This window comes from Microcebus murinus, chromosome 12 (genome assembly GCF_040939455.1).
Source record: "Microcebus murinus isolate Inina chromosome 12, M.murinus_Inina_mat1.0, whole genome shotgun sequence".
NCBI lineage: Eukaryota > Metazoa > Chordata > Mammalia > Primates > Cheirogaleidae > Microcebus > Microcebus murinus.
In genome coordinates, this window is record NC_134115.1 from 1,915,960 (window position 1) to 1,984,714 (window position 68,755).

The 68,755-nt window shown below is 62.4% G+C and overlaps 16 pseudogenes; all 16 read right to left on the minus strand.

Annotated features, from left to right (window-relative positions):
- Window positions 1–2,909: 2,909 nt before the first annotated feature.
- Window positions 2,910–3,028, minus strand: LOC142874490 (uncharacterized; annotated as a pseudogene).
- Window positions 3,029–6,891: 3,863 nt separating this feature from the next.
- On the minus strand, window positions 6,892–7,010 carry LOC142874491 (uncharacterized; annotated as a pseudogene).
- A 3,863-nt stretch (window positions 7,011–10,873) lies between these two features.
- On the minus strand, window positions 10,874–10,992 carry LOC142874492 (uncharacterized; annotated as a pseudogene).
- A 3,863-nt stretch (window positions 10,993–14,855) lies between these two features.
- On the minus strand, window positions 14,856–14,974 carry LOC142874493 (uncharacterized; annotated as a pseudogene).
- A 3,864-nt stretch (window positions 14,975–18,838) lies between these two features.
- On the minus strand, window positions 18,839–18,957 carry LOC142874494 (uncharacterized; annotated as a pseudogene).
- Window positions 18,958–22,818: 3,861 nt separating this feature from the next.
- Window positions 22,819–22,937, minus strand: LOC142874495 (uncharacterized; annotated as a pseudogene).
- Window positions 22,938–26,792: 3,855 nt separating this feature from the next.
- On the minus strand, window positions 26,793–26,911 carry LOC142874496 (uncharacterized; annotated as a pseudogene).
- Window positions 26,912–30,766: 3,855 nt separating this feature from the next.
- On the minus strand, window positions 30,767–30,885 carry LOC142874498 (uncharacterized; annotated as a pseudogene).
- A 3,847-nt stretch (window positions 30,886–34,732) lies between these two features.
- LOC142874499 (uncharacterized) lies at window positions 34,733–34,851 on the minus strand (annotated as a pseudogene).
- A 3,847-nt stretch (window positions 34,852–38,698) lies between these two features.
- LOC142874501 (uncharacterized) lies at window positions 38,699–38,817 on the minus strand (annotated as a pseudogene).
- A 3,855-nt stretch (window positions 38,818–42,672) lies between these two features.
- On the minus strand, window positions 42,673–42,791 carry LOC142874502 (uncharacterized; annotated as a pseudogene).
- A 3,855-nt stretch (window positions 42,792–46,646) lies between these two features.
- On the minus strand, window positions 46,647–46,765 carry LOC142874503 (uncharacterized; annotated as a pseudogene).
- Window positions 46,766–50,633: 3,868 nt separating this feature from the next.
- LOC142874505 (uncharacterized) lies at window positions 50,634–50,752 on the minus strand (annotated as a pseudogene).
- Window positions 50,753–54,596: 3,844 nt separating this feature from the next.
- On the minus strand, window positions 54,597–54,715 carry LOC142874506 (uncharacterized; annotated as a pseudogene).
- A 3,877-nt stretch (window positions 54,716–58,592) lies between these two features.
- Window positions 58,593–58,711, minus strand: LOC142874516 (uncharacterized; annotated as a pseudogene).
- Window positions 58,712–62,599: 3,888 nt separating this feature from the next.
- On the minus strand, window positions 62,600–62,718 carry LOC142874517 (uncharacterized; annotated as a pseudogene).
- Window positions 62,719–68,755: the final 6,037 nt, after the last annotated feature.

Below are 68,755 nucleotides of genomic sequence, written 5' to 3' on the forward strand. Positions count from 1 at the left end.
CCCAGTAAGGAAGCCTTTCCCGAAGTGGAAGAAAGAAACGAGCAAACAGAGACACCGGTAGCCCGCCCGGATGAGAGTCTGCCCCTGAGAGAAAGTACCCTGACCAGGTTCACCCGCGGGTGGGTGGGTGGCGAGCTAGCGGCATTCAGAAGAGCGAGGCCCGCAGTCTGTGCAGAAGACACCTGCACTCGGGTGTGTGTGGCGGCACAATTCACAAGCAGCTCCAGATGTTAATCCAAGGAGAAGCCAGGGAGTTCCCAACGCCCCAGGTGTCCTCAGCCCACGACTGGCTGCTGTGGGAATGCGAAGCCCGGCTCCTTGTCTCAGAGCGGGGCAACCAGGAGGTGTGATGTCCACCCAGGGGTTCCCAGGAGGATCAGGCTGAAGCTGGGACTTGGCCTGAAAGTGTCCCCTCGCATGGCCACCCCCTTCCCCTTCCTGCTCCTCTACTCCTGGTGCCCCTCCATCCAGGGGCCAGACCTTAAAGAGTCACCCGCAAGAGAATCCTGGTCCCAAAGGAGCCTTCTGGGGGACCCGTGCTGAGAGAGGTTGTGGGCATGGCCCGCTGGGGCTCTGCCCGACCCAGGGCTGAGAGATGCAACCTCCCAGCTCTGGGTCCCTGCAGGAAGTGTTGGCAAGCACAGGGCCAGTCCTCCAAAGGCCCAGGTGCAGGGAGCCCAGGCCAAGCAGCCTGTGGAAGAAGCCACATGCTGTGCCACCCCGGGGAACACGACTGCAGGCCACGGCCCTTCCCACCTCCTCCTCCTCCTCCTCCTCCTCCTCCTCCTCCTCCCACCCCGCCCCCGCCCCCGCCCCCACATGGCACAGGGCCCAGAGACACCTCAGACACTTGCTACCCAAAGTGCAAAGGGCATCAGTTGCTCCTCCAAAGCCCCCGCCCAGCAGACCGCGTTGTCCAGCCAGCCCCCGGGCCTCCCTGGGGTGCCCAGCACAAAAGTGCAGACACCCACCGGACCCTCAATCTCAGTTTTCGGATGTTTTTGCCACTCTAAGGACCCGCAGGCCAGCTGGGCCTTCTGGCAGGACAGAGAGCCCCGGAATCCGACGTGGAGAGCTGAGTGTACGTCCCCATGAGGAGGCGGTCCCCACCTCCGCGGCTATCCCCTTGCGGGGAGCGGCAGCCGCGGGGCCTCAGAGAAGACACCAGGCTGGGCCCCCACGGCACAGCGGGAGCACGTCCCCCGCAGGCCACTTAGCGACGGCGGCCAGCCGGCGGACGGTTGGGTTGCGCGAGACGCTGCGGCCGCCCTGCTACCGGGTTCCTGGGAGGGCGTCCTGGAACCAGCGTCCACACCAAGCCCTTGGAAGGCCCAGGCGACAGAGGAGCCCCGTCAGGCAGGGGCCGAGGACGGTGACGGCCCGGGCGGGGAGGAGCGTGTCAGGCAGGGGCAGAGGACGGTGACAGGTGACAGGCCGGGCGGGAAGGAGTCAGTCAGGCAGGGGCCGTGGAGGAGACGGGCTGGGTAAGGGTTAGGGTTAGAGTCAGGGCACAAGTCACAATCGCAAAGACCTGGAAGCCACCCGAGTGCCCATCGACCCACGAGTGGGTAAATAAAATGTGGCGCGTGGACACCACGGAGTGCTATTCGGCTATGAGGAGCAGCGGTGAGAGGGCACCTCTCCTGGTTCTCCTGGCCAGAGCTGGAACCCGTTCCAGTAAGCCAAGTATCCCAAGAATGGACACACGAGCACCACGTGCTCGCGCTCACCAGCAAATGGGTACGAACCGATGGACACCTAAGTGGACACAGAGGAATCACCTTCTTCGGGTGGGTGTCGGGCGGGTGGGGGGAGGGGATGGGCATACACATCCATTAGGAATGGGGTGGGTGCGCACCGACTGGGGGATGGGCGCACTTGAAGCTCTGACCCGAGGGGGGAGGCTGGGAGAGGGCAACGCACCGCACCCGACCTTAACATTGGTGCCCCCACAATATGCTGGAACAACATGAGAGGTAAATGAATAAGAACACGGGGCGGAGGGGGGCACGGGCAACACATGTCACCTTAATACTTGGACTCCCATCATCTGCTTGAAAAGAGAGAGAAAAGAAAATGCAATAATAGAGATAAGAGACACTTTTTAAAAATAATGAATCCGGCCGGGCGCTGTGGCTCACGCCTGTAATCCTAGCTCTTGGGAGGCCGAGGCGGGCGGATTGCTCAAGGTCAGGAGTTCAAAACCAGCCTGAGCAAGAGCGAGACCCCGTCCCTACTATAAATAGAAAGAAATTAATTGGCCAACTGATATATATATAAAAAATTAGCGGGGCATGGTGGCGCATGCCTGCAGTCCCAGCTACCCGGGAGGCTGAGGCAGAAGGATCACTCGAGCCCAGGAGTTTGAAGTTGCTGTGAGCTAGGCTGACGCCACGGCACTCACTCTAGCCTGGGCAACAAACCCAGACTCTGTCTCAAAAAAAAAAAAAAAAAATGAATCCGAAGAGAAAAGTAAAAGGAGGCCTGTGGAGCAGGTCTGGGTGTGACTCCGGATCCCCCAACATCAGGTGCCACCACCAAAGATCCCTACGTGTAGCCCATAGAACCCCAAAAGCAACGGGACGAGTTCTGGTCACATACTCCCTCAAAATGACATCCTGGCCTTCTTCTGGAACTCCCTCCCCTCTCAGACTCTCAAGGTTTCCTCCGGCGTGTCCGTTCCCACAGAGCAGACCTTTGGTCTGAGACCTGACAGTCCAGAAGCCACGCATGCTGCCGCGTGGCGGCGGTGTCACGGCTCGGGACAAGAGGAGGCCCCACGGTGCGGGCTGGGGCGCCAGGCACCGCGGCGGGCGCTGAGGGTGGGGGTCACCCCCACCCCGGGCCGCCCCCGCGCTCCCAGAAACGCGACAGAACCAGAGGCAAAAAAAAAAAAAAAAAAAAGAAGAAGCCTACGGCACCCGGTATTCCCGGGCGGTCTCCCATCCAAGTTCTAACCAGGCCCGACCCTGCTTAGCTTCCGAGACCAGACGGGATCGGGCGCGTTCGGGGTGGTGTGGCCGTGGACGGCGGAGGGCGCCCCTGCCCCGCTCAAGAAGCCGAGCCTCTCTGCGCTTCCCCGCCGCCTCCTCCCGCCCCAGGCCCCGCGCCGGGCCGGGCCTGTTGAGTTCGCCGGCCGGGTCCGGCGGGCTCCGAGGGACGGGGGTGACAGGCGGGGCGGGCAGGGAGCGGCGGGCCGAGGTTGGGGGCTGTCTCTCTATACACACACACTCACACTCACTCACTCACTCACACTCACACAAGATGCGCCTCCACGGCTGGACCCACCAAGGTGGAGACCTTCCAGCCCCCCTCCTCTCCTCGCCTGGCCTCCTTCACCTCCCCGCCCCCACCCCCAGCGCGCCGCGGCCGCTGACTGCGCACGGGGTGGGCGGGGCGCTCGCCCTTTGACCCCAGCCAGGGGCCGCCCTCCCCCACAACCCCTTTCAGCTGCGCCGCCCACCCTGTGGCCCTGCGGCCGCCTATTCCCCCGGGCCAGGGCTGGGGCACAGCGCACGGGGGAGGGGAGCCAGTGTATGGGGCGTCTCTCTCTCTCTCTCTCTCTCTCTCTCTCTCTCTCTCTCTCTCTCTCCCCCCGGATGTGTCCCATGGGTGGGGTGGGGTGGCGTGGTTTGTGGGGCGCTGAAGAAATCAGTCCCCTCCATCTCCTCCCTCTGGAAAACACCCAAGCCCTTGGAGAACTGCCCGCACCGCTACCGTGGGGGCCGGGACCCTCCTCTGTGTCCTCCTGTGGCCCAGTCCAAGGGGCCTGGGCCTGGCCGGGGCTGCATTGGACCCCAACCACCCTGGCGTGTGGACTCGCTAAAAATCGGCGATTAGATATTGGATTCCAGCGTCATTGAGGTCATTTCACTAATGAGTGCACCGCAAAGAGTTTCCTAATCCATCTGTGAGGGTGGCAACCGAAAGAGAATTTGAAAGCTGACAGAATAGGCGAGGAAAGGCATAGGAGATTTCCACACCCAGTAAGGAAGCCTTTCCCGAAGTGGAAGAAAGAAACGAGCAAACAGAGACACCGGTAGCCCGCCCGGATGAGAGTCTGCCCCTGAGAGAAAGTACCCTGACCAGGTTCACCCGCGGGTGGGTGGGTGGCGAGCTAGCGGCATTCAGAAGAGCGAGGCCCGCAGTCTGTGCAGAAGACACCTGCACTCGGGTGTGTGTGGCGGCACAATTCACAAGCAGCTCCAGATGTTAATCCAAGGAGAAGCCAGGGAGTTCCCAACGCCCCAGGTGTCCTCAGCCCACGACTGGCTGCTGTGGGAATGCGAAGCCCGGCTCCTTGTCTCAGAGCGGGGCAACCAGGAGGTGTGATGTCCACCCAGGGGTTCCCAGGAGGATCAGGCTGAAGCTGGGACTTGGCCTGAAAGTGTCCCCTCGCATGGCCACCCCCTTCCCCTTCCTGCTCCTCTACTCCTGGTGCCCCTCCATCCAGGGGCCAGACCTTAAAGAGTCACCCGCAAGAGAATCCTGGTCCCAAAGGAGCCTTCTGGGGGACCCGTGCTGAGAGAGGTTGTGGGCATGGCCCGCTGGGGCTCTGCCCGACCCAGGGCTGAGAGATGCAACCTCCCAGCTCTGGGTCCCTGCAGGAAGTGTTGGCAAGCACAGGGCCAGTCCTCCAAAGGCCCAGGTGCAGGGAGCCCAGGCCAAGCAGCCTGTGGAAGAAGCCACATGCTGTGCCACCCCGGGGAACACGACTGCAGGCCACGGCCCTTCCCACCTCCTCCTCCTCCTCCTCCTCCTCCTCCTCCTCCTCCCACCCCGCCCCCGCCCCCGCCCCCACATGGCACAGGGCCCAGAGACACCTCAGACACTTGCTACCCAAAGTGCAAAGGGCATCAGTTGCTCCTCCAAAGCCCCCGCCCAGCAGACCGCGTTGTCCAGCCAGCCCCCGGGCCTCCCTGGGGTGCCCAGCACAAAAGTGCAGACACCCACCGGACCCTCAATCTCAGTTTTCGGATGTTTTTGCCACTCTAAGGACCCGCAGGCCAGCTGGGCCTTCTGGCAGGACAGAGAGCCCCGGAATCCGACGTGGAGAGCTGAGTGTACGTCCCCATGAGGAGGCGGTCCCCACCTCCGCGGCTATCCCCTTGCGGGGAGCGGCAGCCGCGGGGCCTCAGAGAAGACACCAGGCTGGGCCCCCACGGCACAGCGGGAGCACGTCCCCCGCAGGCCACTTAGCGACGGCGGCCAGCCGGCGGACGGTTGGGTTGCGCGAGACGCTGCGGCCGCCCTGCTACCGGGTTCCTGGGAGGGCGTCCTGGAACCAGCGTCCACACCAAGCCCTTGGAAGGCCCAGGCGACAGAGGAGCCCCGTCAGGCAGGGGCCGAGGACGGTGACGGCCCGGGCGGGGAGGAGCGTGTCAGGCAGGGGCAGAGGACGGTGACAGGTGACAGGCCGGGCGGGAAGGAGTCAGTCAGGCAGGGGCCGTGGAGGAGACGGGCTGGGTAAGGGTTAGGGTTAGAGTCAGGGCACAAGTCACAATCGCAAAGACCTGGAAGCCACCCGAGTGCCCATCGACCCACGAGTGGGTAAATAAAATGTGGCGCGTGGACACCACGGAGTGCTATTCGGCTATGAGGAGCAGCGGTGAGAGGGCACCTCTCCTGGTTCTCCTGGCCAGAGCTGGAACCCGTTCCAGTAAGCCAAGTATCCCAAGAATGGACACACGAGCACCACGTGCTCGCGCTCACCAGCAAATGGGTACGAACCGATGGACACCTAAGTGGACACAGAGGAATCACCTTCTTCGGGTGGGTGTCGGGCGGGTGGGGGGAGGGGATGGGCATACACATCCATTAGGAATGGGGTGGGTGCGCACCGACTGGGGGATGGGCGCACTTGAAGCTCTGACCCGAGGGGGGAGGCTGGGAGAGGGCAACGCACCGCACCCGACCTTAACATTGGTGCCCCCACAATATGCTGGAACAACATGAGAGGTAAATGAATAAGAACACGGGGGGGAGGGGGGCACGGGCAACACATGTCACCTTAATACTTGGACTCCCATCATCTGCTTGAAAAGAGAGAGAAAAGAAAATGCAATAATAGAGATAAGAGACACTTTTTAAAAATAATGAATCCGGCCGGGCGCTGTGGCTCACGCCTGTAATCCTAGCTCTTGGGAGGCCGAGGCGGGCGGATTGCTCAAGGTCAGGAGTTCAAAACCAGCCTGAGCAAGAGCGAGACCCCGTCCCTACTATAAATAGAAAGAAATTAATTGGCCAACTGATATATATATAAAAAATTAGCGGGGCATGGTGGCGCATGCCTGCAGTCCCAGCTACCCGGGAGGCTGAGGCAGAAGGATCACTCGAGCCCAGGAGTTTGAAGTTGCTGTGAGCTAGGCTGACGCCACGGCACTCACTCTAGCCTGGGCAACAAACCCAGACTCTGTCTCAAAAAAAAAAAAAAAAAATGAATCCGAAGAGAAAAGTAAAAGGAGGCCTGTGGAGCAGGTCTGGGTGTGACTCCGGATCCCCCAACATCAGGTGCCACCACCAAAGATCCCTACGTGTAGCCCATAGAACCCCAAAAGCAACGGGACGAGTTCTGGTCACATACTCCCTCAAAATGACATCCTGGCCTTCTTCTGGAACTCCCTCCCCTCTCAGACTCTCAAGGTTTCCTCCGGCGTGTCCGTTCCCACAGAGCAGACCTTTGGTCTGAGACCTGACAGTCCAGAAGCCACGCATGCTGCCGCGTGGCGGCGGTGTCACGGCTCGGGACAAGAGGAGGCCCCACGGTGCGGGCTGGGGCGCCAGGCACCGCGGCGGGCGCTGAGGGTGGGGGTCACCCCCACCCCGGGCCGCCCCCGCGCTCCCAGAAACGCGACAGAACCAGAGGCAAAAAAAAAAAAAAAAAAAAGAAGAAGCCTACGGCACCCGGTATTCCCGGGCGGTCTCCCATCCAAGTTCTAACCAGGCCCGACCCTGCTTAGCTTCCGAGACCAGACGGGATCGGGCGCGTTCGGGGTGGTGTGGCCGTGGACGGCGGAGGGCGCCCCTGCCCCGCTCAAGAAGCCGAGCCTCTCTGCGCTTCCCCGCCGCCTCCTCCCGCCCCAGGCCCCGCGCCGGGCCGGGCCTGTTGAGTTCGCCGGCCGGGTCCGGCGGGCTCCGAGGGACGGGGGTGACAGGCGGGGCGGGCAGGGAGCGGCGGGCCGAGGTTGGGGGCTGTCTCTCTATACACACACACTCACACTCACTCACTCACTCACACTCACACAAGATGCGCCTCCACGGCTGGACCCACCAAGGTGGAGACCTTCCAGCCCCCCTCCTCTCCTCGCCTGGCCTCCTTCACCTCCCCGCCCCCACCCCCAGCGCGCCGCGGCCGCTGACTGCGCACGGGGTGGGCGGGGCGCTCGCCCTTTGACCCCAGCCAGGGGCCGCCCTCCCCCACAACCCCTTTCAGCTGCGCCGCCCACCCTGTGGCCCTGCGGCCGCCTATTCCCCCGGGCCAGGGCTGGGGCACAGCGCACGGGGGAGGGGAGCCAGTGTATGGGGCGTCTCTCTCTCTCTCTCTCTCTCTCTCTCTCTCTCTCTCTCTCTCTCCCCCCCCGGATGTGTCCCATGGGTGGGGTGGGGTGGCGTGGTTTGTGGGGCGCTGAAGAAATCAGTCCCCTCCATCTCCTCCCTCTGGAAAACACCCAAGCCCTTGGAGAACTGCCCGCACCGCTACCGTGGGGGCCGGGACCCTCCTCTGTGTCCTCCTGTGGCCCAGTCCAAGGGGCCTGGGCCTGGCCGGGGCTGCATTGGACCCCAACCACCCTGGCGTGTGGACTCGCTAAAAATCGGCGATTAGATATTGGATTCCAGCGTCATTGAGGTCATTTCACTAATGAGTGCACCGCAAAGAGTTTCCTAATCCATCTGTGAGGGTGGCAACCGAAAGAGAATTTGAAAGCTGACAGAATAGGCGAGGAAAGGCATAGGAGATTTCCACACCCAGTAAGGAAGCCTTTCCCGAAGTGGAAGAAAGAAACGAGCAAACAGAGACACCGGTAGCCCGCCCGGATGAGAGTCTGCCCCTGAGAGAAAGTACCCTGACCAGGTTCACCCGCGGGTGGGTGGGTGGCGAGCTAGCGGCATTCAGAAGAGCGAGGCCCGCAGTCTGTGCAGAAGACACCTGCACTCGGGTGTGTGTGGCGGCACAATTCACAAGCAGCTCCAGATGTTAATCCAAGGAGAAGCCAGGGAGTTCCCAACGCCCCAGGTGTCCTCAGCCCACGACTGGCTGCTGTGGGAATGCGAAGCCCGGCTCCTTGTCTCAGAGCGGGGCAACCAGGAGGTGTGATGTCCACCCAGGGGTTCCCAGGAGGATCAGGCTGAAGCTGGGACTTGGCCTGAAAGTGTCCCCTCGCATGGCCACCCCCTTCCCCTTCCTGCTCCTCTACTCCTGGTGCCCCTCCATCCAGGGGCCAGACCTTAAAGAGTCACCCGCAAGAGAATCCTGGTCCCAAAGGAGCCTTCTGGGGGACCCGTGCTGAGAGAGGTTGTGGGCATGGCCCGCTGGGGCTCTGCCCGACCCAGGGCTGAGAGATGCAACCTCCCAGCTCTGGGTCCCTGCAGGAAGTGTTGGCAAGCACAGGGCCAGTCCTCCAAAGGCCCAGGTGCAGGGAGCCCAGGCCAAGCAGCCTGTGGAAGAAGCCACATGCTGTGCCACCCCGGGGAACACGACTGCAGGCCACGGCCCTTCCCACCTCCTCCTCCTCCTCCTCCTCCTCCTCCTCCTCCTCCCACCCCGCCCCCGCCCCCGCCCCCACATGGCACAGGGCCCAGAGACACCTCAGACACTTGCTACCCAAAGTGCAAAGGGCATCAGTTGCTCCTCCAAAGCCCCCGCCCAGCAGACCGCGTTGTCCAGCCAGCCCCCGGGCCTCCCTGGGGTGCCCAGCACAAAAGTGCAGACACCCACCGGACCCTCAATCTCAGTTTTCGGATGTTTTTGCCACTCTAAGGACCCGCAGGCCAGCTGGGCCTTCTGGCAGGACAGAGAGCCCCGGAATCCGACGTGGAGAGCTGAGTGTACGTCCCCATGAGGAGGCGGTCCCCACCTCCGCGGCTATCCCCTTGCGGGGAGCGGCAGCCGCGGGGCCTCAGAGAAGACACCAGGCTGGGCCCCCACGGCACAGCGGGAGCACGTCCCCCGCAGGCCACTTAGCGACGGCGGCCAGCCGGCGGACGGTTGGGTTGCGCGAGACGCTGCGGCCGCCCTGCTACCGGGTTCCTGGGAGGGCGTCCTGGAACCAGCGTCCACACCAAGCCCTTGGAAGGCCCAGGCGACAGAGGAGCCCCGTCAGGCAGGGGCCGAGGACGGTGACGGCCCGGGCGGGGAGGAGCGTGTCAGGCAGGGGCAGAGGACGGTGACAGGTGACAGGCCGGGCGGGAAGGAGTCAGTCAGGCAGGGGCCGTGGAGGAGACGGGCTGGGTAAGGGTTAGGGTTAGAGTCAGGGCACAAGTCACAATCGCAAAGACCTGGAAGCCACCCGAGTGCCCATCGACCCACGAGTGGGTAAATAAAATGTGGCGCGTGGACACCACGGAGTGCTATTCGGCTATGAGGAGCAGCGGTGAGAGGGCACCTCTCCTGGTTCTCCTGGCCAGAGCTGGAACCCGTTCCAGTAAGCCAAGTATCCCAAGAATGGACACACGAGCACCACGTGCTCGCGCTCACCAGCAAATGGGTACGAACCGATGGACACCTAAGTGGACACAGAGGAATCACCTTCTTCGGGTGGGTGTCGGGCGGGTGGGGGGAGGGGATGGGCATACACATCCATTAGGAATGGGGTGGGTGCGCACCGACTGGGGGATGGGCGCACTTGAAGCTCTGACCCGAGGGGGGAGGCTGGGAGAGGGCAACGCACCGCACCCGACCTTAACATTGGTGCCCCCACAATATGCTGGAACAACATGAGAGGTAAATGAATAAGAACACGGGGGGGAGGGGGGCACGGGCAACACATGTCACCTTAATACTTGGACTCCCATCATCTGCTTGAAAAGAGAGAGAAAAGAAAATGCAATAATAGAGATAAGAGACACTTTTTAAAAATAATGAATCCGGCCGGGCGCTGTGGCTCACGCCTGTAATCCTAGCTCTTGGGAGGCCGAGGCGGGCGGATTGCTCAAGGTCAGGAGTTCAAAACCAGCCTGAGCAAGAGCGAGACCCCGTCCCTACTATAAATAGAAAGAAATTAATTGGCCAACTGATATATATATAAAAAATTAGCGGGGCATGGTGGCGCATGCCTGCAGTCCCAGCTACCCGGGAGGCTGAGGCAGAAGGATCACTCGAGCCCAGGAGTTTGAAGTTGCTGTGAGCTAGGCTGACGCCACGGCACTCACTCTAGCCTGGGCAACAAACCCAGACTCTGTCTCAAAAAAAAAAAAAAAAAATGAATCCGAAGAGAAAAGTAAAAGGAGGCCTGTGGAGCAGGTCTGGGTGTGACTCCGGATCCCCCAACATCAGGTGCCACCACCAAAGATCCCTACGTGTAGCCCATAGAACCCCAAAAGCAACGGGACGAGTTCTGGTCACATACTCCCTCAAAATGACATCCTGGCCTTCTTCTGGAACTCCCTCCCCTCTCAGACTCTCAAGGTTTCCTCCGGCGTGTCCGTTCCCACAGAGCAGACCTTTGGTCTGAGACCTGACAGTCCAGAAGCCACGCATGCTGCCGCGTGGCGGCGGTGTCACGGCTCGGGACAAGAGGAGGCCCCACGGTGCGGGCTGGGGCGCCAGGCACCGCGGCGGGCGCTGAGGGTGGGGGTCACCCCCACCCCGGGCCGCCCCCGCGCTCCCAGAAACGCGACAGAACCAGAGGCAAAAAAAAAAAAAAAAAAAAGAAGAAGCCTACGGCACCCGGTATTCCCGGGCGGTCTCCCATCCAAGTTCTAACCAGGCCCGACCCTGCTTAGCTTCCGAGACCAGACGGGATCGGGCGCGTTCGGGGTGGTGTGGCCGTGGACGGCGGAGGGCGCCCCTGCCCCGCTCAAGAAGCCGAGCCTCTCTGCGCTTCCCCGCCGCCTCCTCCCGCCCCAGGCCCCGCGCCGGGCCGGGCCTGTTGAGTTCGCCGGCCGGGTCCGGCGGGCTCCGAGGGACGGGGGTGACAGGCGGGGCGGGCAGGGAGCGGCGGGCCGAGGTTGGGGGCTGTCTCTCTATACACACACCCTCACACTCACTCACTCACTCACACTCACACAAGATGCGCCTCCACGGCTGGACCCACCAAGGTGGAGACCTTCCAGCCCCCCTCCTCTCCTCGCCTGGCCTCCTTCACCTCCCCGCCCCCACCCCCAGCGCGCCGCGGCCGCTGACTGCGCACGGGGTGGGCGGGGCGCTCGCCCTTTGACCCCAGCCAGGGGCCGCCCTCCCCCACAACCCCTTTCAGCTGCGCCGCCCACCCTGTGGCCCTGCGGCCGCCTATTCCCCCGGGCCAGGGCTGGGGCACAGCGCACGGGGGAGGGGAGCCAGTGTATGGGGCGTCTCTCTCTCTCTCTCTCTCTCTCTCTCTCTCTCTCTCTCTCTCTCCCCCCCCGGATGTGTCCCATGGGTGGGGTGGGGTGGCGTGGTTTGTGGGGCGCTGAAGAAATCAGTCCCCTCCATCTCCTCCCTCTGGAAAACACCCAAGCCCTTGGAGAACTGCCCGCACCGCTACCGTGGGGGCCGGGACCCTCCTCTGTGTCCTCCTGTGGCCCAGTCCAAGGGGCCTGGGCCTGGCCGGGGCTGCATTGGACCCCAACCACCCTGGCGTGTGGACTCGCTAAAAATCGGCGATTAGATATTGGATTCCAGCGTCATTGAGGTCATTTCACTAATGAGTGCACCGCAAAGAGTTTCCTAATCCATCTGTGAGGGTGGCAACCGAAAGAGAATTTGAAAGCTGACAGAATAGGCGAGGAAAGGCATAGGAGATTTCCACACCCAGTAAGGAAGCCTTTCCCGAAGTGGAAGAAAGAAACGAGCAAACAGAGACACCGGTAGCCCGCCCGGATGAGAGTCTGCCCCTGAGAGAAAGTACCCTGACCAGGTTCACCCGCGGGTGGGTGGGTGGCGAGCTAGCGGCATTCAGAAGAGCGAGGCCCGCAGTCTGTGCAGAAGACACCTGCACTCGGGTGTGTGTGGCGGCACAATTCACAAGCAGCTCCAGATGTTAATCCAAGGAGAAGCCAGGGAGTTCCCAACGCCCCAGGTGTCCTCAGCCCACGACTGGCTGCTGTGGGAATGCGAAGCCCGGCTCCTTGTCTCAGAGCGGGGCAACCAGGAGGTGTGATGTCCACCCAGGGGTTCCCAGGAGGATCAGGCTGAAGCTGGGACTTGGCCTGAAAGTGTCCCCTCGCATGGCCACCCCCTTCCCCTTCCTGCTCCTCTACTCCTGGTGCCCCTCCATCCAGGGGCCAGACCTTAAAGAGTCACCCGCAAGAGAATCCTGGTCCCAAAGGAGCCTTCTGGGGGACCCGTGCTGAGAGAGGTTGTGGGCATGGCCCGCTGGGGCTCTGCCCGACCCAGGGCTGAGAGATGCAACCTCCCAGCTCTGGGTCCCTGCAGGAAGTGTTGGCAAGCACAGGGCCAGTCCTCCAAAGGCCCAGGTGCAGGGAGCCCAGGCCAAGCAGCCTGTGGAAGAAGCCACATGCTGTGCCACCCCGGGGAACACGACTGCAGGCCACGGCCCTTCCCACCTCCTCCTCCTCCTCCTCCTCCTCCTCCTCCTCCTCCCACCCCGCCCCCGCCCCCGCCCCCACATGGCACAGGGCCCAGAGACACCTCAGACACTTGCTACCCAAAGTGCAAAGGGCATCAGTTGCTCCTCCAAAGCCCCCGCCCAGCAGACCGCGTTGTCCAGCCAGCCCCCGGGCCTCCCTGGGGTGCCCAGCACAAAAGTGCAGACACCCACCGGACCCTCAATCTCAGTTTTCGGATGTTTTTGCCACTCTAAGGACCCGCAGGCCAGCTGGGCCTTCTGGCAGGACAGAGAGCCCCGGAATCCGACGTGGAGAGCTGAGTGTACGTCCCCATGAGGAGGCGGTCCCCACCTCCGCGGCTATCCCCTTGCGGGGAGCGGCAGCCGCGGGGCCTCAGAGAAGACACCAGGCTGGGCCCCCACGGCACAGCGGGAGCACGTCCCCCGCAGGCCACTTAGCGACGGCGGCCAGCCGGCGGACGGTTGGGTTGCGCGAGACGCTGCGGCCGCCCTGCTACCGGGTTCCTGGGAGGGCGTCCTGGAACCAGCGTCCACACCAAGCCCTTGGAAGGCCCAGGCGACAGAGGAGCCCCGTCAGGCAGGGGCCGAGGACGGTGACGGCCCGGGCGGGGAGGAGCGTGTCAGGCAGGGGCAGAGGACGGTGACAGGTGACAGGCCGGGCGGGAAGGAGTCAGTCAGGCAGGGGCCGTGGAGGAGACGGGCTGGGTAAGGGTTAGGGTTAGAGTCAGGGCACAAGTCACAATCGCAAAGACCTGGAAGCCACCCGAGTGCCCATCGACCCACGAGTGGGTAAATAAAATGTGGCGCGTGGACACCACGGAGTGCTATTCGGCTATGAGGAGCAGCGGTGAGAGGGCACCTCTCCTGGTTCTCCTGGCCAGAGCTGGAACCCGTTCCAGTAAGCCAAGTATCCCAAGAATGGACACACGAGCACCACGTGCTCGCGCTCACCAGCAAATGGGTACGAACCGATGGACACCTAAGTGGACACAGAGGAATCACCTTCTTCGGGTGGGTGTCGGGCGGGTGGGGGGAGGGGATGGGCATACACATCCATTAGGAATGGGGTGGGTGCGCACCGACTGGGGGATGGGCGCACTTGAAGCTCTGACCCGAGGGGGGAGGCTGGGAGAGGGCAACGCACCGCACCCGACCTTAACATTGGTGCCCCCACAATATGCTGGAACAACATGAGAGGTAAATGAATAAGAACACGGGGGGGAGGGGGGCACGGGCAACACATGTCACCTTAATACTTGGACTCCCATCATCTGCTTGAAAAGAGAGAGAAAAGAAAATGCAATAATAGAGATAAGAGACACTTTTTAAAAATAATGAATCCGGCCGGGCGCTGTGGCTCACGCCTGTAATCCTAGCTCTTGGGAGGCCGAGGCGGGCGGATTGCTCAAGGTCAGGAGTTCAAAACCAGCCTGAGCAAGAGCGAGACCCCGTCCCTACTATAAATAGAAAGAAATTAATTGGCCAACTGATATATATATAAAAAATTAGCGGGGCATGGTGGCGCATGCCTGCAGTCCCAGCTACCCGGGAGGCTGAGGCAGAAGGATCACTCGAGCCCAGGAGTTTGAAGTTGCTGTGAGCTAGGCTGACGCCACGGCACTCACTCTAGCCTGGGCAACAAACCCAGACTCTGTCTCAAAAAAAAAAAAAAAAAATGAATCCGAAGAGAAAAGTAAAAGGAGGCCTGTGGAGCAGGTCTGGGTGTGACTCCGGATCCCCCAACATCAGGTGCCACCACCAAAGATCCCTACGTGTAGCCCATAGAACCCCAAAAGCAACGGGACGAGTTCTGGTCACATACTCCCTCAAAATGACATCCTGGCCTTCTTCTGGAACTCCCTCCCCTCTCAGACTCTCAAGGTTTCCTCCGGCGTGTCCGTTCCCACAGAGCAGACCTTTGGTCTGAGACCTGACAGTCCAGAAGCCACGCATGCTGCCGCGTGGCGGCGGTGTCACGGCTCGGGACAAGAGGAGGCCCCACGGTGCGGGCTGGGGCGCCAGGCACCGCGGCGGGCGCTGAGGGTGGGGGTCACCCCCACCCCGGGCCGCCCCCGCGCTCCCAGAAACGCGACAGAACCAGAGGCAAAAAAAAAAAAAAAAAAAAGAAGAAGCCTACGGCACCCGGTATTCCCGGGCGGTCTCCCATCCAAGTTCTAACCAGGCCCGACCCTGCTTAGCTTCCGAGACCAGACGGGATCGGGCGCGTTCGGGGTGGTGTGGCCGTGGACGGCGGAGGGCGCCCCTGCCCCGCTCAAGAAGCCGAGCCTCTCTGCGCTTCCCCGCCGCCTCCTCCCGCCCCAGGCCCCGCGCCGGGCCGGGCCTGTTGAGTTCGCCGGCCGGGTCCGGCGGGCTCCGAGGGACGGGGGTGACAGGCGGGGCGGGCAGGGAGCGGCGGGCCGAGGTTGGGGGCTGTCTCTCTATACACACACACTCACACTCACTCACTCACTCACACTCACACAAGATGCGCCTCCACGGCTGGACCCACCAAGGTGGAGACCTTCCAGCCCCCCTCCTCTCCTCGCCTGGCCTCCTTCACCTCCCCGCCCCCACCCCCAGCGCGCCGCGGCCGCTGACTGCGCACGGGGTGGGCGGGGCGCTCGCCCTTTGACCCCAGCCAGGGGCCGCCCTCCCCCACAACCCCTTTCAGCTGCGCCGCCCACCCTGTGGCCCTGCGGCCGCCTATTCCCCCGGGCCAGGGCTGGGGCACAGCGCACGGGGGAGGGGAGCCAGTGTATGGGGCGTCTCTCTCTCTCTCTCTCTCTCTCTCTCTCTCTCTCTCTCTCTCTCCCCCCCCGGATGTGTCCCATGGGTGGGGTGGGGTGGCGTGGTTTGTGGGGCGCTGAAGAAATCAGTCCCCTCCATCTCCTCCCTCTGGAAAACACCCAAGCCCTTGGAGAACTGCCCGCACCGCTACCGTGGGGGCCGGGACCCTCCTCTGTGTCCTCCTGTGGCCCAGTCCAAGGGGCCTGGGCCTGGCCGGGGCTGCATTGGACCCCAACCACCCTGGCGTGTGGACTCGCTAAAAATCGGCGATTAGATATTGGATTCCAGCGTCATTGAGGTCATTTCACTAATGAGTGCACCGCAAAGAGTTTCCTAATCCATCTGTGAGGGTGGCAACCGAAAGAGAATTTGAAAGCTGACAGAATAGGCGAGGAAAGGCATAGGAGATTTCCACACCCAGTAAGGAAGCCTTTCCCGAAGTGGAAGAAAGAAACGAGCAAACAGAGACACCGGTAGCCCGCCCGGATGAGAGTCTGCCCCTGAGAGAAAGTACCCTGACCAGGTTCACCCGCGGGTGGGTGGGTGGCGAGCTAGCGGCATTCAGAAGAGCGAGACCCGCAGTCTGTGCAGAAGACACCTGCACTCGGGTGTGTGTGGCGGCACAATTCACAAGCAGCTCCAGATGTTAATCCAAGGAGAAGCCAGGGAGTTCCCAACGCCCCAGGTGTCCTCAGCCCACGACTGGCTGCTGTGGGAATGCGAAGCCCGGCTCCTTGTCTCAGAGCGGGGCAACCAGGAGGTGTGATGTCCACCCAGGGGTTCCCAGGAGGATCAGGCTGAAGCTGGGACTTGGCCTGAAAGTGTCCCCTCGCATGGCCACCCCCTTCCCCTTCCTGCTCCTCTACTCCTGGTGCCCCTCCATCCAGGGGCCAGACCTTAAAGAGTCACCCGCAAGAGAATCCTGGTCCCAAAGGAGCCTTCTGGGGGACCCGTGCTGAGAGAGGTTGTGGGCATGGCCCGCTGGGGCTCTGCCCGACCCAGGGCTGAGAGATGCAACCTCCCAGCTCTGGGTCCCTGCAGGAAGTGTTGGCAAGCACAGGGCCAGTCCTCCAAAGGCCCAGGTGCAGGGAGCCCAGGCCAAGCAGCCTGTGGAAGAAGCCACATGCTGTGCCACCCCGGGGAACACGACTGCAGGCCACGGCCCTTCCCACCTCCTCCTCCTCCTCCTCCTCCTCCTCCTCCTCCTCCCACCCCGCCCCCGCCCCCGCCCCCACATGGCACAGGGCCCAGAGACACCTCAGACACTTGCTACCCAAAGTGCAAAGGGCATCAGTTGCTCCTCCAAAGCCCCCGCCCAGCAGACCGCGTTGTCCAGCCAGCCCCCGGGCCTCCCTGGGGTGCCCAGCACAAAAGTGCAGACACCCACCGGACCCTCAATCTCAGTTTTCGGATGTTTTTGCCACTCTAAGGACCCGCAGGCCAGCTGGGCCTTCTGGCAGGACAGAGAGCCCCGGAATCCGACGTGGAGAGCTGAGTGTACGTCCCCATGAGGAGGCGGTCCCCACCTCCGCGGCTATCCCCTTGCGGGGAGCGGCAGCCGCGGGGCCTCAGAGAAGACACCAGGCTGGGCCCCCACGGCACAGCGGGAGCACGTCCCCCGCAGGCCACTTAGCGACGGCGGCCAGCCGGCGGACGGTTGGGTTGCGCGAGACGCTGCGGCCGCCCTGCTACCGGGTTCCTGGGAGGGCGTCCTGGAACCAGCGTCCACACCAAGCCCTTGGAAGGCCCAGGCGACAGAGGAGCCCCGTCAGGCAGGGGCCGAGGACGGTGACGGCCCGGGCGGGGAGGAGCGTGTCAGGCAGGGGCAGAGGACGGTGACAGGTGACAGGCCGGGCGGGAAGGAGTCAGTCAGGCAGGGGCCGTGGAGGAGACGGGCTGGGTAAGGGTTAGGGTTAGAGTCAGGGCACAAGTCACAATCGCAAAGACCTGGAAGCCACCCGAGTGCCCATCGACCCACGAGTGGGTAAATAAAATGTGGCGCGTGGACACCACGGAGTGCTATTCGGCTATGAGGAGCAGCGGTGAGAGGGCACCTCTCCTGGTTCTCCTGGCCAGAGCTGGAACCCGTTCCAGTAAGCCAAGTATCCCAAGAATGGACACACGAGCACCACGTGCTCGCGCTCACCAGCAAATGGGTACGAACCGATGGACACCTAAGTGGACACAGAGGAATCACCTTCTTCGGGTGGGTGTCGGGCGGGTGGGGGGAGGGGATGGGCATACACATCCATTAGGAATGGGGTGGGTGCGCACCGACTGGGGGATGGGCGCACTTGAAGCTCTGACCCGAGGGGGGAGGCTGGGAGAGGGCAACGCACCGCACCCGACCTTAACATTGGTGCCCCCACAATATGCTGGAACAACATGAGAGGTAAATGAATAAGAACACGGGGGGGAGGGGGGCACGGGCAACACATGTCACCTTAATACTTGGACTCCCATCATCTGCTTGAAAAGAGAGAGAAAAGAAAATGCAATAATAGAGATAAGAGACACTTTTTAAAAATAATGAATCCGGCCGGGCGCTGTGGCTCACGCCTGTAATCCTAGCTCTTGGGAGGCCGAGGCGGGCGGATTGCTCAAGGTCAGGAGTTCAAAACCAGCCTGAGCAAGAGCGAGACCCCGTCCCTACTATAAATAGAAAGAAATTAATTGGCCAACTGATATATATATAAAAAATTAGCGGGGCATGGTGGCGCATGCCTGCAGTCCCAGCTACCCGGGAGGCTGAGGCAGAAGGATCACTCGAGCCCAGGAGTTTGAAGTTGCTGTGAGCTAGGCTGACGCCACGGCACTCACTCTAGCCTGGGCAACAAACCCAGACTCTGTCTCAAAAAAAAAAAAAAAAAATGAATCCGAAGAGAAAAGTAAAAGGAGGCCTGTGGAGCAGGTCTGGGTGTGACTCCGGATCCCCCAACATCAGGTGCCACCACCAAAGATCCCTACGTGTAGCCCATAGAACCCCAAAAGCAACGGGACGAGTTCTGGTCACATACTCCCTCAAAATGACATCCTGGCCTTCTTCTGGAACTCCCTCCCCTCTCAGACTCTCAAGGTTTCCTCCGGCGTGTCCGTTCCCACAGAGCAGACCTTTGGTCTGAGACCTGACAGTCCAGAAGCCACGCATGCTGCCGCGTGGCGGCGGTGTCACGGCTCGGGACAAGAGGAGGCCCCACGGTGCGGGCTGGGGCGCCAGGCACCGCGGCGGGCGCTGAGGGTGGGGGTCACCCCCACCCCGGGCCGCCCCCGCGCTCCCAGAAACGCGACAGAACCAGAGGCAAAAAAAAAAAAAAAAAAAAAGAAGAAGCCTACGGCACCCGGTATTCCCGGGCGGTCTCCCATCCAAGTTCTAACCAGGCCCGACCCTGCTTAGCTTCCGAGACCAGACGGGATCGGGCGCGTTCGGGGTGGTGTGGCCGTGGACGGCGGAGGGCGCCCCTGCCCCGCTCAAGAAGCCGAGCCTCTCTGCGCTTCCCCGCCGCCTCCTCCCGCCCCAGGCCCCGCGCCGGGCCGGGCCTGTTGAGTTCGCCGGCCGGGTCCGGCGGGCTCCGAGGGACGGGGGTGACAGGCGGGGCGGGCAGGGAGCGGCGGGCCGAGGTTGGGGGCTGTCTCTCTATACACACACACTCACACTCACTCACTCACTCACACTCACACAAGATGCGCCTCCACGGCTGGACCCACCAAGGTGGAGACCTTCCAGCCCCCCTCCTCTCCTCGCCTGGCCTCCTTCACCTCCCCGCCCCCACCCCCAGCGCGCCGCGGCCGCTGACTGCGCACGGGGTGGGCGGGGCGCTCGCCCTTTGACCCCAGCCAGGGGCCGCCCTCCCCCACAACCCCTTTCAGCTGCGCCGCCCACCCTGTGGCCCTGCGGCCGCCTATTCCCCCGGGCCAGGGCTGGGGCACAGCGCACGGGGGAGGGGAGCCAGTGTATGGGGCGTCTCTCTCTCTCTCTCTCTCTCTCTCTCTCTCTCTCTCTCTCTCTCCCCCCGGATGTGTCCCATGGGTGGGGTGGGGTGGCGTGGTTTGTGGGGCGCTGAAGAAATCAGTCCCCTCCATCTCCTCCCTCTGGAAAACACCCAAGCCCTTGGAGAACTGCCCGCACCGCTACCGTGGGGGCCGGGACCCTCCTCTGTGTCCTCCTGTGGCCCAGTCCAAGGGGCCTGGGCCTGGCCGGGGCTGCATTGGACCCCAACCACCCTGGCGTGTGGACTCGCTAAAAATCGGCGATTAGATATTGGATTCCAGCGTCATTGAGGTCATTTCACTAATGAGTGCACCGCAAAGAGTTTCCTAATCCATCTGTGAGGGTGGCAACCGAAAGAGAATTTGAAAGCTGACAGAATAGGCGAGGAAAGGCATAGGAGATTTCCACACCCAGTAAGGAAGCCTTTCCCGAAGTGGAAGAAAGAAACGAGCAAACAGAGACACCGGTAGCCCGCCCGGATGAGAGTCTGCCCCTGAGAGAAAGTACCCTGACCAGGTTCACCCGCGGGTGGGTGGGTGGCGAGCTAGCGGCATTCAGAAGAGCGAGGCCCGCAGTCTGTGCAGAAGACACCTGCACTCGGGTGTGTGTGGCGGCACAATTCACAAGCAGCTCCAGATGTTAATCCAAGGAGAAGCCAGGGAGTTCCCAACGCCCCAGGTGTCCTCAGCCCACGACTGGCTGCTGTGGGAATGCGAAGCCCGGCTCCTTGTCTCAGAGCGGGGCAACCAGGAGGTGTGATGTCCACCCAGGGGTTCCCAGGAGGATCAGGCTGAAGCTGGGACTTGGCCTGAAAGTGTCCCCTCGCATGGCCACCCCCTTCCCCTTCCTGCTCCTCTACTCCTGGTGCCCCTCCATCCAGGGGCCAGACCTTAAAGAGTCACCCGCAAGAGAATCCTGGTCCCAAAGGAGCCTTCTGGGGGACCCGTGCTGAGAGAGGTTGTGGGCATGGCCCGCTGGGGCTCTGCCCGACCCAGGGCTGAGAGATGCAACCTCCCAGCTCTGGGTCCCTGCAGGAAGTGTTGGCAAGCACAGGGCCAGTCCTCCAAAGGCCCAGGTGCAGGGAGCCCAGGCCAAGCAGCCTGTGGAAGAAGCCACATGCTGTGCCACCCCGGGGAACACGACTGCAGGCCACGGCCCTTCCCACCTCCTCCTCCTCCTCCTCCTCCTCCTCCTCCTCCTCCCACCCCGCCCCCGCCCCCGCCCCCACATGGCACAGGGCCCAGAGACACCTCAGACACTTGCTACCCAAAGTGCAAAGGGCATCAGTTGCTCCTCCAAAGCCCCCGCCCAGCAGACCGCGTTGTCCAGCCAGCCCCCGGGCCTCCCTGGGGTGCCCAGCACAAAAGTGCAGACACCCACCGGACCCTCAATCTCAGTTTTCGGATGTTTTTGCCACTCTAAGGACCCGCAGGCCAGCTGGGCCTTCTGGCAGGACAGAGAGCCCCGGAATCCGACGTGGAGAGCTGAGTGTACGTCCCCATGAGGAGGCGGTCCCCACCTCCGCGGCTATCCCCTTGCGGGGAGCGGCAGCCGCGGGGCCTCAGAGAAGACACCAGGCTGGGCCCCCACGGCACAGCGGGAGCACGTCCCCCGCAGGCCACTTAGCGACGGCGGCCAGCCGGCGGACGGTTGGGTTGCGCGAGACGCTGCGGCCGCCCTGCTACCGGGTTCCTGGGAGGGCGTCCTGGAACCAGCGTCCACACCAAGCCCTTGGAAGGCCCAGGCGACAGAGGAGCCCCGTCAGGCAGGGGCCGAGGACGGTGACGGCCCGGGCGGGGAGGAGCGTGTCAGGCAGGGGCAGAGGACGGTGACAGGTGACAGGCCGGGCGGGAAGGAGTCAGTCAGGCAGGGGCCGTGGAGGAGACGGGCTGGGTAAGGGTTAGGGTTAGAGTCAGGGCACAAGTCACAATCGCAAAGACCTGGAAGCCACCCGAGTGCCCATCGACCCACGAGTGGGTAAATAAAATGTGGCGCGTGGACACCACGGAGTGCTATTCGGCTATGAGGAGCAGCGGTGAGAGGGCACCTCTCCTGGTTCTCCTGGCCAGAGCTGGAACCCGTTCCAGTAAGCCAAGTATCCCAAGAATGGACACACGAGCACCACGTGCTCGCGCTCACCAGCAAATGGGTACGAACCGATGGACACCTAAGTGGACACAGAGGAATCACCTTCTTCGGGTGGGTGTCGGGCGGGTGGGGGGAGGGGATGGGCATACACATCCATTAGGAATGGGGTGGGTGCGCACCGACTGGGGGATGGGCGCACTTGAAGCTCTGACCCGAGGGGGGAGGCTGGGAGAGGGCAACGCACCGCACCCGACCTTAACATTGGTGCCCCCACAATATGCTGGAACAACATGAGAGGTAAATGAATAAGAACACGGGGGGGAGGGGGGCACGGGCAACACATGTCACCTTAATACTTGGACTCCCATCATCTGCTTGAAAAGAGAGAGAAAAGAAAATGCAATAATAGAGATAAGAGACACTTTTTAAAAATAATGAATCCGGCCGGGCGCTGTGGCTCACGCCTGTAATCCTAGCTCTTGGGAGGCCGAGGCGGGCGGATTGCTCAAGGTCAGGAGTTCAAAACCAGCCTGAGCAAGAGCGAGACCCCGTCCCTACTATAAATAGAAAGAAATTAATTGGCCAACTGATATATATATAAAAAATTAGCGGGGCATGGTGGCGCATGCCTGCAGTCCCAGCTACCCGGGAGGCTGAGGCAGAAGGATCACTCGAGCCCAGGAGTTTGAAGTTGCTGTGAGCTAGGCTGACGCCACGGCACTCACTCTAGCCTGGGCAACAAACCCAGACTCTGTCTCAAAAAAAAAAAAAAAAAATGAATCCGAAGAGAAAAGTAAAAGGAGGCCTGTGGAGCAGGTCTGGGTGTGACTCCGGATCCCCCAACATCAGGTGCCACCACCAAAGATCCCTACGTGTAGCCCATAGAACCCCAAAAGCAACGGGACGAGTTCTGGTCACATACTCCCTCAAAATGACATCCTGGCCTTCTTCTGGAACTCCCTCCCCTCTCAGACTCTCAAGGTTTCCTCCGGCGTGTCCGTTCCCACAGAGCAGACCTTTGGTCTGAGACCTGACAGTCCAGAAGCCACGCATGCTGCCGCGTGGCGGCGGTGTCACGGCTCGGGACAAGAGGAGGCCCCACGGTGCGGGCTGGGGCGCCAGGCACCGCGGCGGGCGCTGAGGGTGGGGGTCACCCCCACCCCGGGCCGCCCCCGCGCTCCCAGAAACGCGACAGAACCAGAGGCAAAAAAAAAAAAAAAAAAAAGAAGAAGCCTACGGCACCCGGTATTCCCGGGCGGTCTCCCATCCAAGTTCTAACCAGGCCCGACCCTGCTTAGCTTCCGAGACCAGACGGGATCGGGCGCGTTCGGGGTGGTGTGGCCGTGGACGGCGGAGGGCGCCCCTGCCCCGCTCAAGAAGCCGAGCCTCTCTGCGCTTCCCCGCCGCCTCCTCCCGCCCCAGGCCCCGCGCCGGGCCGGGCCTGTTGAGTTCGCCGGCCGGGTCCGGCGGGCTCCGAGGGACGGGGGTGACAGGCGGGGCGGGCAGGGAGCGGCGGGCCGAGGTTGGGGGCTGTCTCTCTATACACACACACTCACACTCACTCACTCACTCACACTCACACAAGATGCGCCTCCACGGCTGGACCCACCAAGGTGGAGACCTTCCAGCCCCCCTCCTCTCCTCGCCTGGCCTCCTTCACCTCCCCGCCCCCACCCCCAGCGCGCCGCGGCCGCTGACTGCGCACGGGGTGGGCGGGGCGCTCGCCCTTTGACCCCAGCCAGGGGCCGCCCTCCCCCACAACCCCTTTCAGCTGCGCCGCCCACCCTGTGGCCCTGCGGCCGCCTATTCCCCCGGGCCAGGGCTGGGGCACAGCGCACGGGGGAGGGGAGCCAGTGTATGGGGCGTCTCTCTCTCTCTCTCTCTCTCTCTCTCTCTCTCTCTCTTTCTCGGGATGTGTCCCATGGGTGGGGTGGGGTGGCGTGGTTTGTGGGGCGCTGAAGAAATCAGTCCCCTCCATCTCCTCCCTCTGGAAAACACCCAAGCCCTTGGAGAACTGCCCGCACCGCTACCGTGGGGGCCGGGACCCTCCTCTGTGTCCTCCTGTGGCCCAGTCCAAGGGGCCTGGGCCTGGCCGGGGCTGCATTGGACCCCAACCACCCTGGCGTGTGGACTCGCTAAAAATCGGCGATTAGATATTGGATTCCAGCGTCATTGAGGTCATTTCACTAATGAGTGCACCGCAAAGAGTTTCCTAATCCATCTGTGAGGGTGGCAACCGAAAGAGAATTTGAAAGCTGACAGAATAGGCGAGGAAAGGCATAGGAGATTTCCACACCCAGTAAGGAAGCCTTTCCCGAAGTGGAAGAAAGAAACGAGCAAACAGAGACACCGGTAGCCCGCCCGGATGAGAGTCTGCCCCTGAGAGAAAGTACCCTGACCAGGTTCACCCGCGGGTGGGTGGGTGGCGAGCTAGCGGCATTCAGAAGAGCGAGGCCCGCAGTCTGTGCAGAAGACACCTGCACTCGGGTGTGTGTGGCGGCACAATTCACAAGCAGCTCCAGATGTTAATCCAAGGAGAAGCCAGGGAGTTCCCAACGCCCCAGGTGTCCTCAGCCCACGACTGGCTGCTGTGGGAATGCGAAGCCCGGCTCCTTGTCTCAGAGCGGGGCAACCAGGAGGTGTGATGTCCACCCAGGGGTTCCCAGGAGGATCAGGCTGAAGCTGGGACTTGGCCTGAAAGTGTCCCCTCGCATGGCCACCCCCTTCCCCTTCCTGCTCCTCTACTCCTGGTGCCCCTCCATCCAGGGGCCAGACCTTAAAGAGTCACCCGCAAGAGAATCCTGGTCCCAAAGGAGCCTTCTGGGGGACCCGTGCTGAGAGAGGTTGTGGGCATGGCCCGCTGGGGCTCTGCCCGACCCAGGGCTGAGAGATGCAACCTCCCAGCTCTGGGTCCCTGCAGGAAGTGTTGGCAAGCACAGGGCCAGTCCTCCAAAGGCCCAGGTGCAGGGAGCCCAGGCCAAGCAGCCTGTGGAAGAAGCCACATGCTGTGCCACCCCGGGGAACACGACTGCAGGCCACGGCCCTTCCCACCTCCTCCTCCTCCTCCTCCTCCTCCTCCTCCTCCTCCCACCCCGCCCCCGCCCCCGCCCCCACATGGCACAGGGCCCAGAGACACCTCAGACACTTGCTACCCAAAGTGCAAAGGGCATCAGTTGCTCCTCCAAAGCCCCCGCCCAGCAGACCGCGTTGTCCAGCCAGCCCCCGGGCCTCCCTGGGGTGCCCAGCACAAAAGTGCAGACACCCACCGGACCCTCAATCTCAGTTTTCGGATGTTTTTGCCACTCTAAGGACCCGCAGGCCAGCTGGGCCTTCTGGCAGGACAGAGAGCCCCGGAATCCGACGTGGAGAGCTGAGTGTACGTCCCCATGAGGAGGCGGTCCCCACCTCCGCGGCTATCCCCTTGCGGGGAGCGGCAGCCGCGGGGCCTCAGAGAAGACACCAGGCTGGGCCCCCACGGCACAGCGGGAGCACGTCCCCCGCAGGCCACTTAGCGACGGCGGCCAGCCGGCGGACGGTTGGGTTGCGCGAGACGCTGCGGCCGCCCTGCTACCGGGTTCCTGGGAGGGCGTCCTGGAACCAGCGTCCACACCAAGCCCTTGGAAGGCCCAGGCGACAGAGGAGCCCCGTCAGGCAGGGGCCGAGGACGGTGACGGCCCGGGCGGGGAGGAGCGTGTCAGGCAGGGGCAGAGGACGGTGACAGGTGACAGGCCGGGCGGGAAGGAGTCAGTCAGGCAGGGGCCGTGGAGGAGACGGGCTGGGTAAGGGTTAGGGTTAGAGTCAGGGCACAAGTCACAATCGCAAAGACCTGGAAGCCACCCGAGTGCCCATCGACCCACGAGTGGGTAAATAAAATGTGGCGCGTGGACACCACGGAGTGCTATTCGGCTATGAGGAGCAGCGGTGAGAGGGCACCTCTCCTGGTTCTCCTGGCCAGAGCTGGAACCCGTTCCAGTAAGCCAAGTATCCCAAGAATGGACACACGAGCACCACGTGCTCGCGCTCACCAGCAAATGGGTACGAACCGATGGACACCTAAGTGGACACAGAGGAATCACCTTCTTCGGGTGGGTGTCGGGCGGGTGGGGGGAGGGGATGGGCATACACATCCATTAGGAATGGGGTGGGTGCGCACCGACTGGGGGATGGGCGCACTTGAAGCTCTGACCCGAGGGGGGAGGCTGGGAGAGGGCAACGCACCGCACCCGACCTTAACATTGGTGCCCCCACAATATGCTGGAACAACATGAGAGGTAAATGAATAAGAACACGGGGGGGAGGGGGGCACGGGCAACACATGTCACCTTAATACTTGGACTCCCATCATCTGCTTGAAAAGAGAGAGAAAAGAAAATGCAATAATAGAGATAAGAGACACTTTTTAAAAATAATGAATCCGGCCGGGCGCTGTGGCTCACGCCTGTAATCCTAGCTCTTGGGAGGCCGAGGCGGGCGGATTGCTCAAGGTCAGGAGTTCAAAACCAGCCTGAGCAAGAGCGAGACCCCGTCCCTACTATAAATAGAAAGAAATTAATTGGCCAACTGATATATATATAAAAAATTAGCGGGGCATGGTGGCGCATGCCTGCAGTCCCAGCTACCCGGGAGGCTGAGGCAGAAGGATCACTCGAGCCCAGGAGTTTGAAGTTGCTGTGAGCTAGGCTGACGCCACGGCACTCACTCTAGCCTGGGCAACAAACCCAGACTCTGTCTCAAAAAAAAAAAAAAAAAATGAATCCGAAGAGAAAAGTAAAAGGAGGCCTGTGGAGCAGGTCTGGGTGTGACTCCGGATCCCCCAACATCAGGTGCCACCACCAAAGATCCCTACGTGTAGCCCATAGAACCCCAAAAGCAACGGGACGAGTTCTGGTCACATACTCCCTCAAAATGACATCCTGGCCTTCTTCTGGAACTCCCTCCCCTCTCAGACTCTCAAGGTTTCCTCCGGCGTGTCCGTTCCCACAGAGCAGACCTTTGGTCTGAGACCTGACAGTCCAGAAGCCACGCATGCTGCCGCGTGGCGGCGGTGTCACGGCTCGGGACAAGAGGAGGCCCCACGGTGCGGGCTGGGGCGCCAGGCACCGCGGCGGGCGCTGAGGGTGGGGGTCACCCCCACCCCGGGCCGCCCCCGCGCTCCCAGAAACGCGACAGAACCAGAGGCAAAAAAAAAAAAAAAAAAAAGAAGAAGCCTACGGCACCCGGTATTCCCGGGCGGTCTCCCATCCAAGTTCTAACCAGGCCCGACCCTGCTTAGCTTCCGAGACCAGACGGGATCGGGCGCGTTCGGGGTGGTGTGGCCGTGGACGGCGGAGGGCGCCCCTGCCCCGCTCAAGAAGCCGAGCCTCTCTGCGCTTCCCCGCCGCCTCCTCCCGCCCCAGGCCCCGCGCCGGGCCGGGCCTGTTGAGTTCGCCGGCCGGGTCCGGCGGGCTCCGAGGGACGGGGGTGACAGGCGGGGCGGGCAGGGAGCGGCGGGCCGAGGTTGGGGGCTGTCTCTCTATACACACACACTCACACTCACTCACTCACTCACACTCACACAAGATGCGCCTCCACGGCTGGACCCACCAAGGTGGAGACCTTCCAGCCCCCCTCCTCTCCTCGCCTGGCCTCCTTCACCTCCCCGCCCCCACCCCCAGCGCGCCGCGGCCGCTGACTGCGCACGGGGTGGGCGGGGCGCTCGCCCTTTGACCCCAGCCAGGGGCCGCCCTCCCCCACAACCCCTTTCAGCTGCGCCGCCCACCCTGTGGCCCTGCGGCCGCCTATTCCCCCGGGCCAGGGCTGGGGCACAGCGCACGGGGGAGGGGAGCCAGTGTATGGGGCGTCTCTCTCTCTCTCTCTCTCTCTCTCTCTCTCTCTCTCTTTCTCGGGATGTGTCCCATGGGTGGGGTGGGGTGGCGTGGTTTGTGGGGCGCTGAAGAAATCAGTCCCCTCCATCTCCTCCCTCTGGAAAACACCCAAGCCCTTGGAGAACTGCCCGCACCGCTACCGTGGGGGCCGGGACCCTCCTCTGTGTCCTCCTGTGGCCCAGTCCAAGGGGCCTGGGCCTGGCCGGGGCTGCATTGGACCCCAACCACCCTGGCGTGTGGACTCGCTAAAAATCGGCGATTAGATATTGGATTCCAGCGTCATTGAGGTCATTTCACTAATGAGTGCACCGCAAAGAGTTTCCTAATCCATCTGTGAGGGTGGCAACCGAAAGAGAATTTGAAAGCTGACAGAATAGGCGAGGAAAGGCATAGGAGATTTCCACACCCAGTAAGGAAGCCTTTCCCGAAGTGGAAGAAAGAAACGAGCAAACAGAGACACCGGTAGCCCGCCCGGATGAGAGTCTGCCCCTGAGAGAAAGTACCCTGACCAGGTTCACCCGCGGGTGGGTGGGTGGCGAGCTAGCGGCATTCAGAAGAGCGAGGCCCGCAGTCTGTGCAGAAGACACCTGCACTCGGGTGTGTGTGGCGGCACAATTCACAAGCAGCTCCAGATGTTAATCCAAGGAGAAGCCAGGGAGTTCCCAACGCCCCAGGTGTCCTCAGCCCACGACTGGCTGCTGTGGGAATGCGAAGCCCGGCTCCTTGTCTCAGAGCGGGGCAACCAGGAGGTGTGATGTCCACCCAGGGGTTCCCAGGAGGATCAGGCTGAAGCTGGGACTTGGCCTGAAAGTGTCCCCTCGCATGGCCACCCCCTTCCCCTTCCTGCTCCTCTACTCCTGGTGCCCCTCCATCCAGGGGCCAGACCTTAAAGAGTCACCCGCAAGAGAATCCTGGTCCCAAAGGAGCCTTCTGGGGGACCCGTGCTGAGAGAGGTTGTGGGCATGGCCCGCTGGGGCTCTGCCCGACCCAGGGCTGAGAGATGCAACCTCCCAGCTCTGGGTCCCTGCAGGAAGTGTTGGCAAGCACAGGGCCAGTCCTCCAAAGGCCCAGGTGCAGGGAGCCCAGGCCAAGCAGCCTGTGGAAGAAGCCACATGCTGTGCCACCCCGGGGAACACGACTGCAGGCCACGGCCCTTCCCACCTCCTCCTCCTCCTCCTCCTCCTCCTCCTCCTCCTCCCACCCCGCCCCCGCCCCCGCCCCCACATGGCACAGGGCCCAGAGACACCTCAGACACTTGCTACCCAAAGTGCAAAGGGCATCAGTTGCTCCTCCAAAGCCCCCGCCCAGCAGACCGCGTTGTCCAGCCAGCCCCCGGGCCTCCCTGGGGTGCCCAGCACAAAAGTGCAGACACCCACCGGACCCTCAATCTCAGTTTTCGGATGTTTTTGCCACTCTAAGGACCCGCAGGCCAGCTGGGCCTTCTGGCAGGACAGAGAGCCCCGGAATCCGACGTGGAGAGCTGAGTGTACGTCCCCATGAGGAGGCGGTCCCCACCTCCGCGGCTATCCCCTTGCGGGGAGCGGCAGCCGCGGGGCCTCAGAGAAGACACCAGGCTGGGCCCCCACGGCACAGCGGGAGCACGTCCCCCGCAGGCCACTTAGCGACGGCGGCCAGCCGGCGGACGGTTGGGTTGCGCGAGACGCTGCGGCCGCCCTGCTACCGGGTTCCTGGGAGGGCGTCCTGGAACCAGCGTCCACACCAAGCCCTTGGAAGGCCCAGGCGACAGAGGAGCCCCGTCAGGCAGGGGCCGAGGACGGTGACGGCCCGGGCGGGGAGGAGCGTGTCAGGCAGGGGCAGAGGACGGTGACAGGTGACAGGCCGGGCGGGAAGGAGTCAGTCAGGCAGGGGCCGTGGAGGAGACGGGCTGGGTAAGGGTTAGGGTTAGAGTCAGGGCACAAGTCACAATCGCAAAGACCTGGAAGCCACCCGAGTGCCCATCGACCCACGAGTGGGTAAATAAAATGTGGCGCGTGGACACCACGGAGTGCTATTCGGCTATGAGGAGCAGCGGTGAGAGGGCACCTCTCCTGGTTCTCCTGGCCAGAGCTGGAACCCGTTCCAGTAAGCCAAGTATCCCAAGAATGGACACACGAGCACCACGTGCTCGCGCTCACCAGCAAATGGGTACGAACCGATGGACACCTAAGTGGACACAGAGGAATCACCTTCTTCGGGTGGGTGTCGGGCGGGTGGGGGGAGGGGATGGGCATACACATCCATTAGGAATGGGGTGGGTGCGCACCGACTGGGGGATGGGCGCACTTGAAGCTCTGACCCGAGGGGGGAGGCTGGGAGAGGGCAACGCACCGCACCCGACCTTAACATTGGTGCCCCCACAATATGCTGGAACAACATGAGAGGTAAATGAATAAGAACACGGGGGGGAGGGGGGCACGGGCAACACATGTCACCTTAATACTTGGACTCCCATCATCTGCTTGAAAAGAGAGAGAAAAGAAAATGCAATAATAGAGATAAGAGACACTTTTTAAAAATAATGAATCCGGCCGGGCGCTGTGGCTCACGCCTGTAATCCTAGCTCTTGGGAGGCCGAGGCGGGCGGATTGCTCAAGGTCAGGAGTTCAAAACCAGCCTGAGCAAGAGCGAGACCCCGTCCCTACTATAAATAGAAAGAAATTAATTGGCCAACTGATATATATATAAAAAATTAGCGGGGCATGGTGGCGCATGCCTGCAGTCCCAGCTACCCGGGAGGCTGAGGCAGAAGGATCACTCGAGCCCAGGAGTTTGAAGTTGCTGTGAGCTAGGCTGACGCCACGGCACTCACTCTAGCCTGGGCAACAAACCCAGACTCTGTCTCAAAAAAAAAAAAAAAAAATGAATCCGAAGAGAAAAGTAAAAGGAGGCCTGTGGAGCAGGTCTGGGTGTGACTCCGGATCCCCCAACATCAGGTGCCACCACCAAAGATCCCTACGTGTAGCCCATAGAACCCCAAAAGCAACGGGACGAGTTCTGGTCACATACTCCCTCAAAATGACATCCTGGCCTTCTTCTGGAACTCCCTCCCCTCTCAGACTCTCAAGGTTTCCTCCGGCGTGTCCGTTCCCACAGAGCAGACCTTTGGTCTGAGACCTGACAGTCCAGAAGCCACGCATGCTGCCGCGTGGCGGCGGTGTCACGGCTCGGGACAAGAGGAGGCCCCACGGTGCGGGCTGGGGCGCCAGGCACCGCGGCGGGCGCTGAGGGTGGGGGTCACCCCCACCCCGGGCCGCCCCCGCGCTCCCAGAAACGCGACAGAACCAGAGGCAAAAAAAAAAAAAAAAAAAAGAAGAAGCCTACGGCACCCGGTATTCCCGGGCGGTCTCCCATCCAAGTTCTAACCAGGCCCGACCCTGCTTAGCTTCCGAGACCAGACGGGATCGGGCGCGTTCGGGGTGGTGTGGCCGTGGACGGCGGAGGGCGCCCCTGCCCCGCTCAAGAAGCCGAGCCTCTCTGCGCTTCCCCGCCGCCTCCTCCCGCCCCAGGCCCCGCGCCGGGCCGGGCCTGTTGAGTTCGCCGGCCGGGTCCGGCGGGCTCCGAGGGACGGGGGTGACAGGCGGGGCGGGCAGGGAGCGGCGGGCCGAGGTTGGGGGCTGTCTCTCTATACACACACACTCACACTCACTCACTCACTCACACTCACACAAGATGCGCCTCCACGGCTGGACCCACCAAGGTGGAGACCTTCCAGCCCCCCTCCTCTCCTCGCCTGGCCTCCTTCACCTCCCCGCCCCCACCCCCAGCGCGCCGCGGCCGCTGACTGCGCACGGGGTGGGCGGGGCGCTCGCCCTTTGACCCCAGCCAGGGGCCGCCCTCCCCCACAACCCCTTTCAGCTGCGCCGCCCACCCTGTGGCCCTGCGGCCGCCTATTCCCCCGGGCCAGGGCTGGGGCACAGCGCACGGGGGAGGGGAGCCAGTGTATGGGGCGTCTCTCTCTCTCTCTCTCTCTCTCTCTCTCTCTCTCTTTCTCGGGATGTGTCCCATGGGTGGGGTGGGGTGGCGTGGTTTGTGGGGCGCTGAAGAAATCAGTCCCCTCCATCTCCTCCCTCTGGAAAACACCCAAGCCCTTGGAGAACTGCCCGCACCGCTACCGTGGGGGCCGGGACCCTCCTCTGTGTCCTCCTGTGGCCCAGTCCAAGGGGCCTGGGCCTGGCCGGGGCTGCATTGGACCCCAACCACCCTGGCGTGTGGACTCGCTAAAAATCGGCGATTAGATATTGGATTCCAGCGTCATTGAGGTCATTTCACTAATGAGTGCACCGCAAAGAGTTTCCTAATCCATCTGTGAGGGTGGCAACCGAAAGAGAATTTGAAAGCTGACAGAATAGGCGAGGAAAGGCATAGGAGATTTCCACACCCAGTAAGGAAGCCTTTCCCGAAGTGGAAGAAAGAAACGAGCAAACAGAGACACCGGTAGCCCGCCCGGATGAGAGTCTGCCCCTGAGAGAAAGTACCCTGACCAGGTTCACCCGCGGGTGGGTGGGTGGCGAGCTAGCGGCATTCAGAAGAGCGAGGCCCGCAGTCTGTGCAGAAGACACCTGCACTCGGGTGTGTGTGGCGGCACAATTCACAAGCAGCTCCAGATGTTAATCCAAGGAGAAGCCAGGGAGTTCCCAACGCCCCAGGTGTCCTCAGCCCACGACTGGCTGCTGTGGGAATGCGAAGCCCGGCTCCTTGTCTCAGAGCGGGGCAACCAGGAGGTGTGATGTCCACCCAGGGGTTCCCAGGAGGATCAGGCTGAAGCTGGGACTTGGCCTGAAAGTGTCCCCTCGCATGGCCACCCCCTTCCCCTTCCTGCTCCTCTACTCCTGGTGCCCCTCCATCCAGGGGCCAGTCCTTAAAGAGTCACCCGCAAGAGAATCCTGGTCCCAAAGGAGCCTTCTGGGGGACCCGTGCTGAGAGAGGTTGTGGGCATGGCCCGCTGGGGCTCTGCCCGACCCAGGGCTGAGAGATGCAACCTCCCAGCTCTGGGTCCCTGCAGGAAGTGTTGGCAAGCACAGGGCCAGTCCTCCAAAGGCCCAGGTGCAGGGAGCCCAGGCCAAGCAGCCTGTGGAAGAAGCCACATGCTGTGCCACCCCGGGGAACACGACTGCAGGCCACGGCCCTTCCCACCTCCTCCTCCTCCTCCTCCTCCTCCTCCTCCCACCCCGCCCCCGCCCCCGCCCCCACATGGCACAGGGCCCAGAGACACCTCAGACACTTGCTACCCAAAGTGCAAAGGGCATCAGTTGCTCCTCCAAAGCCCCCGCCCAGCAGACCGCGTTGTCCAGCCAGCCCCCGGGCCTCCCTGGGGTGCCCAGCACAAAAGTGCAGACACCCACCGGACCCTCAATCTCAGTTTTCGGATGTTTTTGCCACTCTAAGGACCCGCAGGCCAGCTGGGCCTTCTGGCAGGACAGAGAGCCCCGGAATCCGACGTGGAGAGCTGAGTGTACGTCCCCATGAGGAGGCGGTCCCCACCTCCGCGGCTATCCCCTTGCGGGGAGCGGCAGCCGCGGGGCCTCAGAGAAGACACCAGGCTGGGCCCCCACGGCACAGCGGGAGCACGTCCCCCGCAGGCCACTTAGCGACGGCGGCCAGCCGGCGGACGGTTGGGTTGCGCGAGACGCTGCGGCCGCCCTGCTACCGGGTTCCTGGGAGGGCGTCCTGGAACCAGCGTCCACACCAAGCCCTTGGAAGGCCCAGGCGACAGAGGAGCCCCGTCAGGCAGGGGCCGAGGACGGTGACGGCCCGGGCGGGGAGGAGCGTGTCAGGCAGGGGCAGAGGACGGTGACAGGTGACAGGCCGGGCGGGAAGGAGTCAGTCAGGCAGGGGCCGTGGAGGAGACGGGCTGGGTAAGGGTTAGGGTTAGAGTCAGGGCACAAGTCACAATCGCAAAGACCTGGAAGCCACCCGAGTGCCCATCGACCCACGAGTGGGTAAATAAAATGTGGCGCGTGGACACCACGGAGTGCTATTCGGCTATGAGGAGCAGCGGTGAGAGGGCACCTCTCCTGGTTCTCCTGGCCAGAGCTGGAACCCGTTCCAGTAAGCCAAGTATCCCAAGAATGGACACACGAGCACCACGTGCTCGCGCTCACCAGCAAATGGGTACGAACCGATGGACACCTAAGTGGACACAGAGGAATCACCTTCTTCGGGTGGGTGTCGGGCGGGTGGGGGGAGGGGATGGGCATACACATCCATTAGGAATGGGGTGGGTGCGCACCGACTGGGGGATGGGCGCACTTGAAGCTCTGACCCGAGGGGGGAGGCTGGGAGAGGGCAACGCACCGCACCCGACCTTAACATTGGTGCCCCCACAATATGCTGGAACAACATGAGAGGTAAATGAATAAGAACACGGGGGGGAGGGGGGCACGGGCAACACATGTCACCTTAATACTTGGACTCCCATCATCTGCTTGAAAAGAGAGAGAAAAGAAAATGCAATAATAGAGATAAGAGACACTTTTTAAAAATAATGAATCCAGCCGGGCGCTGTGGCTCACGCCTGTAATCCTAGCTCTTGGGAGGCCGAGGCGGGCGGATTGCTCAAGGTCAGGAGTTCAAAACCAGCCTGAGCAAGAGCGAGACCCCGTCCCTACTATAAATAGAAAGAAATTAATTGGCCAACTGATATATATATAAAAAATTAGCGGGGCATGGTGGCGCATGCCTGCAGTCCCAGCTACCCGGGAGGCTGAGGCAGAAGGATCACTCGAGCCCAGGAGTTTGAAGTTGCTGTGAGCTAGGCTGACGCCACGGCACTCACTCTAGCCTGGGCAACAAACCCAGACTCTGTCTCAAAAAAAAAAAAAAAAAATGAATCCGAAGAGAAAAGTAAAAGGAGGCCTGTGGAGCAGGTCTGGGTGTGACTCCGGATCCCCCAACATCAGGTGCCACCACCAAAGATCCCTACGTGTAGCCCATAGAACCCCAAAAGCAACGGGACGAGTTCTGGTCACATACTCCCTCAAAATGACATCCTGGCCTTCTTCTGGAACTCCCTCCCCTCTCAGACTCTCAAGGTTTCCTCCGGCGTGTCCGTTCCCACAGAGCAGACCTTTGGTCTGAGACCTGACAGTCCAGAAGCCACGCATGCTGCCGCGTGGCGGCGGTGTCACGGCTCGGGACAAGAGGAGGCCCCACGGTGCGGGCTGGGGCGCCAGGCACCGCGGCGGGCGCTGAGGGTGGGGGTCACCCCCACCCCGGGCCGCCCCCGCGCTCCCAGAAACGCGACAGAACCAGAGGCAAAAAAAAAAAAAAAAAAAAGAAGAAGCCTACGGCACCCGGTATTCCCGGGCGGTCTCCCATCCAAGTTCTAACCAGGCCCGACCCTGCTTAGCTTCCGAGACCAGACGGGATCGGGCGCGTTCGGGGTGGTGTGGCCGTGGACGGTGGAGGGCGCCCCTGCCCCGCTCAAGAAGCCGAGCCTCTCTGCGCTTCCCCGCCGCCTCCTCCCGCCCCAGGCCCCGCGCCGGGTCGGGCCTGTTGAGTTCGCCGGCCGGGTCCGGCGGGCTCCGAGGGACGGGGGTGACAGGCGGGGCGGGCAGGGAGCGGCGGGCCGAGGTTGGGGGCTGTCTCTCTATACACACACACTCACACTCACTCACTCACTCACACTCACACAAGATGCGCCTCCACGGCTGGACCCACCAAGGTGGAGACCTTCCAGCCCCCCTCCTCTCCTCGCCTGGCCTCCTTCACCTCCCCGCCCCCACCCCCAGCGCGCCGCGGCCGCTGACTGCGCACGGGGTGGGCGGGGCGCTCGCCCTTTGACCCCAGCCAGGGGCCGCCCTCCCCCACAACCCCTTTCAGCTGCGCCGCCCACCCTGTGGCCCTGCGGCCGCCTATTCCCCCGGGCCAGGGCTGGGGCACAGCGCACGGGGGAGGGGAGCCAGTGTATGGGGCGTCTCTCTCTCTCTCTCTCTCTCTCTCTCTCTCTCTCTCTTTCTCGGGATGTGTCCCATGGGTGGGGTGGGGTGGCGTGGTTTGTGGGGCGCTGAAGAAATCAGTCCCCTCCATCTCCTCCCTCTGGAAAACACCCAAGCCCTTGGAGAACTGCCCGCACCGCTACCGTGGGGGCCGGGACCCTCCTCTGTGTCCTCCTGTGGCCCAGTCCAAGGGGCCTGGGCCTGGCCGGGGCTGCATTGGACCCCAACCACCCTGGCGTGTGGACTCGCTAAAAATCGGCGATTAGATATTGGATTCCAGCGTCATTGAGGTCATTTCACTAATGAGTGCACCGCAAAGAGTTTCCTAATCCATCTGTGAGGGTGGCAACCGAAAGAGAATTTGAAAGCTGACAGAATAGGCGAGGAAAGGCATAGGAGATTTCCACACCCAGTAAGGAAGCCTTTCCCGAAGTGGAAGAAAGAAACGAGCAAACAGAGACACCGGTAGCCCGCCCGGATGAGAGTCTGCCCCTGAGAGAAAGTACCCTGACCAGGTTCACCCGCGGGTGGGTGGGTGGCGAGCTAGCGGCATTCAGAAGAGCGAGGCCCGCAGTCTGTGCAGAAGACACCTGCACTCGGGTGTGTGTGGCGGCACAATTCACAAGCAGCTCCAGATGTTAATCCAAGGAGAAGCCAGGGAGTTCCCAACGCCCCAGGTGTCCTCAGCCCACGACTGGCTGCTGTGGGAATGCGAAGCCCGGCTCCTTGTCTCAGAGCGGGGCAACCAGGAGGTGTGATGTCCACCCAGGGGTTCCCAGGAGGATCAGGCTGAAGCTGGGACTTGGCCTGAAAGTGTCCCCTCGCATGGCCACCCCCTTCCCCTTCCTGCTCCTCTACTCCTGGTGCCCCTCCATCCAGGGGCCAGTCCTTAAAGAGTCACCCGCAAGAGAATCCTGGTCCCAAAGGAGCCTTCTGGGGGACCCGTGCTGAGAGAGGTTGTGGGCATGGCCCGCTGGGGCTCTGCCCGACCCAGGGCTGAGAGATGCAACCTCCCAGCTCTGGGTCCCTGCAGGAAGTGTTGGCAAGCACAGGGCCAGTCCTCCAAAGGCCCAGGTGCAGGGAGCCCAGGCCAAGCAGCCTGTGGAAGAAGCCACATGCTGTGCCACCCCGGGGAACACGACTGCAGGCCACGGCCCTTCCCACCTCCTCCTCCTCCTCCTCCTCCTCCTCCCACCCCGCCCCCGCCCCCGCCCCCACATGGCACAGGGCCCAGAGACACCTCAGACACTTGCTACCCAAAGTGCAAAGGGCATCAGTTGCTCCTCCAAAGCCCCCGCCCAGCAGACCGCGTTGTCCAGCCAGCCCCCGGGCCTCCCTGGGGTGCCCAGCACAAAAGTGCAGACACCCACCGGACCCTCAATCTCAGTTTTCGGATGTTTTTGCCACTCTAAGGACCCGCAGGCCAGCTGGGCCTTCTGGCAGGACAGAGAGCCCCGGAATCCGACGTGGAGAGCTGAGTGTACGTCCCCATGAGGAGGCGGTCCCCACCTCCGCGGCTATCCCCTTGCGGGGAGCGGCAGCCGCGGGGCCTCAGAGAAGACACCAGGCTGGGCCCCCACGGCACAGCGGGAGCACGTCCCCCGCAGGCCACTTAGCGACGGCGGCCAGCCGGCGGACGGTTGGGTTGCGCGAGACGCTGCGGCCGCCCTGCTACCGGGTTCCTGGGAGGGCGTCCTGGAACCAGCGTCCACACCAAGCCCTTGGAAGGCCCAGGCGACAGAGGAGCCCCGTCAGGCAGGGGCCGAGGACGGTGACGGCCCGGGCGGGGAGGAGCGTGTCAGGCAGGGGCAGAGGACGGTGACAGGTGACAGGCCGGGCGGGAAGGAGTCAGTCAGGCAGGGGCCGTGGAGGAGACGGGCTGGGTAAGGGTTAGGGTTAGAGTCAGGGCACAAGTCACAATCGCAAAGACCTGGAAGCCACCCGAGTGCCCATCGACCCACGAGTGGGTAAATAAAATGTGGCGCGTGGACACCACGGAGTGCTATTCGGCTATGAGGAGCAGCGGTGAGAGGGCACCTCTCCTGGTTCTCCTGGCCAGAGCTGGAACCCGTTCCAGTAAGCCAAGTATCCCAAGAATGGACACACGAGCACCACGTGCTCGCGCTCACCAGCAAATGGGTACGAACCGATGGACACCTAAGTGGACACAGAGGAATCACCTTCTTCGGGTGGGTGTCGGGCGGGTGGGGGGAGGGGATGGGCATACACATCCATTAGGAATGGGGTGGGTGCGCACCGACTGGGGGATGGGCGCACTTGAAGCTCTGACCCGAGGGGGGAGGCTGGGAGAGGGCAACGCACCGCACCCGACCTTAACATTGGTGCCCCCACAATATGCTGGAACAACATGAGAGGTAAATGAATAAGAACACGGGGGGGAGGGGGGCACGGGCAACACATGTCACCTTAATACTTGGACTCCCATCATCTGCTTGAAAAGAGAGAGAAAAGAAAATGCAATAATAGAGATAAGAGACACTTTTTAAAAATAATGAATCCGGCCGGGCGCTGTGGCTCACGCCTGTAATCCTAGCTCTTGGGAGGCCGAGGCGGGCGGATTGCTCAAGGTCAGGAGTTCAAAACCAGCCTGAGCAAGAGCGAGACCCCGTCCCTACTATAAATAGAAAGAAATTAATTGGCCAACTGATATATATATAAAAAATTAGCGGGGCATGGTGGCGCATGCCTGCAGTCCCAGCTACCCGGGAGGCTGAGGCAGAAGGATCACTCGAGCCCAGGAGTTTGAAGTTGCTGTGAGCTAGGCTGACGCCACGGCACTCACTCTAGCCTGGGCAACAAACCCAGACTCTGTCTCAAAAAAAAAAAAAAAAAATGAATCCGAAGAGAAAAGTAAAAGGAGGCCTGTGGAGCAGGTCTGGGTGTGACTCCGGATCCCCCAACATCAGGTGCCACCACCAAAGATCCCTACGTGTAGCCCATAGAACCCCAAAAGCAACGGGACGAGTTCTGGTCACATACTCCCTCAAAATGACATCCTGGCCTTCTTCTGGAACTCCCTCCCCTCTCAGACTCTCAAGGTTTCCTCCGGCGTGTCCGTTCCCACAGAGCAGACCTTTGGTCTGAGACCTGACAGTCCAGAAGCCACGCATGCTGCCGCGTGGCGGCGGTGTCACGGCTCGGGACAAGAGGAGGCCCCACGGTGCGGGCTGGGGCGCCAGGCACCGCGGCGGGCGCTGAGGGTGGGGGTCACCCCCACCCCGGGCCGCCCCCGCGCTCCCAGAAACGCGACAGAACCAGAGGCAAAAAAAAAAAAAAAAAAAAAGAAGAAGCCTACGGCACCCGGTATTCCCGGGCGGTCTCCCATCCAAGTTCTAACCAGGCCCGACCCTGCTTAGCTTCCGAGACCAGACGGGATCGGGCGCGTTCGGGGTGGTGTGGCCGTGGACGGTGGAGGGCGCCCCTGCCCCGCTCAAGAAGCCGAGCCTCTCTGCGCTTCCCCGCCGCCTCCTCCCGCCCCAGGCCCCGCGCCGGGCCGGGCCTGTTGAGTTCGCCGGCCGGGTCCGGCGGGCTCCGAGGGACGGGGGTGACAGGCGGGGCGGGCAGGGAGCGGCGGGCCGAGGTTGGGGGCTGTCTCTCTATACACACACACTCACACTCACTCACTCACTCACACTCACACAAGATGCGCCTCCACGGCTGGACCCACCAAGGTGGAGACCTTCCAGCCCCCCTCCTCTCCTCGCCTGGCCTCCTTCACCTCCCCGCCCCCACCCCCAGCGCGCCGCGGCCGCTGACTGCGCACGGGGTGGGCGGGGCGCTCGCCCTTTGACCCCAGCCAGGGGCCGCCCTCCCCCACAACCCCTTTCAGCTGCTCCGCCCACCCTGTGGCCCTGCGGCCGCCTATTCCCCCGGGCCAGGGCTGGGGCACAGCGCACGGGGGAGGGGAGCCAGTGTATGGGGCGTCTCTCTCTCTCTCTCTCTCTCTCTCTCTCTCTCTCTCTCTCTCTCCCCGGATGTGTCCCATGGGTGGGGTGGGGTGGCGTGGTTTGTGGGGCGCTGAAGAAATCAGTCCCCTCCATCTCCTCCCTCTGGAAAACACCCAAGCCCTTGGAGAACTGCCCGCACCGCTACCGTGGGGGCCGGGACCCTCCTCTGTGTCCTCCTGTGGCCCAGTCCAAGGGGCCTGGGCCTGGCCGGGGCTGCATTGGACCCCAACCACCCTGGCGTGTGGACTCGCTAAAAATCGGCGATTAGATATTGGATTCCAGCGTCATTGAGGTCATTTCACTAATGAGTGCACCGCAAAGAGTTTCCTAATCCATCTGTGAGGGTGGCAACCGAAAGAGAATTTGAAAGCTGACAGAATAGGCGAGGAAAGGCATAGGAGATTTCCACACCCAGTAAGGAAGCCTTTCCCGAAGTGGAAGAAAGAAACGAGCAAACAGAGACACCGGTAGCCCGCCCGGATGAGAGTCTGCCCCTGAGAGAAAGTACCCTGACCAGGTTCACCCGCGGGTGGGTGGGTGGCGAGCTAGCGGCATTCAGAAGAGCGAGGCCCGCAGTCTGTGCAGAAGACACCTGCACTCGGGTGTGTGTGGCGGCACAATTCACAAGCAGCTCCAGATGTTAATCCAAGGAGAAGCCAGGGAGTTCCCAACGCCCCAGGTGTCCTCAGCCCACGACTGGCTGCTGTGGGAATGCGAAGCCCGGCTCCTTGTCTCAGAGCGGGGCAACCAGGAGGTGTGATGTCCACCCAGGGGTTCCCAGGAGGATCAGGCTGAAGCTGGGACTTGGCCTGAAAGTGTCCCCTCGCATGGCCACCCCCTTCCCCTTCCTGCTCCTCTACTCCTGGTGCCCCTCCATCCAGGGGCCAGACCTTAAAGAGTCACCCGCAAGAGAATCCTGGTCCCAAAGGAGCCTTCTGGGGGACCCGTGCTGAGAGAGGTTGTGGGCATGGCCCGCTGGGGCTCTGCCCGACCCAGGGCTGAGAGATGCAACCTCCCAGCTCTGGGTCCCTGCAGGAAGTGTTGGCAAGCACAGGGCCAGTCCTCCAAAGGCCCAGGTGCAGGGAGCCCAGGCCAAGCAGCCTGTGGAAGAAGCCACATGCTGTGCCACCCCGGGGAACACGACTGCAGGCCACGGCCCTTCCCACCTCCTCCTCCTCCTCCTCCTCCTCCTCCCACCCCGCCCCCGCCCCCGCCCCCACATGGCACAGGGCCCAGAGACACCTCAGACACTTGCTACCCAAAGTGCAAAGGGCATCAGTTGCTCCTCCAAAGCCCCCGCCCAGCAGACCGCGTTGTCCAGCCAGCCCCCGGGCCTCCCTGGGGTGCCCAGCACAAAAGTGCAGACACCCACCGGACCCTCAATCTCAGTTTTCGGATGTTTTTGCCACTCTAAGGACCCGCAGGCCAGCTGGGCCTTCTGGCAGGACAGAGAGCCCCGGAATCCGACGTGGAGAGCTGAGTGTACGTCCCCATGAGGAGGCGGTCCCCACCTCCGCGGCTATCCCCTTGCGGGGAGCGGCAGCCGCGGGGCCTCAGAGAAGACACCAGGCTGGGCCCCCACGGCACAGCGGGAGCACGTCCCCCGCAGGCCACTTAGCGACGGCGGCCAGCCGGCGGACGGTTGGGTTGCGCGAGACGCTGCGGCCGCCCTGCTACCGGGTTCCTGGGAGGGCGTCCTGGAACCAGCGTCCACACCAAGCCCTTGGAAGGCCCAGGCGACAGAGGAGCCCCGTCAGGCAGGGGCCGAGGACGGTGACGGCCCGGGCGGGGAGGAGCGTGTCAGGCAGGGGCAGAGGACGGTGACAGGTGACAGGCCGGGCGGGAAGGAGTCAGTCAGGCAGGGGCCGTGGAGGAGACGGGCTGGGTAAGGGTTAGGGTTAGAGTCAGGGCACAAGTCACAATCGCAAAGACCTGGAAGCCACCCGAGTGCCCATCGACCCACGAGTGGGTAAATAAAATGTGGCGCGTGGACACCACGGAGTGCTATTCGGCTATGAGGAGCAGCGGTGAGAGGGCACCTCTCCTGGTTCTCCTGGCCAGAGCTGGAACCCGTTCCAGTAAGCCAAGTATCCCAAGAATGGACACACGAGCACCACGTGCTCGCGCTCACCAGCAAATGGGTACGAACCGATGGACACCTAAGTGGACACAGAGGAATCACCTTCTTCGGGTGGGTGTCGGGCGGGTGGGGGGAGGGGATGGGCATACACATCCATTAGGAATGGGGTGGGTGCGCACCGACTGGGGGATGGGCGCACTTGAAGCTCTGACCCGAGGGGGGAGGCTGGGAGAGGGCAACGCACCGCACCCGACCTTAACATTGGTGCCCCCACAATATGCTGGAACAACATGAGAGGTAAATGAATAAGAACACGGGGCGGAGGGGGGCACGGGCAACACATGTCACCTTAATACTTGGACTCCCATCATCTGCTTGAAAAGAGAGAGAAAAGAAAATGCAATAATAGAGATAAGAGACACTTTTTAAAAATAATGAATCCGGCCGGGCGCTGTGGCTCACGCCTGTAATCCTAGCTCTTGGGAGGCCGAGGCGGGCGGATTGCTCAAGGTCAGGAGTTCAAAACCAGCCTGAGCAAGAGCGAGACCCCGTCTCTACTATAAATAGAAAGAAATTAATTGGCCAACTGATATATATATAAAAAATTAGCGGGGCATGGTGGCGCATGCCTGCAGTCCCAGCTACCCGGGAGGCTGAGGCAGAAGGATCACTCGAGCCCAGGAGTTTGAAGTTGCTGTGAGCTAGGCTGACGCCACGGCACTCACTCTAGCCTGGGCAACAAACCCAGACTCTGTCTCAAAAAAAAAAAAAAAAAAATGAATCCGAAGAGAAAAGTAAAAGGAGGCCTGTGGAGCAGGTCTGGGTGTGACTCCGGATCCCCCAACATCAGGTGCCACCACCAAAGATCCCTACGTGTAGCCCATAGAACCCCAAAAGCAACGGGACGAGTTCTGGTCACATACTCCCTCAAAATGACATCCTGGCCTTCTTCTGGAACTCCCTCCCCTCTCAGACTCTCAAGGTTTCCTCCGGCGTGTCCGTTCCCACAGAGCAGACCTTTGGTCTGAGACCTGACAGTCCAGAAGCCACGCATGCTGCCGCGTGGCGGCGGTGTCACGGCTCGGGACAAGAGGAGGCCCCACGGTGCGGGCTGGGGCGCCAGGCACCGCGGCGGGCGCTGAGGGTGGGGGTCACCCCCACCCCGGGCCGCCCCCGCGCTCCCAGAAACGCGACAGAACCAGAGGCAAAAAAAAAAAAAAAAAAAAAAAAGAAGAAGCCTACGGCACCCGGTATTCCCGGGCGGTCTCCCATCCAAGTTCTAACCAGGCCCGACCCTGCTTAGCTTCCGAGACCAGACGGGATCGGGCGCGTTCGGGGTGGTGTGGCCGTGGACGGTGGAGGGCGCCCCTGCCCCGCTCAAGAAGCCGAGCCTCTCTGCGCTTCCCCGCCGCCTCCTCCCGCCCCAGGCCCCGCGCCGGGCCGGGCCTGTTGAGTTCGCCGGCCGGGTCCGGCGGGCTCCGAGGGACGGGGGTGACAGGCGGGGCGGGCAGGGAGCGGCGGGCCGAGGTTGGGGGCTGTCTCTCTATACACACACACTCACACTCACTCACTCACTCACACTCACACAAGATGCGCCTCCACGGCTGGACCCACCAAGGTGGAGACCTTCCAGCCCCCCTCCTCTCCTCGCCTGGCCTCCTTCACCTCCCCGCCCCCACCCCCAGCGCGCCGCGGCCGCTGACTGCGCACGGGGTGGGCGGGGCGCTCGCCCTTTGACCCCAGCCAGGGGCCGCCCTCCCCCACAACCCCTTTCAGCTGCTCCGCCCACCCTGTGGCCCTGCGGCCGCCTATTCCCCCGGGCCAGGGCTGGGGCACAGCGCACGGGGGAGGGGAGCCAGTGTATGGGGCGTCTCTCTCTCTCTCTCTCTCTCTCTCTCTCTCTCTCTCTCCCCCCGGATGTGTCCCATGGGTGGGGTGGGGTGGCGTGGTTTGTGGGGCGCTGAAGAAATCAGTCCCCTCCATATCCTCCCTCTGGAAAACACCCAAGCCCTTGGAGAACTGCCCGCACCGCTACCGTGGGGGCCGGGACCCTCCTCTGTGTCCTCCTGTGGCCCAGTCCAAGGGGCCTGGGCCTGGCCGGGGCTGCATTGGACCCCAACCACCCTGGCGTGTGGACTCGCTAAAAATCGGCGATTAGATATTGGATTCCAGCGTCATTGAGGTCATTTCACTAATGAGTGCACCGCAAAGAGTTTCCTAATCCATCTGTGAGGGTGGCAACCGAAAGAGAATTTGAAAGCTGACAGAATAGGCGAGGAAAGGCATAGGAGATTTCCACACCCAGTAAGGAAGCCTTTCCCGAAGTGGAAGAAAGAAACGAGCAAACAGAGACACCGGTAGCCCGCCAGGATCAGAGTCTGCCCCCGAGAGAAAGTACCCTGACCAGGTTCACCCGCGGGTGGGTGGGTGGCGAGCTAGCGGCATTCAGAAGAGCGAGGCCCGCAGTCTGTGCAGAAGACACCTGCACTCGGGTGTGTGTGGCGGCACAATTCACAAGCAGCTCCAGATGTTAATCCAAGGAGAAGCCAGGGAGTTCCCAACGCCCCAGGTGTCCTCAGCCCACGACTGGCTGCTGTGGGAATGCGAAGCCCGGCTCCTTGTCTCAGAGCGGGGCAACCAGGAGGTGTGATGTCCACCCAGGGGTTCCCAGGAGGATCAGGCTGAAGCTGGGACTTGGCCTGAAAGTGTCCCCTCGCATGGCCACCCCCTTCCCCTTCCTGCTCCTCTACTCCTGGTGCCCCTCCATCCAGGGGCCAGACCTTAAAGAGTCACCCGCAAGAGAATCCTGGTCCCAAAGGAGCCTTCTGGGGGACCCGTGCTGAGAGAGGTTGTGGGCATGGCCCGCTGGGGCTCTGCCCGACCCAGGGCTGAGAGATGCAACCTCCCAGCTCTGGGTCCCTGCAGGAAGTGTTGGCAAGCACAGGGCCAGTCCTCCAAAGGCCCAGGTGCAGGGAGCCCAGGCCAAGCAGCCTGTGGAAGAAGCCACATGCTGTGCCACCCCGGGGAACACGACTGCAGGCCACGGCCCTTCCCACCTCCTCCTCCTCCTCCTCCTCCTCCTCCTCCTCCCACCCCGCCCCCGCCCCCGCCCCCACATGGCACAGGGCCCAGAGACACCTCAGACACTTGCTACCCAAAGTGCAAAGGGCATCAGTTGCTCCTCCAAAGCCCCCGCCCAGCAGACCGCGTTGTCCAGCCAGCCCCCGGGCCTCCCTGGGGTGCCCAGCACAAAAGTGCAGACACCCACTGGACCCTCAATCTCAGTTTTCGGATGTTTTTGCCACTCTAAGGACCCGCAGGCCAGCTGGGCCTTCTGGCAGGACAGAGAGCCCCGGAATCCGACGTGGAGAGCTGAGTGTACGTCCCCATGAGGAGGCGGTCCCCACCTCCGCGGCTATCCCCTTGCGGGGAGCGGCAGCCGCGGGGCCTCAGAGAAGACACCAGGCTGGGCCCCCACGGCACAGCGGGAGCACGTCCCCCGCAGGCCACTTAGCGACGGCGGCCAGCCGGCGGACGGTTGGGTTGCGCGAGACGCTGCGGCCGCCCTGCTACCGGGTTCCTGGGAGGGCGTCCTGGAACCAGCGTCCACACCAAGCCCTTGGAAGGCCCAGGCGACAGAGGAGCCCCGTCAGGCAGGGGCCGAGGACGGTGACGGCCCGGGCGGGGAGGAGCGTGTCAGGCAGGGGCAGAGGACGGTGACAGGTGACAGGCCGGGCGGGAAGGAGTCAGTCAGGCAGGGGCCGTGGAGGAGACGGGCTGGGTAAGGGTTAGGGTTAGAGTCAGGGCACAAGTCACAATCGCAAAGACCTGGAAGCCACCCGAGTGCCCATCGACCCACGAGTGGGTAAATAAAATGTGGCGCGTGGACACCACGGAGTGCTATTCGGCTATGAGGAGCAGCGGTGAGAGGGCACCTCTCCTGGTTCTCCTGGCCAGAGCTGGAACCCGTTCCAGTAAGCCAAGTATCCCAAGAATGGACACACGAGCACCACGTGCTCGCGCTCACCAGCAAATGGGTACGAACCGATGGACACCTAAGTGGACACAGAGGAATCACCTTCTTCGGGTGGGTGTCGGGCGGGTGGGGGGAGGGGATGGGCATACACATCCATTAGGAATGGGGTGGGTGCGCACCAACTGGGGGATGGGCGCACTTGAAGCTCTGACCCGAGGGGGGAGGCTGGGAGAGGGCAACGCACCGCACCCGACCTTAACATTGGTGCCCCCACAATATGCTGGAACAACATGAGAGGTAAATGAATAAGAACACGGGGCGGAGGGGGGCACGGGCAACACATGTCACCTTAATACTTGGACTCCCATCATCTGCTTGAAAAGAGAGAGAAAAGAAAATGCAATAATAGAGATAAGAGACACTTTTTAAAAATAATGAATCCGGCCGGGCGCTGTGGCTCACGCCTGTAATCCTAGCTCTTGGGAGGCCGAGGCGGGCGGATTGCTCAAGGTCAGGAGTTCAAAACCAGCCTGAGCAAGAGCGAGACCCCGTCTCTACTATAAATAGAAAGAAATTAATTGGCCAACTGATATATATATAAAAAATTAGCGGGGCATGGTGGCGCATGCCTGCAGTCCCAGCTACCCGGGAGGCTGAGGCAGAAGGATCACTCGAGCCCAGGAGTTTGAAGTTGCTGTGAGCTAGGCTGACGCCACGGCACTCACTCTAGCCTGGGCAACAAACCCAGACTCTGTCTCAAAAAAAAAAAAAAAAAAATGAATCCGAAGAGAAAAGTAAAAGGAGGCCTGTGGAGCAGGTCTGGGTGTGACTCCGGATCCCCCAACATCAGGTGCCACCACCAAAGATCCCTACGTGTAGCCCATAGAACCCCAAAAGCAACGGGACGAGTTCTGGTCACATACTCCCTCAAAATGACATCCTGGCCTTCTTCTGGAACTCCCTCCCCTCTCAGACTCTCAAGGTTTCCTCCGGCGTGTCCGTTCCCACAGAGCAGACCTTTGGTCTGAGACCTGACAGTCCAGAAGCCACGCATGCTGCCGCGTGGCGGCGGTGTCACGGCTCGGGACAAGAGGAGGCCCCACGGTGCGGGCTGGGGCGCCAGGCACCGCGGCGGGCGCTGAGGGTGGGGGTCACCCCCACCCCGGGCCGCCCCCGCGCTCCCAGAAACGCGACAGAACCAGAGGCAAAAAAAAAAAAAAAAAAAAAAGAAGAAGCCTACGGCACCCGGTATTCCCGGGCGGTCTCCCATCCAAGTTCTAACCAGGCCCGACCCTGCTTAGCTTCCGAGACCAGACGGGATCGGGCGCGTTCGGGGTGGTGTGGCCGTGGACGGTGGAGGGCGCCCCTGCCCCGCTCAAGAAGCCGAGCCTCTCTGCGCTTCCCCGCCGCCTCCTCCCGCCCCAGGCCCCGCGCCGGGCCGGGCCTGTTGAGTTCGCCGGCCGGGTCCGGCGGGCTCCGAGGGACGGGGGTGACAGGCGGGGCGGGCAGGGAGCGGCGGGCCGAGGTTGGGGGCTGTCTCTCTATACACACACACTCACACTCACTCACTCACTCACACTCACACAAGATGCGCCTCCACGGCTGGACCCACCAAGGTGGAGACCTTCCAGCCCCCCTCCTCTCCTCGCCTGGCCTCCTTCACCTCCCCGCCCCCACCCCCAGCGCGCCGCGGCCGCTGACTGCGCACGGGGTGGGCGGGGCGCTCGCCCTTTGACCCCAGCCAGGGGCCGCCCTCCCCCACAACCCCTTTCAGCTGCTCCGCCCACCCTGTGGCCCTGCGGCCGCCTATTCCCCCAGGCCAGGGCTGGGGCACAGCGCACGGGGGAGGGGAGCCAGTGTATGGGGCGTCTCTCTCTCTCTCTCTCTCTCTCTCTCTCTCTCTCTCTCTCTCTCTCTCTCCCCCCCCGGATGTGTCCCATGGGTGGGGTGGGGTGGCGTGGTTTGTGGGGCGCTGAAGAAATCAGTCCCCTCCATCTCCTCCCTCTGGAAAACACCCAAGCCCTTGGAGAACTGCCCGCACCGCTACCGTGGGGGCCGGGACCCTCCTCTGTGTCCTCCTGTGGCCCAGTCCAAGGGGCCTGGGCCTGGCCGGGGCTGCATTGGACCCCAACCACCCTGGCGTGTGGACTCGCTAAAAATCGGCGATTAGATATTGGATTCCAGCGTCATTGAGGTCATTTCACTAATGAGTGCACCGCAAAGAGTTTCCTAATCCATCTGTGAGGGTGGCAACCGAAAGAGAATTTGAAAGCTGACAGAATAGGCGAGGAAAGGCATAGGAGATTTCCACACCCAGTAAGGAAGCCTTTCCCGAAGTGGAAGAAAGAAACGAGCAAACAGAGACACCGGTAGCCCGCCCGGATGAGAGTCTGCCCCTGAGAGAAAGTACCCTGACCAGGTTCACCCGCGGGTGGGTGGGTGGCGAGCTAGCGGCATTCAGAAGAGCGAGGCCCGCAGTCTGTGCAGAAGACACCTGCACTCGGGTGTGTGTGGCGGCACAATTCACAAGCAGCTCCAGATGTTAATCCAAGGAGAAGCCAGGGAGTTCCCAACGCCCCAGGTGTCCTCAGCCCACGACTGGCTGCTGTGGGAATGCGAAGCCCGGCTCCTTGTCTCAGAGCGGGGCAACCAGGAGGTGTGATGTCCACCCAGGGGTTCCCAGGAGGATCAGGCTGAAGCTGGGACTTGGCCTGAAAGTGTCCCCTCGCATGGCCACCCCCTTCCCCTTCCTGCTCCTCTACTCCTGGTGCCCCTCCATCCAGGGGCCAGACCTTAAAGAGTCACCCGCAAGAGAATCCTGGTCCCAAAGGAGCCTTCTGGGGGACCCGTGCTGAGAGAGGTTGTGGGCATGGCCCGCTGGGGCTCTGCCCGACCCAGGGCTGAGAGATGCAACCTCCCAGCTCTGGGTCCCTGCAGGAAGTGTTGGCAAGCACAGGGCCAGTCCTCCAAAGGCCCAGGTGCAGGGAGCCCAGGCCAAGCAGCCTGTGGAAGAAGCCACATGCTGTGCCACCCCGGGGAACACGACTGCAGGCCACGGCCCTTCCCACCTCCTCCTCCTCCTCCTCCTCCTCCTCCTCCTCCTCCCACCCCGCCCCCGCCCCCGCCCCCACATGGCACAGGGCCCAGAGACACCTCAGACACTTGCTACCCAAAGTGCAAAGGGCATCAGTTGCTCCTCCAAAGCCCCCGCCCAGCAGACCGCGTTGTCCAGCCAGCCCCCGGGCCTCCCTGGGGTGCCCAGCACAAAAGTGCAGACACCCACCGGACCCTCAATCTCAGTTTTCGGATGTTTTTGCCACTCTAAGGATCCGCAGGCCAGCTGGGCCTTCTGGCAGGACAGAGAGCCCCGGAATCCGACGTGGAGAGCTGAGTGTACGTCCCCATGAGGAGGCGGTCCCCACCTCCGCGGCTATCCCCTTGCGGGGAGCGGCAGCCGCGGGGCCTCAGAGAAGACACCAGGCTGGGCCCCCACGGCACAGCGGGAGCACGTCCCCCGCAGGCCACTTAGCGACGGCGGCCAGCCGGCGGACGGTTGGGTTGCGCGAGACGCTGCGGCCGCCCTGCTACCGGGTTCCTGGGAGGGCGTCCTGGAACCAGCGTCCACACCAAGCCCTTGGAAGGCCCAGGCGACAGAGGAGCCCCGTCAGGCAGGGGCCGAGGACGGTGACGGCCCGGGCGGGGAGGAGCGTGTCAGGCAGGGGCAGAGGACGGTGACAGGTGACAGGCCGGGCGGGAAGGAGTCAGTCAGGCAGGGGCCGTGGAGGAGACGGGCTGGGTAAGGGTTAGGGTTAGAGTCAGGGCACAAGTCACAATCGCAAAGACCTGGAAGCCACCCGAGTGCCCATCGACCCACGAGTGGGTAAATAAAATGTGGCGCGTGGACACCACGGAGTGCTATTCGGCTATGAGGAGCAGCGGTGAGAGGGCACCTCTCCTGGTTCTCCTGGCCAGAGCTGGAACCCGTTCCAGTAAGCCAAGTATCCCAAGAATGGACACACGAGCACCACGTGCTCGCGCTCACCAGCAAATGGGTACGAACCGATGGACACCTAAGTGGACACAGAGGAATCACCTTCTTCGGGTGGGTGTCGGGCGGGTGGGGGGAGGGGATGGGCATACACATCCATTAGGAATGGGGTGGGTGCGCACCGACTGGGGGATGGGCGCACTTGAAGCTCTGACCCGAGGGGGGAGGCTGGGAGAGGGCAACGCACCGCACCCGACCTTAACATTGGTGCCCCCACAATATGCTGGAACAACATGAGAGGTAAATGAATAAGAACACGGGGCGGAGGGGGGCACGGGCAACACATGTCACCTTAATACTTGGACTCCCATCATCTGCTTGAAAAGAGAGAGAAAAGAAAATGCAATAATAGAGATAAGAGACACTTTTTAAAAATAATGAATCCGGCCGGGCGCTGTGGCTCACGCCTGTAATCCTAGCTCTTGGGAGGCCGAGGCGGGCGGATTGCTCAAGGTCAGGAGTTCAAAACCAGCCTGAGCAAGAGCGAGACCCCGTCCCTACTATAAATAGAAAGAAATTAATTGGCCAACTGATATATATATAAAAAATTAGCGGGGCATGGTGGCGCATGCCTGCAGTCCCAGCTACCCGGGAGGCTGAGGCAGAAGGATCACTCGAGCCCAGGAGTTTGAAGTTGCTGTGAGCTAGGCTGACGCCACGGCACTCACTCTAGCCTGGGCAACAAACCCAGACTCTGTCTCAAAAAAAAAAAAAAAAATGAATCCGAAGAGAAAAGTAAAAGGAGGCCTGTGGAGCAGGTCTGGGTGTGACTCCGGATCCCCCAACATCAGGTGCCACCACCAAAGATCCCTACGTGTAGCCCATAGAACCCCAAAAGCAACGGGACGAGTTCTGGTCACATACTCCCTCAAAATGACATCCTGGCCTTCTTCTGGAACTCCCTCCCCTCTCAGACTCTCAAGGTTTCCTCCGGCGTGTCCGTTCCCACAGAGCAGACCTTTGGTCTGAGACCTGACAGTCCAGAAGCCACGCATGCTGCCGCGTGGCGGCGGTGTCACGGCTCGGGACAAGAGGAGGCCCCACGGTGCGGGCTGGGGCGCCAGGCACCGCGGCGGGCGCTGAGGGTGGGGGTCACCCCCACCCCGGGCCGCCCCCGCGCTCCCAGAAACGCGACAGAACCAGAGGCAAAAAAAAAAAAAAAAAAAAGAAGAAGCCTACGGCACCCGGTATTCCCGGGCGGTCTCCCATCCAAGTTCTAACCAGGCCCGACCCTGCTTAGCTTCCGAGACCAGACGGGATCGGGCGCGTTCGGGGTGGTGTGGCCGTGGACGGCGGAGGGCGCCCCTGCCCCGCTCAAGAAGCCGAGCCTCTCTGCGCTTCCCCGCCGCCTCCTCCCGCCCCAGGCCCCGCGCCGGGCCGGGCCTGTTGAGTTCGCCGGCCGGGTCCGGCGGGCTCCGAGGGACGGGGGTGACAGGCGGGGCGGGCAGGGAGCGGCGGGCCGAGGTTGGGGGCTGTCTCTCTATACACACACACTCACACTCACTCACTCACTCACACTCACACAAGATGCGCCTCCACGGCTGGACCCACCAAGGTGGAGACCTTCCAGCCCCCCTCCTCTCCTCGCCTGGCCTCCTTCACCTCCCCGCCCCCACCCCCAGCGCGCCGCGGCCGCTGACTGCGCACGGGGTGGGCGGGGCGCTCGCCCTTTGACCCCAGCCAGGGGCCGCCCTCCCCCACAACCCCTTTCAGCTGCGCCGCCCACCCTGTGGCCCTGCGGCCGCCTATTCCCCCGGGCCAGGGCTGGGGCACAGCGCACGGGGGAGGGGAGCCAGTGTATGGGGCGTCTCTCTCTCTCTCTCTCTCTCTCTCTCTCTCTCTCTTTCTCGGGATGTGTCCCATGGGTGGGGTGGGGTGGCGTGGTTTGTGGGGCGCTGAAGAAATCAGTCCCCTCCATCTCCTCCCTCTGGAAAACACCCAAGCCCTTGGAGAACTGCCCGCACCGCTACCGTGGGGGCCGGGACCCTCCTCTGTGTCCTCCTGTGGCCCAGTCCAAGGGGCCTGGGCCTGGCCGGGGCTGCATTGGACCCCAACCACCCTGGCGTGTGGACTCGCTAAAAATCGGCGATTAGATATTGGATTCCAGCGTCATTGAGGTCATTTCACTAATGAGTGCACCGCAAAGAGTTTCCTAATCCATCTGTGAGGGTGGCAACCGAAAGAGAATTTGAAAGCTGACAGAATAGGCGAGGAAAGGCATAGGAGATTTCCACACCCAGTAAGGAAGCCTTTCCCGAAGTGGAAGAAAGAAACGAGCAAACAGAGACACCGGTAGCCCGCCCGGATGAGAGTCTGCCCCTGAGAGAAAGTACCCTGACCAGGTTCACCCGCGGGTGGGTGGGTGGCGAGCTAGCGGCATTCAGAAGAGCGAGGCCCGCAGTCTGTGCAGAAGACACCTGCACTCGGGTGTGTGTGGCGGCACAATTCACAAGCAGCTCCAGATGTTAAGCCAAGGAGAAGCCAGGGAGTTCCCAACGCCCCAGGTGTCCTCAGCCCACGACTGGCTGCTGTGGGAATGCGAAGCCCGGCTCCTTGTCTCAGAGCGGGGCAACCAGGAGGTGTGATGTCCACCCAGGGGTTCCCAGGAGGATCAGGCTGAAGCTGGGACTTGGCCTGAAAGTGTCCCCTCGCATGGCCACCCCCTTCCCCTTCCTGCTCCTCTACTCCTGGTGCCCCTCCATCCAGGGGCCAGACCTTAAAGAGTCACCCGCAAGAGAATCCTGGTCCCAAAGGAGCCTTCTGGGGGACCCGTGCTGAGAGAGGTTGTGGGCATGGCCCGCTGGGGCTCTGCCCGACCCAGGGCTGAGAGATGCAACCTCCCAGCTCTGGGTCCCTGCAGGAAGTGTTGGCAAGCACAGGGCCAGTCCTCCAAAGGCCCAGGTGCAGGGAGCCCAGGCCAAGCAGCCTGTGGAAGAAGCCACATGCTGTGCCACCCCGGGGAACACGACTGCAGGCCACGGCCCTTCCCACCTCCTCCTCCTCCTCCTCCTCCTCCTCCCACCCCGCCCCCGCCCCCGCCCCCACATGGCACAGGGCCCAGAGACACCTCAGACACTTGCTACCCAAAGTGCAAAGGGCATCAGTTGCTCCTCCAAAGCCCCCGCCCAGCAGACCACGTTGTCCAGCCAGCCCCCGGGCCTCCCTGGGGTGCCCAGCACAAAAGTGCAGACACCCACCGGACCCTCAATCTCAGTTTTCGGATGTTTTTGCCACTCTAAGGACCCGCAGGCCAGCTGGGCCTTCTGGCAGGACAGAGAGCCCCGGAATCCGACGTGGAGAGCTGAGTGTACGTCCCCATGAGGAGGCGGTCCCCACCTCCGCGGCTATCCCCTTGCGGGGAGCGGCAGCCACGGGGCCTCAGAGAGAACACCAGGCTGGGCCCCCACGGCACAGCGGGAGCACGTCCCCCGCAGGCCACTTAGCGACGGCGGCCAGCCGGCGGACGGTTGGGTTGCGCGAGACGCTGCGGCCGCCCTGCTACCGGGTTCCTGGGAGGGCGTCCTGGAACCAGCGTCCACACCAAGCCCTTGGAAGGCCCAGGCGACAGAGGAGCCCCGTCAGGCAGGGGCCGAGGACGGTGACGGCCCGGGCGGGGAGGAGCGTGTCAGGCAGGGGCAGAGGACGGTGACAGGTGACAGGCCGGGCGGGAAGGAGTCAGTCAGGCAGGGGCCGTGGAGGAGACGGGCTGGGTAAGGGTTAGGGTTAGAGTCAGGGCACAAGTCACAATCGCAAAGACCTGGAAGCCACCCGAGTGCCCATCGACCCACGAGTGGATAATAAAATGTGGCGCGTGGACACCACGGAGTGCTATTCGGCTATGAGGAGCAGCGGTGAGAGGGCACCTCTCCTGGTTCTCCTGGCCAGAGCTGGAACCCGTTCCAGTAAGCCAAGTATCCCAAGAATGGACACACGAGCACCACGTGCTCGCGCTCACCAGCAAATGGGTACGAACCGATGGACACCTAAGTGGACACAGAGGAATCACCTTCTTCGGGTGGGTGTCGGGCGGGTGGGGGGAGGGGATGGGCATACACATCCATTAGGAATGGGGTGGGTGCGCACCGACTGGGGGATGGGCGCACTTGAAGCTCTGACCCGAGGGGGGAGGCTGGGAGAGGGCAACGCACCGCACCCGACCTTAACATTGGTGCCCCCACAATATGCTGGAACAACATGAGAGGTAAATGAATAAGAACACGGGGCGGAGGGGGGCACGGGCAACACATGTCACCTTAATACTTGGACTCCCATCATCTGCTTGAAAAGAGAGAGAAAAGAAAATGCAATAATAGAGATAAGAGACACTTTTTAAAAATAATGAATCCGGCCGGGCGCTGTGGCTCACGCCTGTAATCCTAGCTCTTGGGAGGCCGAGGCGGGCGGATTGCTCAAGGTCAGGAGTTCAAAACCAGCCTGAGCAAGAGCGAGACCCCGTCTCTACTATAAATAGAAAGAAATTAATTGGCCAACTGATATATATATAAAAAATTAGCGGGGCATGGTGGCGCATGCCTGCAGTCCCAGCTACCCGGGAGGCTGAGGCAGAAGGATCACTCGAGCCCAGGAGTTTGAAGTTGCTGTGAGCTAGGCTGACGCCACGGCACTCACTCTAGCCTGGGCAACAAACCCAGACTCTGTCTCAAAAAAAAAAAAAAAAAAATGAATCCGAAGAGAAAAGTAAAAGGAGGCCTGTGGAGCAGGTCTGGGTGTGACTCCGGATCCCCCAACATCAGGTGCCACCACCAAAGATCCCTACGTGTAGCCCATAGAACCCCAAAAGCAACGGGACGAGTTCTGGTCACATACTCCCTCAAAATGACATCCTGGCCTTCTTCTGGAACTCCCTCCCCTCTCAGACTCTCAAGGTTTCCTCCGGCGTGTCCGTTCCCACAGAGCAGACCTTTGGTCTGAGACCTGACAGTCCAGAAGCCACGCATGCTGCCGCGTGGCGGCGGTGTCACGGCTCGGGACAAGAGGAGGCCCCACGGTGCGGGCTGGGGCGCCAGGCACCGCGGCGGGCGCTGAGGGTGGGGGTCACCCCCACCCCGGGCCGCCCCCGCGCTCCCAGAAACGCGACAGAACCAGAGGCAAAAAAAAAAAAAAAAAAAAGAAGAAGCCTACGGCACCCGGTATTCCCGGGCGGTCTCCCATCCAAGTTCTAACCAGGCCCGACCCTGCTTAGCTTCCGAGACCAGACGGGATCGGGCGCGTTCGGGGTGGTGTGGCCGTGGACGGCGGAGGGCGCCCCTGCCCCGCTCAAGAAGCCGAGCCTCTCTGCGCTTCCCCGCCGCCTCCTCCCGCCCCAGGCCCCGCGCCGGGCCGGGCCTGTTGAGTTCGCCGGCCGGGTCCGGCGGGCTCCGAGGGACGGGGGTGACAGGCGGGGCGGGCAGGGAGCGGCGGGCCGAGGTTGGGGGCTGTCTCTCTATACACACACACTCACACTCACTCACTCACTCACACTCACACAAGATGCGCCTCCACGGCTGGACCCACCAAGGTGGAGACCTTCCAGCCCCCCTCCTCTCCTCGCCTGGCCTCCTTCACCTCCCCGCCCCCACCCCCAGCGCGCCGCGGCTGCTGACTGCGCACGGGCGGGCGGGGCGCTCGCCCTTTGACCCCAGCCAGGGGCCGCCCTCCCCCACAACCCCTTTCAGCTGCGCCCCCCACCCTGTGGCCCGGCGGCCGCCTATTCCCCCGGGCCAGGGCTGGGGCACAGCGCATGGGGGAGGGGAGCCAGTGTATGGGGCGTCTCTCTCTCTCTCTCTCTCTCTCTCTCTCTCTCTCTCTCTCTCTCTCTCTCTCTCTCTCGGGATGTGTCCCATGGGTGGGGTGGGGTGGCGTGGTTTGTGGGGCGCTGAAGAAATCAGTCCCCTCCATCTCCTCCCTCTGGAAAACACCCAAGCCCTTGGAGATCTGCCCGCACCGCTACCGTGGGGGCCGGGACCCTCCTCTGTGTCCTCCTGTGGCCCGGTCCAAGGGGCCTGGGCCTGGCCGGGGCTGCATTGGACCCCAACCACCCTGACGTGTGGACTCGCTAAAAATCGGCGATTAGATATTGGATTCCAGCGTCATTGAGGTCATTTCACTAATGAGTGCACCGCAAAGAGTTTCCTAATCCATCTGTGAGGGTGGCAACCGAAAGAGAATTTGAAAGCTGACAGAATAGGCGAGGAAAGGCATAGGAGATTTCCACACCCAGTAAGGAAGCCTTTCCCGAAATGGAAGAAAGAAACGAGCAAACAGAGACACCGGTAGCCCGCCCGGATGAGAGTCTGCCCCCGAGAGAGAGTACCCTGACCAGGTTCTCCCGTGGGTGGGTGGCGAGCTAGCGGCATTCAGAAGAGCGAGGCCCGCAGTCTGTGCGGAAGACACCTGCACTCGGGTGTGTGTGGCGGCACAATTCACAAGCAGCTCCAGATGTTAAGCCAAGGAGAAGCCAGGGAGTTCCCAACGCCCCAGGTGTCCTCAGCCCACGACTGGCTGCTGTGGGAATGCGAAGCCCGGCTCCTTGTCTCAGAGCGGGGCAACCAGGAGGTGTGATGTCCACCCCGGGGTTCCCAGGAGGATCAGGCTGAAGCTGGGACTTGGCCTGAAAGTGTCCCCTCGCATGGCCACCCCCTTCCCCTTCCTGCTCCTCTACTCCTGGTGCCCCTCCATCCAGGGGCCAGACCTTAAAGAGTCACCCGCAAGAGAATCCTGGTCCCAAAGGAGCCCTCTGGGGGACCCGTGCTGAGAGAGGTTGTGGGCATGGCCCGCTGGGGCTCTGCCCGACCCAGGGCTGAGAGATGCAACCTCCCAGCTCTGGGTCCCTGCAGGAAGTGTTGGCAAGCACAGGGCCAGTCCTCCAAAGGCCCAGGTGCAGGGAGCCCAGGCCAAGCAGCCTGTGGAAGAAGCCACATGCTGTGCCACCCCGGGGAACATGACTGCAGGCCACGGCCCTTCCCACCTCCTCCTCCTCCTCCTCCTCCTCCTCCTCCTCCTCCCACCCCACCCCCGCCCCCGCCCCCACATGGCACAGGGCCCAGAGACACCTCAGACTCTTACTACCCAAAGTGCAAAGGGCATCAGTTGCTCCTCCAAACCCCCCCCCCAGCCCAGCAGACCGCGTTGTCCAGCCAGCAACCGGGCCTCCCTGGGGTGCCCAGCACAAAAGTGCAGACACCCACCGGACCCTCAATCTCAGTTTTCGGATGTTTTTGCCACTCTAAGGACCCGCAGGCCAGCTGGGCCTTCTGGCAGGACAGAGAGCCCCGGAATCCGACGTGGAGAGCTGGGTGTACGTCCCCATGAGGAGGCGGTCCCCACCTCCGCGGCTCTCCCCTTGCGGGGAGCGGCAGCTGCGGGGCCTCAGAGAAGACACCAGGCTGTGCCCCCACGGCACAGCGGGAGCACGTCCCCCGCAGTCCACTTAGCGACGGCGGCCAGCCGGCGGACGGTTGGGTTGCGCGAGACGCTGCGGCCGCCCTGCTACCGGGTTCCTGGGAGGGCGTCCTGGAACCAGCGTCCACACCAAGCCCTTGGAAGGCCCAGGCGACGGAGGAGCCCCGTCAGGCAGGGGCCGAGGACGGTGACGGCCCGGGCGGGGACGAGCGTGTCAGGCAGGGGCAGAGGACGGTGACAGGTGACAGGCCGGGCGGGAAGGAGTCAGTCAGGCAGGGGCCGTGGAGGAGACGGGCTGGATAAGGGTTGGGGTTAGAGTCAGGGCACAAGTCACAATCGCAAAGACCTGGAAGCGACCCGAGTGCCCATCGACCCACGAGTGGGTAAATAAAATGTGGCGCGTGGACACCACGGAGTGCTATTCGGCTATGAGGAGCAGCGGTGAGGGGGCACCTCTCGTGGTTCTCCTGGCCAGAGCTGGAACCCGTTCCAGTAAGCCAAGTATCCCAAGAATGGACACACGAGCACCACGTGCTCGCGCTCACCAGCAAATGGGTACGAACCGATGGACACCTAAGTGGACACAGAGGAATCACCTTCTTCGGGTGGGTGTCGGGCGGGTGGGGGGAGGGGATAGGCATACACATCCATTAGGAATGGGGTGGGTGCGCACCGACTGGGGGATGGGCGCACTTGAAGCTCTGACCCGAGGGGGGAGGCTGGGAGAGGGCAACGCACCCCACCCGACCTTAACATTGGTGCCCCCACAATATGCTGGAACAACATGAGAGGTAAATGAATAAGAACACGGGGGGGGAGGGGGGCACGGGCAACACATGTCACCTTAATACTTGGACTCCCATCATCTGCTTGAAAAGAGAGAGAAAAGAAAATGCAATAATAGAGATAAGAGACACTTTTTAAAAATAATGAATCCGGCCGGGCGCTGTGGCTCACGCCTGTAATCCTAGCTCTTGGGAGGCCGAGGCGGGCGGATTGCTCAAGGTCAGGAGTTCAAAACCAGCCTGAGCAAGAGCGAGACCCCGTCTCTACTATAAATAGAAAGAAATTAATTGGCCAACTGATATATATATAAAAAATTAGCGGGGCATGGTGGCGCATGCCTGCAGTCCCAGCTACCCGGGAGGCTGAGGCAGAAGGATCACTCGAGCCCAGGAGTTTGAAGTTGCTGTGAGCTAGGCTGACGCCACGGCACTCACTCTAGCCTGGGCAACAAACCGAGACTCTGTCTCAAAAAAAAAAAAAAAAAAAAGATGAATCCGAAGAGAAAAGTAAAAGGAGGCCTGTGGAGCAGGTCTGGGTGTGACTCCGGATCCCCCAACATCAGGTGCCACCACCAAAGATTCCTACGTGTAGCCCATAGAACCCCAAAAGCAACGGGACGAGTTCTGGTCACATACTCCCTCAAAATGACATCCTGGCCTTCTTCTGGAACTCCCTCCCCTCTCAGACTCTCAAGGTTTCCTCCAGCGTGTCGGTTCCCACAGAGCAGACCTTTGGTCTGAGACCTGACAGTCCAGAAGCCACGCATGCTGTCGCGTGGCGGCGGTGTCGCGGCTCGGGACAAGAGGAGGCCCCACGGTGCGGGCTGGGGCGCCAGGCACCAAGGCCGGCGGGCGCTGAGGGTGGGGGTCACCCCCACCCCGGGCCGCCCCCGCACTCCCAGAAACGCGACAGAACCAGAGGCAAAAAAAAAAAAAAAAAGAAGAAGCCTACGGCACCCGGTATTCCCGGGCGGTCTCCCATCCAAGTTCTAACCAGGCCCGACCCTGCTTAGCTTCCGAGACCAGACGGGATCGGGCGCGTTCGGGGTGGTGTGGCCGTGTACGGCGGAGGGCGCCCCTGCCCCGCTCAAGAAGCCGAGCCTCTCTGCGCTTCCCCGCCGCCTCCTCCCGCCCCAGGCCCCGCGCCGGGCCGGGCCTGTTGAGTTCGCCGGCCGGGTCCGGCGGGCTCCGAGGGACGGGGGTGACAGGCGGGGCGGGCAGGGAGCGGCGGGCCGGGGTTGGGGGCTGTCTCTCTATACACACACACTCACACTCACACTCACTCACTCACTCACACTCACACAAGATGCGCCTCCACGGCTGGACCCGCCAAGGTGGAGACCTTCCAGCCCCCCTCCTCTCCTCGCCTGGCCTCCTTCACCTCCCCGCCCCCCACCCCCAGCGCGCCGCGGCTGCTGACTGCGCACGGGCGGGCGGGGCGCTCGCCCTTTGACCCCAGCCAGGGGCCGCCCTCCCCCACAACCCCTTTCAGCTGCGCCCCCCACCCTGTGGCCCGGCGGCCGCCTATTCCCCCGGGCCAGGGCTGGGGCACAGCGCACGGGGGAGGGGAGCCAGTGTATGGGGCGTCTCTCTCTCTCTCTCTCTCTCTCTCTCTCTCTCTCTCTCTCTCTCTCTCTCTCTCTCTCTCTCGGGATGTGTCCCATGGGTGGGGTGGGGTGGCGTGGTTTGTGGGGCGCTGAAGAAATCAGTCCCCTCCATCTCCTCCCTCTGGAAAACACCCAAGCCCTTGGAGATCTGCCCGCACCGCTACCGTGGGGGCCGGGACCCTCCTCTGTGTCCTCCTGTGGCCCGGTCCAAGGGGCCTGGGCCTGGCCGGGGCTGCATTGGACCCCAACCACCCTGACGTGTGGACTCGCTAAAAATCGGCGATTAGATATTGGATTCCAGCGTCATTGAGGTCATTTCACTAATGAGTGCACCGCAAAGAGTTTCCTAATCCATCTGTGAGGGTGGCAACCGAAAGAGAATTTGAAAGCTGACAGAATAGGCGAGGAAAGGCATAGGAGATTTCCACACCCAGTAAGGAAGCCTTTCCCGAAATGGAAGAAAGAAACGAGCAAACAGAGACACCGGTAGCCCGCCCGGATGAGAGTCTGCCCCCGAGAGAGAGTACCCTGACCAGGTTCTCCCGTGGGTGGGTGGCGAGCTAGCGGCATTCAGAAGAGCGAGGCCCGCAGTCTGTGCGGAAGACACCTGCACTCGGGTGTGTGTGGCGGCACAATTCACAAGCAGCTCCAGATGTTAAGCCAAGGAGAAGCCAGGGAGTTCCCAACGCCCCAGGTGTCCTCAGCCCACGACTGGCTGCTGTGGGAATGCGAAGCCCGGCTCCTTGTCTCAGAGCGGGGCAACCAGGAGGTGTGATGTCCACCCCGGGGTTCCCAGGAGGATCAGGCTGAAGCTGGGACTTGGCCTGAAAGTGTCCCCTCGCATGGCCACCCCCTTCCCCTTCCTGCTCCTCTACTCCTGGTGCCCCTCCATCCAGGGGCCAGACCTTAAAGAGTCACCCGCAAGAGAATCCTGGTCCCAAAGGAGCCCTCTGGGGGACCCGTGCTGAGAGAGGTTGTGGGCATGGCCCGCTGGGGCTCTGCCCGACCCAGGGCTGAGAGATGCAACCTCCCAGCTCTGGGTCCCTGCAGGAAGTGTTGGCAAGCACAGGGCCAGTCCTCCAAAGGCCCAGGTGCAGGGAGCCCAGGCCAAGCAGCCTGTGGAAGAAGCCACATGCTGTGCCACCCCGGGGAACATGACTGCAGGCCACGGCCCTTCCCACCTCCTCCTCCTCCTCCTCCTCCTCCTCCTCCTCCTCCCACCCCACCCCCGCCCCCGCCCCCACATGGCACAGGGCCCAGAGACACCTCAGACTCTTACTACCCAAAGTGCAAAGGGCATCAGTTGCTCCTCCAAACCCCCCCCCCAGCCCAGCAGACCGCGTTGTCCAGCCAGCAACCGGGCCTCCCTGGGGTGCCCAGCACAAAAGTGCAGACACCCACCGGACCCTCAATCTCAGTTTTCGGATGTTTTTGCCACTCTAAGGACCCGCAGGCCAGCTGGGCCTTCTGGCAGGACAGAGAGCCCCGGAATCCGACGTGGAGAGCTGGGTGTACGTCCCCATGAGGAGGCGGTCCCCACCTCCGCGGCTCTCCCCTTGCGGGGAGCGGCAGCCGCGGGGCCTCAGAGAAGACACCAGGCTGTGCCCCCACGGCACAGCGGGAGCACGTCCCCCGCAGTCCACTTAGCGACGGCGGCCAGCCGGCGGACGGTTGGGTTGCGCGAGACGCTGCGGCCGCCCTGCTACCGGGTTCCTGGGAGGGCGTCCTGGAACCAGCGTCCACACCAAGCCCTTGGAAGGCCCAGGCGACGGAGGAGCCCCGTCAGGCAGGGGCCGAGGACGGTGACGGCCCGGGCGGGGACGAGCGTGTCAGGCAGGGGCAGAGGACGGTGACAGGTGACAGGCCGGGCGGGAAGGAGTCAGTCAGGCAGGGGCCGTGGAGGAGACGGGCTGGATAAGGGTTGGGGTTAGAGTCAGGGCACAAGTCACAATCGCAAAGACCTGGAAGCGACCCGAGTGCCCATCGACCCACGAGTGGGTAAATAAAATGTGGCGCGTGGACACCACGGAGTGCTATTCGGCTATGAGGAGCAGCGGTGAGGGGGCACCTCTCGTGGTTCTCCTGGCCAGAGCTGGAACCCGTTCCAGTAAGCCAAGTATCCCAAGAATGGACACACGAGCACCACGTGCTCGCGCTCACCAGCAAATGGGTACGAACCGATGGACACCTAAGTGGACACAGAGGAATCACCTTCTTCGGGTGGGTGTCGGGCGGGTGGGGGGAGGGGATAGGCATACACATCCATTAGGAATGGGGTGGGTGCGCACCGACTGGGGGATGGGCGCACTTGAAGCTCTGACCCGAGGGGGGAGGCTGGGAGAGGGCAACGCACCCCACCCGACCTTAACATTGGTGCCCCCACAATATGCTGGAACAACATGAGAGGTAAATGAATAAGAACACGGGGGGGGAGGGGGGCACGGGCAACACATGTCACCTTAATACTTGGACTCCCATCATCTGCTTGAAAAGAGAGAGAAAAGAAAATGCAATAATAGAGATAAGAGACACTTTTTAAAAATAATGAATCCGGCCGGGCGCTGTGGCTCACGCCTGTAATCCTAGCTCTTGGGAGGCCGAGGCGGGCGGATTGCTCAAGGTCAGGAGTTCAAAACCAGCCTGAGCAAGAGCGAGACCCCGTCTCTACTATAAATAGAAAGAAATTAATTGGCCAACTGATATATATATAAAAAATTAGCGGGGCATGGTGGCGCATGCCTGCAGTCCCAGCTACCCGGGAGGCTGAGGCAGAAGGATCACTCGAGCCCAGGAGTTTGAAGTTGCTGTGAGCTAGGCTGACGCCACGGCACTCACTCTAGCCTGGGCAACAAACCGAGACTCTGTCTCAAAAAAAAAAAAAAAAAAAAGATGAATCCGAAGAGAAAAGTAAAAGGAGGCCTGTGGAGCAGGTCTGGGTGTGACTCCGGATCCCCCAACATCAGGTGCCACCACCAAAGATTCCTACGTGTAGCCCATAGAACCCCAAAAGCAACGGGACGAGTTCTGGTCACATACTCCCTCAAAATGACATCCTGGCCTTCTTCTGGAACTCCCTCCCCTCTCAGACTCTCAAGGTTTCCTCCAGCGTGTCGGTTCCCACAGAGCAGACCTTTGGTCTGAGACCTGACAGTCCAGAAGCCACGCATGCTGTCGCGTGGCGGCGGTGTCGCGGCTCGGGACAAGAGGAGGCCCCACGGTGCGGGCTGGGGCGCCAGGCACCAAGGCCGGCGGGCGCTGAGGGTGGGGGTCACCCCCACCCCGGGCCGCCCCCGCACTCCCAGAAACGCGACAGAACCAGAGGCAAAAAAAAAAAAAAAAAGAAGAAGCCTACGGCACCCGGTATTCCCGGGCGGTCTCCCATCCAAGTTCTAACCAGGCCCGACCCTGCTTAGCTTCCGAGACCAGACGGGATCGGGCGCGTTCGGGGTGGTGTGGCCGTGTACGGCGGAGGGCGCCCCTGCCCCGCTCAAGAAGCCGAGCCTCTCTGCGCTTCCCCGCCGCCTCCTCCCGCCCCAGGCCCCGCGCCGGGCCGGGCCTGTTGAGTTCGCCGGCCGGGTCCGGCGGGCTCCGAGGGACGGGGGTGACAGGCGGGGCGGGCAGGGAGCGGCGGGCCGGGGTTGGGGGCTGTCTCTCTATACACACACACTCACACTCACACTCACTCACTCACTCACACTCACACAAGATGCGCCTCCACGGCTGGACCCGCCAAGGTGGAGACCTTCCAGCCCCCCTCCTCTCCTCGCCTGGCCTCCTTCACCTCCCCGCCCCCCACCCCCAGCGCGCCGCGGCTGCTGACTGCGCACGGGCGGGCGGGGCGCTCGCCCTTTGACCCCAGCCAGGGGCCGCCCTCCCCCACAACCCCTTTCAGCTGCGCCCCCCACCCTGTGGCCCGGCGGCCGCCTATTCCCCCGGGCCAGGGCTGGGGCACAGCGCACGGGGGAGGGGAGCCAGTGTATGGGGCGTCTCTCTCTCTCTCTCTCTCTCTCTCTCTCTCTCTCTCTCTCTCTCTCTCTCTCTCTCTCTCTCGGGATGTGTCCCATGGGTGGGGTGGGGTGGCGTGGTTTGTGGGGCGCTGAAGAAATCAGTCCCCTCCATCTCCTCCCTCTGGAAAACACCCAAGCCCTTGGAGATCTGCCCGCACCGCTACCGTGGGGGCCGGGACCCTCCTCTGTGTCCTCCTGTGGCCCGGTCCAAGGGGCCTGGGCCTGGCCGGGGCTGCATTGGACCCCAACCACCCTGACGTGTGGACTCGCTAAAAATCGGCGATTAGATATTGGATTCCAGCGTCATTGAGGTCATTTCACTAATGAGTGCACCGCAAAGAGTTTCCTAATCCATCTGTGAGGGTGGCAACCGAAAGAGAATTTGAAAGCTGACAGAATAGGCGAGGAAAGGCATAGGAGATTTCCACACCCAGTAAGGAAGCCTTTCCCGAAATGGAAGAAAGAAACGAGCAAACAGAGACACCGGTAGCCCGCCCGGATGAGAGTCTGCCCCCGAGAGAGAGTACCCTGACCAGGTTCTCCCGTGGGTGGGTGGCGAGCTAGCGGCATTCAGAAGAGCGAGGCCCGCAGTCTGTGCGGAAGACACCTGCACTCGGGTGTGTGTGGCGGCACAATTCACAAGCAGCTCCAGATGTTAAGCCAAGGAGAAGCCAGGGAGTTCCCAACGCCCCAGGTGTCCTCAGCCCACGACTGGCTGCTGTGGGAATGCGAAGCCCGGCTCCTTGTCTCAGAGCGGGGCAACCAGGAGGTGTGATGTCCACCCCGGGGGTCCCAGGAGGATCAGGCTGAAGCTGGGACTTGGCCTGAAAGTGTCCCCTCGCATGGCCACCCCCTTCCCCTTCCTGCTCCTCTACTCCTGGTGCCCCTCCATCCAGGGGCCAGACCTTAAAGAGTCACCCGCAAGAGAATCCTGGTCCCAAAGGAGCCCTCTGGGGGACCGTGCTGAGAGAGGTTGTGGGCATGGCCCGCTGGGGCTCTGCCCGACCCAGGGCTGAGAGATGCAACCTCCCAGCTCTGGGTCCCTGCAGGAAGTGTTGGCAAGCACAGGGCCAGTCCTCCAAAGGCCCAGGTGCAGGGAGCCCAGGCCAAGCAGCCTGTGGAAGAAGCCACATGCTGTGCCACCCCGGGGAACATGACTGCAGGCCACGGCCCTTCCCACCTCCTCCTCCTCCTCCTCCTCCTCCTCCTCCTCCTCCCACCCCACCCCCGCCCCCGCCCCCACATGGCACAGGGCCCAGAGACACCTCAGACTCTTACTACCCAAAGTGCAAAGGGCATCATTTGCTCCTCCAAACCCCCCCCCCAGCCCAGCAGACCGCGTTGTCCAGCCAGCAACCGGGCCTCCCTGGGGTGCCCAGCACAAAAGTGCAGACACCCACCGGACCCTCAATCTCAGTTTTCGGATGTTTTTGCCACTCTAAGGACCCGCAGGCCAGCTGGGCCTTCTGGCAGGACAGAGAGCCCCGGAATCCGACGTGGAGAGCTGGGTGTACGTCCCCATGAGGAGGCGGTCCCCACCTCCGCGGCTCTCCCCTTGCGGGGAGCGGCAGCCGCGGGGCCTCAGAGAAGACACCAGGCTGGGCCCCCACGGCACAGCGGGAGCACGTCCCCCGCAGGCCACTTAGCGACGGCGGCCAGCCGGCGGACGGTTGGGTTGCGCGAGACGCTGCGGCCGCCCTGCTACCGGGTTCCTGGGAGGGCGTCCTGGAACCAGCGTCCACACCAAGCCCTTGGAAGGCCCAGGCGACGGAGGAGCCCCGTCAGGCAGGGGCCGAGGACGGTGACGGCCCGGGCGGGGAGGAGCGTGTCAGGCAGGGGCAGAGGACGGTGACAGGTGACAGGCCGGGCGGGAAGGAGTCAGTCAGGCAGGGGCCGTGGAGGAGACGGGCTGGGTAAGGGTTGGGGTTAGAGTCAGGGCACAAGTCACAATCGCAAAGACCTGGAAGCGACCCGAGTGCCCATCGACCCACGAGTGGGTAAATAAAATGTGGCGCGTGGACACCACGGAGTGCTATTCGGCTATGAGGAGCAGCGGTGAGGGGGCACCTCTCGTGGTTCTCCTGGCCAGAGCTGGAACCCGTTCCAGTAAGCCAAGTATCCCAAGAATGGACACACGAGCACCACGTGCTCGCGCTCACCAGCAAATTGGTACGAACCGATGGACACCTAAGTGGACACAGAGGACTCACCTTCATCGGGGGGGTGTCGGGCGGGCGTGGGGAGGGGATGGGCATACACCTCCATTAGGAATGTGGTGGGTGCGCACCCACTGGGGGATGGGCGCACTTGAAGCTCTGACCCGAGGGGGGAGGCGGGGAGAGGGCGATGTACCCGACCTTAACATTGGTGCCCCCACAATACGCTGGAACAACATGAGAGGTAAATGAATAAGAACACCGGGGGGAGGGGGGCACGGGCAACACATGTCACCTTAATACTTGGACTCCCATCATCTGCTTGAAGAGAGAGAGAAAAGAAAATGCAATAATAGAGATAAGAGACACTTTTTTTTTTTTTTTTTTTTTTTTTTTTGAGACAGAGTCTCGCTTTTTGCCCAGGCTAGAGTGAGTGCCGTGGCGTCAGCCTAGCTCACAGCAACCTCAAACTCCTGGGCTCAAGCAATCCTTCTGCCTCAGCCTCCCGAGTAGCTGGGACTACAGGCATGCGCCACCATGCCCGGCTAATTTTATATATATATATACATTAGTTGGCCAATTAATTTCTTTCTATTTATAGTAGAGACGGGGTCTTGCTCTTGCTCAGGCTGGTTTCGAACTCCTGACCTCGAGCAATCCGCCCGCCTCAGCCTCCCAGAGTGCTAGGATTACAGGCGTGAGCCACCGCGCCCGGCAAGAGACACTTTTTAAAAATAACGAATCCGAAGAGAAAAGTAAAAGGAGGCCTGTGGAGCAGGTCTGGGTGTGACTCCGGATCCCCCAACATCAGGTGCCACCACCAAAGATTCTTACGTGTAGCCCATAGAACCCCAAAAGCAACGGGACGAGTTCTGGTCACATACTCCCTCAAAATGACATCCTGGCCTTCTTCTGCAACTCCCCCCCCTCTCAGACTCTCAAGGTTTCCTCCAGCGTGTCGGTTCCCACAGAGCAGACTTTTGGTCTGAGACCTGACAGTCCAGAAGCCACGCATGCTGTCGCGTGGCGGCGGTGTCGCGGCTCGGGACAAGAGGTGGCCCCACGGTGCGGGCTGGGGCGCCAGGCACCGCGGCGGGCGCTGAGGGTGGGGGTGACCCCCAGCCGGGGTCTCCGCGGCGTTCCCAGAAAGGGGACAGAACAAGAGGCCAAAAAAAAAAAGAAGAAGCCTATGGCACCAGGTATTCCCAGGCGCGACCCTGCTTAGCTTCCGAGATCAGACGGGATCGGGCGCGTTCGGGGTGGTGTGGCCGTGGACGGCGGAGGGCGCCCCTGCCCCGCTCAAGAAGCCGAGCCTCTCTGCGCTTCCCCGCCGCCTCCTCCCGCCCCAGGCCCCGTGGGGACCTGTTGAGTTTGCTGGCCGGTCAGGTGGGCTCCGAGGGACGGGGGTGACGGGCAGGGCGGGGCGGGGCGGGCCGGGAGGGGCGGGCCGGGGTGGGGGGCTGTCTCTCTACACACACAGACACACAGACACACAGACAACACACACACACCCACACACACACACTCACACTCACTCACTCACACTCACACAAGATGCGCCTCCACGGCTGGACTCGCCAAGGTGGAGACCTTCCAGCCCCCCTCCTCTCCTCGCCTGGCCTCCTTCACCTCCCCGCCCCCCACCCCCAGCGCGTCGCCGCCGCCGCCGCCGCTGCCGCCGCCGCCAATGACTGTGCACGCGCCGGGCGCTCGCCCTTTGACCCCAGCCAGGGGCCGCCCTCCCCCACAACCCCTTTCAGCTTTGCCCCCCGCCCTGTGGGTGGGTGGCTGCCTCTTCCCCCGGGTCAGGGCTGGGGCACAGCGCATGGGGGGGGGAGCCAGTGTATGGGGCGTCTCTCTCTCTCGGGATGTGTCCCATGGGTGGGGTGGGGTGGGGTGGCTTGGTCTGTGGGGCGCTGAAGAAATCAGTCCCCTCCATCTCCTACCTCTGGAAAACGCCCAAGCCCTTGGGGAACTGCCCGCACAGCTACCGAGGGGGCCGGGACCCTCCTCTGTGTCCTCCTGTGGCCCAGGCCAAGGGGCCTAGGCCTGGCCGGGGCTGCATTGGACCCCAACCACCCTGGCATGTGGACTCGCCGAAAATCGGCGATTAGATATTGGATTCCAGCGTCATTGAGGTCATTTCACTAATGAGTGCGTGAGACGCTGCGGCCGCCCTGCTACCGGGTTCCTGGGAGGGCATCCTTGAACCAGCGTCCACACCAAGCCCTTGGAAGGCCCAGGCGACGGCGGAGCCCCGTCAGGCAGGGGCCGATGAGGGTGATGGCCCGGGTGGGGTGGAGCGTGTCAGGCAGGGGCCGAGGATGGTGACAGGTGACAGGCCGGGCGGGAAGGAGTCAGTCAGGCAGGGGCCGAGGAGGAGAAGGGCTGGGTAAGGGTTAGGGGTAGAGTCAGGGCACAAGTGACAATCGCAAAGACCTGGAATTGACTCGAGTGCCCATGGACCCACGAGTGCGTAAATAAAATGTGGCGCGTGGACACCACGGAGTGCTATTCGGCTATGAGGAGCAGCGGTGAGGGGGCACCTCTCGTGGTTCTCCTGGCCAGAGCTGGAACCCGTTCCAGTAAGCCAAGTATCCCAAGAATGGACACACAAGCACCACGTCCTCGCGCTCACCAGCAAATCGGTACGACCCGATGGGCACCTAGGTGGACACAGAGGAATCACCTTCATCGGGTGGGTGTCGGATGGGTGGGGGGAGGGGATGGGCATACACATCCGTTAGGAATGGGGTGGGTGCGCACCGACTGGAGGATGGGCGCACTTTAAGCTCTTACCCAAGTGGGGGGGCTGGGAGAGGGCAACGCACCCGACCTTAACATTGGTACCCCCACAATACGCTGGAACAACATGAGAGGTAAATGAATACCTACCAGTCTACCGTGGCTGCGTGGACACAGCCAGTTCCCCAGAGCTCCCTACCTGCCTATCTCCTGAAGGTGAGTGGCCACAGCCAGTTTCACACAGCGCCCTACCTGCCTGGCTCCGTTGTTTGAGTGGAGACAGCCAGTTCCACACAGCTCCCTGCCTGCCCATCTCCCGTGGGTGTGTGGACACAGCCAGTTCCACACCGTGCCCGGGCTGCCCTTCTCCCGTGTGTGAGTGGACACAGCCATTTCCACACAGCGCCCTGCCTGCCACGCTCCCGTGAGTGTGTGGACACAGCCAGTTCAACACCCCGACCTACCGGTCCATCTCCTGTGGGTGAGTGGACACAGCCAGATCCACACAGCGCCCGGCATGCCTGGATCACGTGCCTGAGTGGACACAGCCAGTTCCACACAGCGCCCTGCCTGCGTGTCTCCCGTGGGTGAGT